Raw genomic sequence first — 67,174 nt, forward strand, 5'->3', positions numbered from 1 at the left:
ATGGCCAGAGGAAAGGGGGGGGGCACATGAGGGTCCCGTGTTCCCCTCCCCCACCCACTACACATGGTTGGGGGCAGGTTGGGGCCCGGGGGGGGGTCAGAGCTGTACAGAGATATACACAGTGTCGGCTTGTTGTACAAAATACACGAGAGAGACGTAACGCCCCCCCCCGATCTCCGGAGCCCCCCCCGCCATGCATGTGACCTGAGTCCCCCGCCCCATGTGGCCTGATCCAGTGGGGCCAGCCCCGCCTGCCAGGGGCGAGCGCCCCCTGCTGCCCCCGCTCCCTGCCCCACAGCGCCCCCTAGCGCCGCCCTGGGGCCAGCCCCACCTGCCAGGGGAGAGCGCCCCCTGCTGAGCCCCCCGCCCCGCTCCCTGCCCCACAGCGCCCCCTAGCGCCGCCCTGGGGCCAGCCCCGCCTGCCAGGGGAGAGCGCCCCCTGCTGAGATCCCGCCCCGCTCCCTGCCCCACAGCGCCCCCTAGCGCCGCCCTGGGGCCAGCCCCGCTTGCCAGGGGAGAGTGCCCTCTGCTGAGCCCCCCGCCCCGCTCCCTGCCCCACAGCGCCCCCTAGCGCCGCCCTGGGGCCAGCCCCGCCTGCCAGGGGAGAGTGCCCTCTGCTGAGCCCCCCGCCCCGCTCCCTGCCCCACAGCGCCCCCTAGCGCCGCCCTGGGGCCAGCCCCGCTTGCCAGGGGAGAGCGCCCCCTGCTGAGCCCCCCCGCAGGGACCAGTGAAAGGGAGAAGATAGAGGCCACTGTGTGTGTCTCTCTGCGTGTCTGTGTGTGTCTCTTTCTCTGTGTCTGTGTCTCTGTGTGTGTGTGTGTGTCTGCGTGTCTCTGTCTCTCTCTCTGTGTCTCTGTGTGTGTCTGTCTCTGTGCCTGTCTCTTTCTCTGTGTCTGTGTCTCTGTGTGTGTGTGTGTCTCTCTCTCTCTGTGTGTGTCTGCGTGTCTCTGTGTGTGTCTGTCTCTGTGCCTGTCTCTTTCTCTGTGTCTGTGTCTCTGTGTGTGTGTGTGTGTGTCTGTCTCTCTCTGTGTCTCTGTGTGTGTGTCTGCGTGTCTGTGTCTCTCTCTGTGTGTGTCTCTGTGTGTGTCTGTCTCTGTGCCTGTCTCTTTCTCTGTGTCTGTGTCTCTCTGTGTGTCTGTGTCTCTGTATTTGCTGCCCCCTGCTGGCTGCTCCATCCCCCGCCCTTCCCTCTCGCATACTAGACGGACTCACAACCGCTCCTGTATGTCACGGGACCCCCCCTCGCCACTTTGTGACCTCCCTGTAGACCCCCCCCTCCACACGGACCTTCCACCCAGCCCTCAAGAGGGGCAATTGCCCTGGGAGGGGGGCAGAGGCCCCCCCCCCAATATTCCTGAGTTCTTCCAAACCCCTGTTATCGCCTGTCAAGGGGAGAGGGGAAGGGATGGGAGACCCCCCCCCTGCAGCTATGGCTCTCTCTTCCGCCCCACCCCACCCCACCCGGGGCGGCGGGAGACTGTAGGTAGTTATCGCGGATATGGCTGGTGGCCAGATTGGCTAGCGGGGTGTAGCCAGGTGACACTCCTCCCGTCATGGCTGGGAAAATATTGAACCGGGGAGGGAACCCAGGAGTCCTGGCTCCCAGCCCCCCCTGCTCTAACCCACCAGCCCCCACTCCCCTTCCACAGCCAGGGAGAGAACCCAGGAGTCCTGACTTTAGGAAGGGAATGCGGTGTAGTGGGTTATAGCAGGAGTGGGGGATGGGTGGGCCGGGAATCCGGACTCCTGGGTTCCGTCACCAACTCTGGGAGGAGTGCAGGGTCTGTTGATTAGAGGTGGGGAGAATTGGGAGCCAGGACGCCTGGGTTCTCTCCCCGGCTCTGAGAGGGGGGTGGGGGCTGGTGGGTCAGAGCAGGGGGTCTGGGAGCCAGGACTCCTGGGTTCTCTCCCCAGCTCTGAGAGCGGAGTGGCAGCTGGTGGGTCAGAGCAGGGGGTCTGGGAGCCAGGACTCCTGGGTTCTCTCCCTGGCTCTGGGAGGGGAGTGGGGGCTGGTGGTTAGAGCAGGGGGGGCTGGGAGCCAGGACTCCTGGGTTCTCTCCCCGGCTCTGGGAGGGGAGTGGGGGCTGGTGGGTCAGAGCAGGGGGTCTGGGAGCTAGGACTCCTGGGTTCTCTCCCCAGCTCTGGGAGGGGAGTGGGGGCTGGTGGTTAGAGCAGGTAGGGCTGTGAGCCAGGACTCCTGGGTTCTCTCCCCAGCTCTGGGAGGGGAGTGGGGGCTGGTGGTTAGAGCAGGGGGGCTGGGAGCCAGGACTCCTGGGTTCTCTCCCCGGCTCTGGGAGGGGAGTGGGGGCTGGTGGTTAGAGCAGGGGGGCTGAGAGCCAGGACTCCTGGGTTCCCTCCCCGGTTCTGGGAGGCAGGCGACACATGGCAGAGGACCTGAGTCAGAGAATTAAAAACCTCGGCCAACGCCTGGCCTAAGGGGAACAGAAAGTAGCTTTGACCCCCCCGCTCCATCCACACATATTCCCCCCTCCCTCCGTCACTAAACAATAAAATACAACAGGTGTCCATCAAGCATTGACTCCACCCCCCCAGCATGTATCTCCCCCTCCCCCCCGCGCAATTGTCCTGGAGTCTTGATCCAGATTCCTCGTGACTGGCTTTGTCTCCTGTTGTTGCAGGGCTACATCCTACAGTATTTGGCATGTTAGAGTGGGAGGGGCTGGTGGGAAAAGGGGGCGGAGTTTCTGGTTGCCCCTCACTTTCCCTCCCCTCCCGGATTGGTGTCTCATTTCCATCGAAACGGGGAAGAAATCCGGAATGGCTGGCTCTCTTTTTTCCCCCTTTGTGAAATGTCACCCCCCTAGTGGTCGAAGAAGGTATGACGCCAGAGAAGGTGACGTCTAGAACATTCTCTCCTGATGCAACAGTGTTGTCCCCTAGTGGGGAGAAAGGGTATCAACTAGATGGCGGCAGATAGACCCATCTTCCCCCCCCAGTGTGACAACGTCACCACCTGCTGGTGGGAAAGAGGAACACGCTGTCTTTTTATTGCAAGGGAAAGTGGCGTATGTAATAGCCTCTCCCAACATGACCGTGTCACCACTCGGTGGTCTCACGCCAGGGGGCAATGTCCCGATGTCTCCATCCTCCGCTGGAAGAGGGCAGGATACCCCCTTTTTTTTTTATTATTGCAAATGGAAGGTCTCGCCTGGAACATCCTTCCCCGATGCGACCCAGCGGTTGAAAAGCGTATCGTCCATTGTGCAACGGAAGGGGATTTTCTAACAGTTTTTCCCAATGTCGCCCTCCGCTAGTGGGAAAAGGCGTCGCACCCTTATTGCTGAAAAGGAAGCTGGCATAGATCAGAACTTTTCCCAATGTCACCACCTGTTGGCCGAACAGGGAATCACGCTCTCAGCTGGCATGGAAGACCATATATATATATACGCACACCCATAATTCTTTCTCCAGCAGGGCAATGTCGCCCTCCTAGTGGTGGCAAAGGGTATTACACCCTCGATGGCATTTTTTTCTGAGGTCCAGAGGTTGAATGTAGGTAGGCAGGCATCCTGAGCAGAAGGGGGCAGAGCGGGAACGTGCGTGGGAGGGGCATTGCTGGAGTGGTGCCGACGCCCCTCCCCGGCCTTGGGGTTACGTCGCCTTGCGGGGCTTGGCTGTCTCTTTGCTGGGGGCCCCGGCCTCATCTGACTTCTGGGGCGCCGAGGGGTCCACCACGTTATGGAGTGACGGCTCGCGGTACATGGCCACTGTGGGGAGGGAGAGAGACACAAGGAGAAGGAAGAAGTGAGGGATAGCACGGGATTGGCTGCTCCAGCCGCCCTACCACACAGAAAGACACCAGGGGTGTGGGGGGGTGTCTCTATTTTACATCCCCCATTGCTTCCCCTAGCCCCCGCCCCATTGTTCCTGCTTCCCCCACTCACCTTCCAATAGCTTGGGCAGGAAATGGGCGGCGGCTTTGGTCTTCTTGACTCGGTTTCCCTTCATGGGCTGGCCTTCTTTGTTGATGCCCAGGTACCAGGAGCGGCCGGATTCGCGCTGGCGGTACAGGGTGGAGGAGTACATGACGTAGTAATTCTCGAAGACGCACTCCTTAAACCGGCACTCGGCGGTGAAGTGAGCCTGGGAGAGGGAGGGAGGGAGGGAGAGAAATGGGGTGTGAGTGAGAAAGAAAGAAAGAAAGAAAGAACGATGTGTGGTGGGGGGTGTAATGCCCAACTGTGGGCAGTAGAGGGCAGTGCCCCCCGCTCTTGTCTTTCAGCAGGGAGGCAACGGGTCTCAGAGCTGCGCCTTGCCTCGGACGCCTGGGTTTCACCAGGGCCACCGCTGACTGCCAGGGGAGAGCGCCCCCTGCTGAGCCCCCCCCGCCCCGCTCCCTGCCCCACAGCGCCCCCTAGCGCCATCCTGGGGCCAGCCCCGCCTGCCAGGGGAGAGCGCCCCCTGCTGAGCCCCCCCCACCCCACTCCCTGTCCCACAGCGCCCCCTAGCGCCGCCCTGGGGCCAACCCTGCCTGCCAGGGGAGAGCGCCCCCTGCTGGCCCCCCCCGCCCTGCTCCCTGCCCCACAGCGCCCCCTAGCGCCCCCTGGGGCCAACCCTGCCTGCCAGGGGAGAGCGCCCCCTGCTGAGCCCCCCCGCCCCGCTCCCTGCCCCACAGCGCCCCCTAGCGCTCCCTGGGGCCAACCCTGCCTGCCAGGGGAGAGCGCCCCCTGCTGAACCCCCCGCCCCACTCCCTGCCCCACAGCGCCCCCTAGCGCCACCCTGGGGCCAGCCCCGCCTGCCAGGGGAGAGCACCCTCTGCTGGGTCCCCCCCGCCCCGCTCCCTGCCCCACAGCGCCCCCTAGGGCCGCCCTGGGGCCAGCCCCGCATGCCAGGGGAGAGTGCCCCCTGCTGAGCCCCCCGCCCCACAGCGCCCCCTAGCGCCTCCCTGGGGCCAGCCCCGCCTGCCAGGGGAGAGCGCCCCCTGCTGAGATCCCGCCCTGCTCCCTGCCCCACAGCGCCCCCTAGCGCCCCCTGGGGCCAACCCTGCCTGCCAGGGGAGAGCGCCCCCTGCTGGGCCCCCCCCGCCCCGCTCCCTGCCCCACAGCGCCCCCTAGCGCCCCCTAGGGCCAGCCCTGCCTGCCAGGGGAGAGCGCCCCCTGCTGAGCCCCCGCCCCGCTCCCTGCCCCACAGCACCCCCTAGCACCACCCTGGGGCCAGCCCTGCCTGCCAGGGGAGAGCGCCCCCTGCTGAGCCCCTTCCACCCCGCTCCCTGCCCCACAGTGCCCCCTAGCGCCGCCCTGGGGCCAGCCCTGCCTGCCAAGGGAGAGCGCTCCCTGCTGCCCCCGCCCCGCTCTCTGCCCCACAGCGCCCCCTAGCGCTGCCCTGGGGCCAGCCCTGCCTGCCAGGGGAGAGCGCCCCCTGCTGCCCCCGCCCTGCTCCCTGCCCCACAGCGCCCCCTAGCGCCGCCCTGGGGCCAGCCCTGCCTGCCAGGGGAGAGCGCCCCCTGCTGAGATCCCACCCCGCTCCCTGCCCCACAGCGCCCCCTAGCGCCCCCTGGGGCCAACCCTGCCTGCCAGGGGAGAGCGCCCCCTGCTGGCCCCCCCCGCCCTGCTCCCTGCCCCACAGCGCCCCCTAGCGCCCCCTGGGGCCAACCCTGCCTGCCAGGGGAGAGCGCCCCCTGCTGAACCCCCCGCCCCACTCCCTGCCCCACAGCGCCCCCTAGCGCCACCCTGGGGCCAGCCCCGCCTGCCAGGGGAGAGCACCCTCTGCTGGGTCCCCCCCGCCCCGCTCCCTGCCCCACAGCGCCCCCTAGGGCCGCCCTGGGGCCAGCCCCGCATGCCAGGGGAGAGTGCCCCCTGCTGAGCCCCCCGCCCCACAGCGCCCCCTAGCGCCTCCCTGGGGCCAGCCCCGCCTGCCAGGGGAGAGCGCCCCCTGCTGAGATCCCGCCCTGCTCCCTGCCCCACAGCGCCCCCTAGCGCCCCCTGGGGCCAACCCTGCCTGCCAGGGGAGAGCGCCCCCTGCTGGGCCCCCCCCGCCCCGCTCCCTGCCCCACAGCGCCCCCTAGCGCCCCCTAGGGCCAGCCCTGCCTGCCAGGGGAGAGCGCCCCCTGCTGAGCCCCCGCCCCGCTCCCTGCCCCACAGCACCCCCTAGCACCACCCTGGGGCCAGCCCTGCCTGCCAGGGGAGAGCGCCCCCTGCTGAGCCCCTTCCACCCCGCTCCCTGCCCCACAGTGCCCCCTAGCGCCGCCCTGGGGCCAGCCCTGCCTGCCAAGGGAGAGCGCTCCCTGCTGCCCCCGCCCCGCTCTCTGCCCCACAGCGCCCCCTAGCGCTGCCCTGGGGCCAGCCCTGCCTGCCAGGAGAGAGCGCCCCCTGCTGCCCCCGCCCTGCTCCCTGCCCCACAGCGCCCCCTAGCGCCGCCCTGGGGCCAGCCCTGCCTGCCAGGGGAGAGCGCCCCCTGCTGAGATCCCACCCCGCTCCCTGCCCCACAGCGCCCCCTAGCGCCCCCTGGGGCCAACCCTGCCTGCCAGGGGAGAGCGCCCCCTGCTGGCCCCCCCCGCCCTGCTCCCTGCCCCACAGCGCCCCCTAGCGCCCCCTGGGGCCAACCCTGCCTGCCAGGGGAGAGCGCCCCCTGCTGAGCCCCCCCGCCCCGCTCCCTGCCCCACAGCGCCCCCTAGCGCCCCCTGGGGCCAGCCCTGCCTGCCAGGGGAGAGCGCCCCCTGCTGAGTCCCCCGCCCTGCTCCCTGCCCCACAGCGCCCCCTAGCACCACCCTGGGGCCAGCCCTGCCTGCCAGGGGAGAGCGCCCCCTGCTGAGCCCCTTCCACCCCGCTCCCTGCCCCACAGTGCCCCCTAGCGGCGCCCTGGGGCCAGCCCTGCCTGCCAGGGGAGAGCGCCCCCTGCTGAGCCCCTTCCACCCCGCTCCCTGCCCCACAGTGCCCCCTAGCGCCGCCCTGGGGCCAGCCCTGCCTGCCAGGGGAGAGCGCCCCCTGCTGAGCCCCCGCCCCGCTCCCTGCCCCACAGTGCCCCCTAGCGCTGCCCTGGGGCCAGCCCCGCCTGCCAGGGGAGAGCGCCCCCTGCTGAACCCCCGCCCCGCTCCCTGCCCCACAGCGCCCCCTAGCGCCGCCCTGGGACCATCCCCACCTGCCAGGGGAGAGCGCCCCCTGCTGAGCCCCCCGCGCCCCGCTCCCTGCCCCACAGCGCCCCCTAGCGCCGCCCTGGGACCATCCCCACCTGCCAGGGGAGAGCGCCCCCTGCTGAACCCCCGCCCTGCTCCCTGCCCCACAGCGCCCCCTAGCACTGCCCTGGGGCCAGCCCTGCCTGCCAGGGGAGAGCGCCCCCTGCTGCCCTCGAAAGGAAGCTCTGAGCTACTTTGACCCCAGTTAACTTTGGGAAGAGCCCGGCTATTGCATCACAGCTTGGGGCCAGGGTCGAAGTGTCCTGGCTGCGCTGGGGTGTCTGGGCTGCAGGGGGGCGGGGGGCTCGCCGGCAGGGAGATGAATATTCCACAGACCTGGGGGGGTTAAGGGCAGCTGGGTTTGAGGGGTTGTGAATTATGCAGTCCGTCCGTGTGTGAGAGACACAGGAGAAAGGGGGTGTGATTTCAGAGAAAGAAAGAAAGAAAGAAAGAAAGAAAGAAAGAAAGAGGGGTGTATGGGAAGGGAGAAAGAACGGATGGATGGATGGATGGATGGGGAAGGCATCTATGGGGCTGGATGATAATTAGGTAGATGGGGTGTATGGGGCTGGCTGGCTGGATAGAAGGGGTATGTGGGGATGGATTTTCCCTCTCAGTGTCACGTTCACCATGATTTTCACTATCAGCGCCACATTCACCATGATTTTCACTACCAGGACCACGTTGACCATTATTTCGACTATCATCGCCACAGTCACAGTTATTTTCCCTGTCAGCACAACGATCACCATTAGTTTCACTATCAGCACCATGTTCCCTGTTATTTTCACTATCCGTGCCACATTCACCATTATTTTCAGTAGAAGCACCACGTTCACAGTTATTTTCACTATCCGTGCCACATTCACCATTATTTTCAGTAGAAGCACCACGTTCACAGTTATTTTCACTAGAAGCACCACATTCACCATTATTTTCACTAGAACCACCATGTTCAGTTATTTTCACCGTCAGCACCAGGTTCACCATTATTTTCCATATCAGTTCCACTTTCACTGTTATTTTCACTATCCATACCAGGTTAAGTCTTATTTTCACTATCTGTGCCACATTCACCATTATTCTCACTATAAGCACAACGGTCAGTTACATTCCATGTCAGCAGCACATTCACGATTATTTTCATGATCAGCTCCACAGTCACCATTATTTTCACTACCAGCACCACATTCACCATTACTTTCCCTGTCGGTGTCACGGCGCTACGTTCACCGTTGCTTTCCCTCCCATCCCGCTATCCCCTGCCCACACCGAAAGCTCAGCGTGCCCGTGGCCTGCTCCCCAGCTTTCACAGACCTCCACAGCGCACCATGGCTGGGGAGAGGCGGGGGGCCTGGCGGGAGAATCACCTTCACCTGTGCGATGGAGAGTGACAGGGAAAGTGAGTCAGAAAGACACGGCCAGACAGGCGTGCTTGGGCCTAGACAGACAGACAGAACAGCGTACGGGGATGGCTGATGGTGCATCTCTCTCCCTGGTTGCAGGTGGGGATTTTCTTGGTCTCTCCCAGGGGTTCCCTAAAAATCAGGCCAGCTGCTAAATTTAATTCAGCATCGGCGGGAGGGGGGAGGATACGCCAAGGGGGAGGAAGGGCCCTGGTACCATGGGGCCTGAAGAAGGGGATTGTGTGGGGCAGAGTTAGGAGGGGGCACTCCTATTCCAGAGCACCCCACATGGGGAAAAGTGGGGGGCTGTTTTGCGGGGGTGGGGATACCAGACAAGTATGGAGGGACCCCTCTCCACTGCCCCACCTACTGGCAGAGAGCAGATACTGCACTCCATTAGCTATGATCAGCCCGCCCCTCCAGGGCTCACCCAGCGATCCCACCGCTAACACCAATGGACGCTCTGATCTGCCTCCCTAGGGATGCACTGTCATGACCCACCACTAAATCCACCCCGCAGGCAGCGCCCCCTGCTGGAAGAAAGAGGATCATGCACCCTATTGGCCACTCCACCACGCTGGGACCCAGAGCACATACACAACCCTTAGATCCCACTGCTAACACCAACGGTCAGTTTAGTCAGGAGGGAGGGCCGGGCGGAGGCGGGGGGGAATGACACTCACGGAGGTATAGAGGTAGCCCTCTGCATTCATGGCGATATACTGCCCCGACTTGGTACCCTGGATGGCAACCACGCGCAGTCCCACGGGGATCAGGTTAAAGAGAGCTGTGGGAGATGAGAGAGACAGACAGCGAGGCGTCAGCACTCACACAAGCAGCAGGTGGGACTGGGACATGGGGCCTGTCCCCTCTAGCGGGTGCTGGCTCCCACCCGGCCCCAGGCGGGGACTGGCTGGCTCAGGGGGGCGGGGAATGGGGCAGGGGCCTGTCCCCTCTAGGGGGCACCGGCTCCCACCCGGCACCAGGTGGGGACTGGCTGGCTCAGGGGGGGCGGGGAAGGGGGCAGGGGCCTGTCCCCTCTAGGGGGCGCCGGCTCCCACCCGGCACCAGGTGGGGACTGGCTGGCTCAGGGGGGCAGGGAATGGGGCAGGGGCCTGTCCCCTCTAGGGGGTGCCGGCTCCCACCCGGCCGCAGGGCGGGGACTGGCTGGCTCAGGGGGGCGGGGAATGGGGCAGGGGCCTGTCCCCTCTAGGGGGCACCGGCTCCGATCCCCACTGCCCGATTTTGCAGAAGCTCTGCCTGGAGCCTGGGCTCCTGGGTTCTTCCCCACGCCGAACCCCTCCCCCATTCCGCTTTAGAGCTGGATTTATTTTTCCTCCCCGTCATCCCTTCTCGGGGGCGGGCGAGCTCTGCTTCCTAGACGTTAATCCCCTTCTTTGCAATCCCAGATGAATATTCTGGACTCGCCCTGACTGGAGACAGCTGGGAGCAGGAGGGGGATGGGTGGGATTAGATCAAGGCAGAATTTACCCATCTTCTCTATGCACATAATGTGCTGCCCCCTAGAGGGGACAGACCCCCTCCCCCATTCCCCGCCCCCCTGAGCCAGCCAGTCCCCGCCCTGGGGCCCGAGGGGAGCCGGCGCCCCCTAAAGGGGACAGGCCCCTCCCCCATTCCCTGCCCCCCTGAGCCAGCCAGTCCCCGCCTTGGGTCCTAGAGGGGAAAGGTGGCATGGGAGTGCCAGGATGTAGGGAGCCTCCTCTGCCCCCCACAGTACAGAGCCCCCCGCAGGTCCCCCATCCCGTTCCCTGCCATTTTGGAGGTCCCCCAACTGGCCTAACCCTGCATAACCCCTCGGCCTTGCCCGGGCATCACTCACTGAAGCTGTTGGTGTCTTCTTTTGTCCCGTCGATGCTCCCATCTGGGTGCATCCGGAGGTAGAAACCGTGTCTGCAGAGGAGCTTGGTCACGATGCCCTTCAGCTGCGGTTCTGTGGACGGAGGGATACAGGGATGGGGGGGCCGAAGAAAGGACAGAAAGTAGATTATTCACCGGCCAGGAGGAAGCCCTCCCTTATTACCTTCCTTAAGGCTAAGCAAAAGCACAGGGAACTTTTAACTCTGGAAATATCGAATTTTTATGAAAAACCTCAAGCAACTCCCAAACAAATCTTTGGTAAGACTGAGAAAGTATTGGTAATTTCGAATCAATAAAGAGATTTTCATTAAAACAAATCTAAGGAAATTCCCAAATAAAAACTTGGTTAGGATGGAGAAAGTACCAGTACTTTAAAATCAATAAATACATTTTTTTTGTATGAAAAAACTTCAGCAATTAACAAACAAATCTCTGGTAAAACAGAGAAAGTATTTATCAAGAGATTTGCATTAAAAAATCTAAGACAATATTCAAACAAAAGCTTTGCTAAGATTCAGAAAGTGTCTGTAGTTTTTAATCCATAAATACAATCTTTTGTCTGAAAAGATGAGGCCAAACCAAAAACCCCATGAATGTTTCCTAAATATCAGTGACTATGCAATTTCACATGAAAAACAAAGAAAATCCCCAGAGAAAAACACTTCGTTGGAAAGTAGCAGTAATTTAAAATCAATAATTACAGATGCTCATAAGAAAAACTAAGGACATTCAACAAAACACTTTGTTAAGGCTGAGGAAGTAACAGTAATTTTAAATCAATAAATATAAACTTTTATATGAAAAATGAAGGCAATTCCGAACCAAAAAACATTGTGAACGTTGACAAAATATCAGTCATTATAAATCGATACATAAAGACAAGGAATTTCACACAAAAACTGAGGAGATGCCCAGGCAAAACCAAACCCAAACCTTTGTGAAAACAGGGAAAGTATCAGCAACTTTCATATGAAAAAAAAAAAAAAACTTCCCAACAAAAAAATGGGATATCCTTAGTTTTACATCTGTTAAAGGTGAGAAACTAAAGATATTCCAGATGAAAACATTTGTTACAGAAAGTATCTGTAGCTATCACACTGTAAATATCAACTTTTATTTGAAAAACTTAGCAAATTCCCTGATCAAAAAAACTTTGTTAAGCCGGACTTGGAGCTCACTAAATATTGGAAGTGGTAAAAGAGAATTGAATGAGAGATTATTTTAGTTCTGACAGTGATAGATAGATAGATAAATAGAGGGGATGGATGGGGATGGATAGATAGATAGATGGGGGGGTGGATGGAGATAGGGTGGATGGGGATGGATAGATAGATAGATAGACGGGGGTGGATGGAGATAGATAGATAGATAGAGGGGGTGGATGGGGATACATAGTGTCACAGAGTGTGGGGGGACACAGGGCCTTGCACCCCCGGCTTCCTGTGATTCACCGTGACTCTCAGCCAGCCAGTAAAGCAGAAGGTTTATTTAGACGACAGGAATACAGTCCAAGACAGGTCTTGCAGCCACAGACAACAGGACCCCCCTCAGATAGGTCCATCTTGGGGTCCCAGGGCGCCCCACCCCTTTGGGAGGTCAGAGCCATCTCTGCCTCCCAGCCACATCACCAGCCAGCCCTGAAACTCTCCCTTCAGCGACCCCTCCCACAGCCTTTGTTCAGTTCAGCAGAGGTGTCACCTGGCCTCTAATCCCTCCTGGGTTCTGCTGTTACATGCTCAGGTATTCTCCCTCGGTCAGTCTCCCATCCCCCAGTGCAGACTATCCTAGCCACACTCCCCTGTCAGCATTCACAGACCACAGTAAGAACTGTCCCAGTTCGTCACATCTCTCCCCCCTTCCAGACCGAACTGAGCGGGGTCACTTTAGCCAGTGACCTGGGGAAGTTTGAACCTACCCCCGTTCCCATGGATGCCCCCGCATCCCTCCCATTCCTTGGTGAGAATTACACCAGGCCCCTCCAGTTTCACGCCCCACCCCCCTTAGGTCGGGGCTGCTCGATGGCACTCGTAGTTCGCCTGTGGGACGGTTTAGGTGGTCTGTGCCCTTTCCCCACCCCAATACCAACTGGGTTAGGGTCTTCTCCCAGCGCTCCAGTCTGGAGGTCTGTGCTTTGGGCTCTCTTGGTTCAGAGCCGCCCTTTTTACCCTGGCCGCCCTCTGGAAAGGCTCCTCTATGCTGGGCAAGGGTCCTAAAGCTGTTTTCCCCTTGTCCCAGGCCTTCCTCCCCCTCTGACAGGGGTCACAGGATCCGCAGTACTGTCGGACAGTAACAAAGACCCCAGGCCAGTAAAAGCTCCGTAGCAGCCTCTGCTGGGTCCGCCAGGTTCCCTGGTGCCCTGAGAAGGGAATGTCCTGGGCCCGGCACAGCAGCTGGCGGCGATACTTCTGGGGTACCACCAGCTGCCTCCTGATCCCCCCTGATTCCATTTCCCCTGGGGGAGCCCATTCTCGGTACAGGAACCCCTTCTCCCACAGGAACCTTTTCCGGCCACCTCGTCCCATGCTCTGTACCGCACTGGGGTTGGCCAGGTCCCTTATCTTCCGCAAGGAGGGATCTTTCTGCACCTCGGCCTGGAACTCAGCAGCTGGGACAGGGATGGCCACCTGCTCTTTCTCGCCCGCTGGGTCTGAAGCTGCAGCCTTCCTGAGCCGTGTCCCTGGGCGCTCCCTCCCCACCAGGTTAGGGTCCTGCGTCTCAGGCAAGGCACCCCCCCCAAGACCAGGGCGCAGGGCCCCTCGCCGGCTCTGACTGCGGGTCACAACCAGTGCCTTTTGGGGGTTGCTTGGCCAGTTCTCCAGGTCCCCCCCCATCAACACCTCAGTGGGCAAATACGGGTGTACCCCCACGTCCTTGGGGTCCTCCTTGGCCCCCCACTTCAGGTGTACCCTCACCACGGCACCTTGAATGGGGTCCCACCCACCCTGTCAGGGTCAGGTAGGTGTTGGGCACCACCCGATCTGACTCCGGAACCTTTCCCGGTACATCTCAGGAGTCAGCCCAAACTCACGTAGCAGGGCCTTTTTGAATAGTTCGTAGTCCCCTTTCTCTGCCTCTCCCAGTTGGCGGTACAATGCCACGGCTTTGGGGTCCAGTAAGGGGGTAAGGACCCGGAGTCTGTCCGCAGGATCAACCCGGTGCAGCTCGCAGGCCGTCTCAAAGGCCTCCAGGAAGTCATCCATGTCCTCCCCCTCCTTGTATGGGGCCATGATGCACTTATCAAAGCTCCGTGTAGTCCTGGGTCCCCCCTCACTCACCGCAGCCGGGGGTTCGCTGCCCCTCAGTCTCGCCAGTTCCAGTTCATGATGACGTTCGTTCTCCTCATGCTGTCGCTGGTTCTCCTTCTCTTCCTGCTCCTGCTTCAGTTCTTGCCGCCTTACCTCGAGCTCTTTCAGTCTCAGCTCCCTGACACATTCCAGTCGCATCCGCTCCTGGGACGGGGAGCTCCGCCGGGACGATCCCCTGCTGGCTGCCGGGGTCAGGGTGCCCTCGGTATTCGCTGGGCTTCCCCCAACCCCTCACCTAGGTATAGGTAGGCAGGGTCTCGGGATGTCCTCGGCAGCAGTCTGACCCCTCGCAGCCATGTCAGGCCCCGGGGCCCACGCTGCATCCGCTGTGCGGCTTCCCTCAGGGACAGGGCTCGGTTCATCCAAGCGATCCCTCTCCTCCAGCTGGGCAATGAGCTGTTCTTTGGTGGACCTCCCAATGCGCAGCCCCCTCTGCCTGCACAGCTCCACCAATTGTTGCGGATTGTGGGGGAGTTAGGGCCCTGCACCCCTCTTCCCGAGATTCACTGCGACTCTCAACCAGCCAGTAAAGCAGAAGGTTTATTTAAGGACAGGAACACCGTCTCAAGCAGAGTGTGTAGGTACGACCAGACCCCCTCAATTAGGTCCCTCTGTGAGGTTCAGGGAGCTTAGACCCCAGCTTGGGGTTCCCTGCGTTGCACCACCCAGCCCAAACCGAAACTAAACTCCAAGCCCCTCCCGCTGCTCCTCTCCTTTGTTCAGTCTCCCGGGCAGAAGGTGTTAATTCTCCCCACCCCCGTTCCTGGCTCAGGTTACAGCTCAGGTAGCTTCCTTCAAGGGAAGTCCCCCCTCCTCACTGCAACCCCCCTGCAACATTCCCAGGTCAAATCTGCCCTGCTCCCTGCTCCGTCACATCTCTCCCCCCTTCGAGACTGAACTGAGCGGGGTCACTCTGACCAGTGACCTGGGGAAGTTCAGGGCTCCCTCTCCGGGACAATGCGTCCGCTATCAGGTTGTCACGTCCCTTCACATGGACCACGTCCATGTCATAATCCTGCAGGAGCAGGCTCCATCTCAGGAGCTTGGCGTTGGCTCCTTTCATCTGGTGCAGCCAGGTCAGGGGAGAGTGGTCGGTGTGCACGGTGAAGTGTCGCCCAAAGAGATATGGCTCTAGTTTCTTGAGGGCCCACACCATGGCCAGGCATTCCTTCTCGATGGCCGCGTAGTTCTGCTCCCAGGGTAGCAACTTCTTGCTCAGGTACACGATGGGGTGTCTCTCCCCCTTTTCATCCTTCTGCATTAACACCGCCCCCAGTCCTGTGTCTGAGGCGTCGGTGAACACCATAAAGGGCTTGTCAAAGTCTGGGTTTGCCAGAACTGGGCCACTGACCAGAGCCTCCTTCAGCGCCCGGAGAGCCTCCTGGCACTCCTCGGTCCAGACCACTTTGTCTGGCTTCCCCTTCTTGCACAGCTCAGTGATGGGGGCGGCTATGGCGCTAAAGTGGGGCACGAACCTCCGATAGTACCCTGCCATCCCAATAAAGGCTTGGACCTGCTTTTTGGTTCGAGGAGCGGGCCAGTCTCTGATCACCTCCACTTTGGCTGGTTCCGGCTTTAGGCAGCCGCTTCCCACCCGGTGGCCTAGGTAGGATACCTCAGCCATCCCCACCTTGCACTTCTCCGGTTTTACGGTCAGCCCAGCCTTCTGGAGTCGGTCCAGCACTTGTCTAACCTGGGATATGTGGTCCTCCCAGGTCTGGCTAAAGACACAGATGTCATCGATATACGCCACGGCAAAACTCTCCATCCCCCTCAGTAGCTGATCCACCAGGCGCTGGAAGGTGGCCGGCGCTCCCTTGAGGCCGAAGGGCAGGGTCAGGAACTCATAGAGCCCCAGAGGGGTGACAAAGGCCGATTTCAGCCTGGCATCTGCATCCAGCGGCACTTGCCAATAGCCCTTTGTAAGATCCATGGTGGTAAGGTACCGAGCACCTCCCAGCTTGTCTAGGAGCTCGTCCGGCCTGGGCATGGGGTAGGCATCGGCTACAGCGATGGCATTGAGCTTCCGATAGTCCACACAGAACCGGATCGACCCGTCCTTTTTGGGGACCAGCACCACCGGCGAGGCCCAAGGGCTGGAAGACGGCTGGATCACCCCCAAAGCCAGCATGTCATTGACCTCTCTTTCCAGGTCCTGAGCAGTTTTCCCTGTGACTCGGAAGGGGGAGCATTTTATAGGCGGGTGCGATCCTGTCTGCACCCGGTGGACAGTCAGATTAGTGCGTCCAGGCTGGTTGGAAAACAGCTGTTGGTACAGATGCAGCACCCCTCCGATCTCAGCTCGCTGGGCAGGGGTTAGCCGATCAGAGAGGGGAATTGCTTCCAGGGGGGAGCCAGCTCTTGTCCCAGGGAATAGATCTACTAAAGGGTCATCTCCCGGCCCCTCCCAATGTCCACACACGGCCAACACCACATTCCCCCTGTCATAATATGGCTTCATCATATTCACATGGTACACCCGGTGGTGGTGTGCCCGGTTCGACAGCTCCACCACATAGTTTACCTCGTTTAGTTGCTTGACAACTTTGAAGGGCCCTTCCCAGGTGGCCTGGAGTTTGTTTTTCCTCACGGGGATGAGGACCATCACCTGATCCCCAGTGGCGAAGGTGCGGGCCCGTGCTGTGCGGTCATACCAGACCTTCTGCTTCCTCTGGGCCCTGGCCAGATTCTCCCTGGCCAGGCCCATGAGCTCGGCAAGTCGTTCCCGGAAGGTCAGGACATACTCCACCACCGACTCTCCGTCAGGAGTGGCCTTCCCCTCCCATTCGTCTCTCATCAGGTCCAGGGGCCCCCTTACCCGCCTTCCATATAACAGTTCGAAAGGCGAAAACCCGGTAGACTCCTGGGGTACCTCCCTGTACGCAAACAGCAGGTGAGGTAAGTACTTGTCCCAGTCCTGCGGGTGCTGATTCATAAATGTTTTCAGCATCATTTTTAGCGTCCCATTGAACCTCTCCACCAGCCCGTTGGATTGGGGGTGATATGCTGAGGCCCAGTTGTGCCGGACCCCACATCTCTCCCACAAGCACCGGAGTAGGGCCGACATGAAGTTGGACCCTTGGTCCGTCAAGACTTCCTTGGGGAACCCCACTCGGCTGAAAATGGTCAGCAGCGCATCCGCCACAGTGTCTGCTTCAATGGACGATAAGGGCACTGCCTCGGGGTAGCGGGTGGCGAAATCTACCACCACCAGGATGTATTTCTTCCCAGACCAGGTCGTCTTGCTGAGAGGTCCCACTATGTCCATGGCCACCTTCTGGAAAGGCTCCTCTATGATGGGCAAAGGTCTCAATGCTGCCTTCCCCTTGTCCCGGGCCTTCCCCACCCTCTGGCAGGGGTCACAGGATCGGCAGTACTGCCGGACGTTGGTGAAGACCCCGGGCCAGTAAAAGTTCTGTAGCAGCCTCTGCCTGGTGCGCCGGATCCCCTGGTGCCCGGCGAGAGGGATGTCATGGGCCAGGTGTGACGAACTGGGCCTGTTCTCACTGTGGTCTGTGAATGCTGACAGGGGAGTGTGGCTAGGATAGTCTGCATTGGAGGATGGGAGACGGCCCGAGGGCGCATACCTGAGTGTGTAACATGAGAACCCAGGAAGGGGTTGAAGGCCAGGTGACTCCTTAGCCGGGGAAACTGAACAAAGGCTGTGGGAGGGGTCGCTGAAGGGGGAGTGCTGGAAGCGAGCTGGAGAGATGGCTGGGAGGCAGAGATGGCTCTGACCCCCCCCAAAGGGGGGTGGGCTGGGATGCCCTGGGACCCCAAGCTGGACTTAACTGAGGGGGTCCTGTTGTCTGTGCCTGCAAGACCTGTCTTGGACTGTATTCCTGTCATCCAAATAAACCTTCTGCTTTACTAGCTGGCTGAGAGTCATGGTGAATCGCAGGAAGCCGGGGGTGCAGGGCCCTGAGTCCCCCAATACTCCGTGACACCAGGTACAGTAGCTTGTGGCGAAACTTCTGGGGAACCACCAGCTGCCTCCTGATCCCCCACGACTCCACTTCCCCTGGGGGAGCCCACTCTCGGTACAGGAACCCCTTCTCCCACAGGAACCTCTCCTTGCATCCTCTCCTCATGGTCTGTACCACACTGAGGTCAGCCAGGCCCCTTAGCTTCCGCAGGGAGGGGTCCTTCTGCAACTCGGCCTGGAACTCGGCGGCTGGGGAAGGGATGGGGACCTGCTCCCTCTCGTCGGCTGGGTCGGAAGCCCCAGCCACCCCGAGCCCTGTCCTTGGGTGTTCCCTCCCCACCTGGGAAGGGTTCGGTGCCTCCGGTGGGACATCCTTCCCAAGGTCAGGGCGTAGTGCCCCTCGCCGGCTCTGGCTACGGGTCACGACTAAGGCGGTCTGGGGGCTGCTTGGCCAGTCCTCTAGGTCCCCCCCATCAACACCTCAGTGGGCAAATGGTGGTGCACTCCCACGTCCTTGGGGCCCTCCTTGGCCCCCCATTTCAGGTGTACCCTCGCTACGGGAACCTTGAATGGGGTCCCGCCCACCCCGGTCAGGGTCAGGAAGGTGTTGGGCACCACCCGATCTGGGGCCACCACCTCGGGCCGGGCCAGTGTCACCTCTGCGCCCGTGTCCCAGTATCCATAAACTTTCTTCCCATCTACCTCCAGGGGAACAAGGCACTCGCTCCGCAGGGACAGCCCCGCGCCAACCCTGTAAACGGAGAACTTTGAATCCGGAGCATCTGGCCCCCCAGAGAAGCTGGCCTGGGGCCCTTCTCTCTCTTGAGCAGTTGATAAGCTGCCAGCCCCTCTTGCGTGAGAAGCCTGCCCCTCGTCCGTCTGGGCCTCTACCAAGTTAACCCGGTGCGGGTTCGGTCTGCTCAGTCTGTCCTTGAGCTTGGGGCACTGGGCCCGAACGTGGCCTCTTCGGCCGCAGTAATAGCAGCTCATGTCCCGTGGGTCCCCTCGAGCCGGTCGGTTGTCCCTGATGCTGGGCATTCCCCGTGGGAGGGGATTCCCCCTATTCCCCCTTTGGGAGGTCCCAGGGTGACTCTCTCTCTGCATCGCGGCGGGCCTGTTCCTTTGGGACTCCTCCCTGCCACCCCCTGACCGGCTCTTTACAAACTCATCAGCCAGCTGCCCTGCGTGTCGCGGGTTCTCTGGCTTTCTGTCCACCAACCACAGCCTCAGGTCGGATGGGCACCGCTCATACAGTTGCTCCAGTACCAGCAGTTTGACCAGGTCCTCCTTCGTCTGGGCCCCATCAGCCCACTTGCTGGCGTATCTTTCCATGCGGGCGGCTAGTTGCAGATATGAGATCTCAGGGGTTTTATCTTGACTCCGGAACCTTTCCCGGTACATTTCAGGAGTCAGCCCAAACTCACGTAGCAGGGCCTTTTTGAATAGTTCGTAGTCCCCTTTCTCTGCCTCTCCCAGTTGGCGGTACAATGCCACGGCTTTGGGGTCCAGTAAGGGGGTAAGGACCCGGAGTCTGTCCGCGGGATCAACCCGGTGCAGCTCGCAGGCCGTCTCAAAGGCCTCCAGGAAGTCATCCATGTCCTCCCCCTCCTTGTATGGGGCCATGATGCACTTATCAAAGCTCCGTGCAGTCCTGGGTCCCCCCTCACTCACCGCAGCCGGGGGTTCGCTGCCCTTTAATCTCGCCAGTTCCAGGTCATGCTGACGCTGTCTCTCATTCTCCTGTCTCTGTCTCTCTTTCTCCTCCCGTTCATGCTGTCTCTGTCGTTCACGATCCTCCAGCTCTCTCAGTTTTAGCTCTTTCTCCCATTCCAGCCAATTCCGCTCCACGGATGCCGAACGTCGCCGGGAGGATCCTCTGCTGGCCGGCGAGCTTCGCCGGGAGGATCCCCTGCTGGCCGGGGGGGTCACGGCGCCTTCGGTATTTGCTGGGCTCCTCCCCACCCTTCCCCTAGGCATAGGAAGGAGGGGTCTCGGGAAGCCCTCAGCAGCCGGCTGACCACTCCCAGCTGGGACAGACACTGGTGCCTGCACTGCATTTGCCAGGCTGCTTCCCTGAGACACAGGGATCAGTTCATTCGCGCGATCTTCCGCCTCCAGCTGGGCAATGAGCTGTTCTTTGGTGAGCCTCCCAATGCGCAGCCGCCTCTGCTTGCACAGCTCCACCAGGTCGCTCTTAAGCCGCTTGGCATACATCTTCCTGCTGGCCACTCACCGGCCTGTGTGCTCACAGCTCCCCACAGTTCCCAGGGAGACCCCTAGTGTGCCAGCCCTTCTCGAGGTCACCGCCTCTCTGCCAGGGTCGAGCTGCAGACTCCTCCGCCCCTGGGACCACTCGCTGCGATCCCCCCGGGGGACCCTGTTACTGCAACAGTCCTTCTCGCTGGTCACACACTCCCAGGGGTAATAACCGTCCCTCTCTCACTCTTCAGCACGCCTGGTCCCCGTCACTCCCCCTTCGTTTTACTGCTCCCCAGTCACTTACTGCAGGAAGCGCCGTCCACGGGGTGCAGTAGATCCCGCCGCTGCCACCAGTTGTTGCGGAGTGTGGGGGAGTCAGGGCCCTGCACCCCTCTTCCTGAGATTCACTGCGACTCTCAACCAGCCAGTAGAGCAGAAGGTTTATTTCAGGACAGGAACACAGTCTCAAGCAGAGCGTGGAGGTACGACCAGCCCCCCTCAATTAGGTCCCTCTGGGAGGTTCAGGGAGCTTAGACCCCAGCTTGGGGTTCCCTGCGTTGCACCACCCAGCCCAAACCGAAACTAAACTCAAACCTCCTCCTGCTGCTCCTCTCCTTTGTTCAGTCTCCCGGGAAGAAGGTGTTAATTCTCCCCACCCCCGTTCCTGGCTCAGGTTACAGCTCAGGTAGCTTCCTTCAAGGGAAGTCCCCCCTCCTCACTGCAATCCCCCTGCAACATTCCCAGGTCAAATCTGCCCTGCTCCCTGCTCCGTCACATCAGGTCGCTCTTAAGGCGTTTAGCATCCATCCTCCTGCTGGCCACTCGCCGACCTGTGCTCTCCGCTTTCCACCGTTCCCGGGGGACCCCTAGTGTGCCAGCCCTTCTTCAGGTCACCCCCTCTCTGCCAGGGTTGAGCTGCAGACTCCTCCGCCCCGGGACCGCTCGCTGCGATCCCCCGGGGGACCCTGTTACTGCAACAGTCCTTCTCGCTGGTCACACACTCCCAGGGGTCAATCACCCCCTGAACCGTCTCTCTCTGACTCTTCAGCCCACCTGGTCCCCGTCGAGCCCCCTTCGTTTTACTGCTCCCCAGTCAGTTACTGCAGGACGCGCCGTCCATGGGGTGCAGTAGATCCCACCGCTACCACCAGTTGTCACGGAGTTTGGGGGGACACAAAACCCTGCACCCCCAGCTTCCTGCGATTCACCGTGACTCTCAGCCAGCCAGTAAAGCAGAAGGTTTATTTGGATGACAGGAATACAGTCCAAGACAGGTCTTGCAGGCACAGACAACAGGGCCCCCCTCAGTTAGGTCCATCTTGGGGTCCCAGGGCATCCCAGCCCACCCCCCTTTGGGGGGTCAGAGCCATCTCTGCCTCCCAGCCATCTCTCCAGCCCGCTTCCAGCACTCTGCCTTCAGCGACCCCTCCCACCGCCTTTGTTCAGTTTCCCGGGCCAAGGTGTCACCTGGCCTCTAACCCCTTCCTGGGTTCTCATGTTACACGCTCAGGTATTCTCCGTCGGTCAGTCTCCCCTCCCCCAATGCAGACTATCCTAGCCACACTCCCCTGCCAGCATTCACAGACCACAGTAAGAACAGTCCCAGTTTGTCACAGATAGATAGATAGATAAATAGATAGATAGATAGATAGATAGAGGCGGTGGATGGGGACAGATAGAAAGATAGATAGAGGCGGTGGATGGGGACAGATAGATAGATAGATAGATAGATAGATAGATAGATAGAGGGGGTGGATGGGGACAGATAGATAGATAGAGGGGGTGGATGGGGATAGATAGATGGGGTGGATGGGGATAGATAGATAGATAGATGGGGTGGATGGGGATAGATAGATTGATAGATAGATAGATAGATAGAGGGGGTGGATAGGGAAAGATAGATAGATAGATAGATAGATAGATAGATAGAGGGGGTGGATGGGGATAGATAGATACATAGAGGGGGTGTACGGGGATAGATAGAGAGATAGATGGGGTGGATGGGGATAGATAGATAAATAGATAGATAGATAGATAGATAGATAGATAGATAGATAGATAGATAGAGGGGGTGGATGGGGATAGATAGAGAGATAGAGGAGGTGGATGGGGATAGATAGATAGATAGAGGGGGTGGATGAGGATAGATAGAAAGATAGATAGAGGCGGTGGATGGGGACAGATAGATAGATAGAGGGGGTGGATGAGGATAGATAGAAAGATAGATAGAGGCGGTGGATGGGGACAGATAGATAGAGGGGGTGGATGGGGATAGATAGATGGGGTGGATGGGGATAGATAGATGGGGTGGATGGGGATAGATAGATAGATAGATAGATAGATAGATAGATAGATAGAGGGGGTGGATAGGGATAGATAGATAGATAGATAGATAGATAGATAGATAGATAGATAGATAGAGGGGGTGGATAGGGATAGATAGATAGATAGATAGATAGATAGAGGGGGTGGATGGGGATAGATAGATACATAGAGGGGGTGTACGGGGATAGATAGAGAGATAGATGGGTGGATGGGGATAGATAGATAGATAGATAGATAGAGGGGGTGGATGGGGATAGATAGAGAGATAGAGGAGGTGGATGGGGATAGATAGATAGATAGATAGATAGATAGATAGATAGATAGATAGATAGATAGAGGGGGTGGATAGGGATAGATAGATAGATAGATAGATAGATAGATAGATAGAGGGGGTGGATAGGGATAGATAGATAGATAGATAGATAGATAGATAGAGGGGGTGGATGGGGATAGATAGATAGATAGATGGGGTGGATGGGGATAGATAGATAGATAAATAGATAGATAGACAGATAGATAGATAGATAGATAGAGGGGGTGGATGGGGATAGATAGAGAGATAGAGGAGGTGGATGGGGATAGATAGATAGATGGGGTGGAAGGGGATAGATAGATAGATAGATAGATAGATAGATAGATAGATAGATAGATATTGGCCCGGGTCACAGTGGCTCAGGAATGATTGACGAGAAACTCTGATGAATCATGTTCCAAGAGATGCTCTTTACCTGCAGGGCGCTGGTTTCACCAAGTGCGTGTGCTCGACGGTAGAAACAAAACAAGCCCCTAGATAACTGGGGGGGGAGGGGGCTGATACCCCAGCAGTGAAATACGAGCATGTCACGGAGTGTGGGGGACTCAGGGCCCTGCCCCCCCCCCGGCTTCCTGCGATTCAACATGACTCTCAGCCAGCCAGTAAAGCAGAAGGTTTATTTAGACGACAGGGACACAGTCCAAGACAGGTCTTGCAGGCACAGACAACAGGACCCCCTCTGTTGGGTCCATCTTGGGGTCTCAGGGGCACCGCAGCCCCCTTGGGGGTCAGAGCCCCGTCTGCCTCCCAGCCCTTCCACCAGCCAGCTCTGAAACTCTCCCCCCAGCCTTTGTTCAGTCTCCCGGGCACAGGTGTCACCTGGCCTCTAACCCCTTCCTGGGTTCTCATGTTACATGCTCAGGTATTCTCCCTCGGTCAGTCTCCCCTCCCCCAGTGCAGACTATTCCAGCCACACTCCCCTGTCAGCATTCACAGACCACAGTAAGAACAGGCCCAGTTCGTCACATCCTTCACATTCCGTAGGAATTTGGGCCGTCAGATGCTGCAGCTGGGGGGAGGCCGTTCTCTGAACGCACATCAGGTGGGGAAACCGAGGCACGGGGACCTGACCTGACTTGCTCAGGGTTGCACAGAGGGTTTGGGGTGGAGCCGGGGAGAGAACCCAGGCGTCCAGGCTCCCAGCTCCCCCTGCTCTAACCCATCAGCCCCCACTCCCCTCCCAGAGCCGGGGAGAGAACCTAGGCGTCCTGACTGGCAGCTTGCCCTGGTCTCACCACTAGGCCCCGCTCCCCCCCCCCCTGTCCCTGGCAGAGGCCGCGTGTGCTGGAAGATGGATTGTTTGTGTTGCTGTGAAGGGCGCCGGAGTGAAATTAGCTCTGACAGGGCCCCCCGTGGGACCTGGACAGGCAGCGGTGTGCAGAGCGCGGCTGGCAGATAAATAAAAGATGCACCATAGTTTCTTGCCTCTCTCCTGCCCCTTTTAGCCCAGAATCCCGCAGGTCTCCACTGACACTCACCTCGCAATGGCCAGAGCCGGGGAGAGAACCCAGGAGTCCTGGCTCCCAGCCCCCCCTGCTCTAACCCACCAGCCCCCACTCCCCTCCCAGAGCCGGGGAGAGAACCCAGGAGTCCTGGCTCCCAGCCCCCCCTGCTCTAACCACCAGCCCCCACTCCTCTCCCAGCGCCGGGGAGAGAACCCAGGAGTCCTGGCTTCCAGCCCCCCCTGCTCTAACCACCAGCCCCCCACCCCCTCCCAGAGCCGGGGAGAGAACCCAGGAGTCCTGGCTCTCAGCCCCCCCCGCTCTGACCCACCAGCCCCCACTCCCCTGCCAGAGCCGGGGAGAGAACCCAGGAATCCTGGCTCCCGGCCCCCCTGCTGGGTCACAGTTGTGTTGTGTGTATGGAGCAGGGTCTCTGTGTGTAGTAGTTGTTCTGTGTGTGTCTGTGTGGGGTTGAGGGGTGCAGTGGGTGGGTTTGTGTGGTTTTGTGAACGCACATGGGCGTGTGTGTAACCATGAGGAGCGCGGACGGCTGTCTGGGGGTGCGTATGAGGCCGCGGGGCTAAGCGCCATTGTGACGCTGTCCCTGTGTGAGTGTGGGTGTGTATGGCAGTGGAGCAGGTGTCTTTGGCATGTAAGAGGAACATGCAGCCTGCGTGTGTATCTGTGCAGATAGCCTGCGTGCGTGTGTCCATGCAGACACCCTGTGTGTGTGTATATCCGTGCGCACAGCCCGCGTGTGTATCTGTGCGCACAGCCCGTGTGTGTGTGTATTCGTGCATACAGCCTGTGTGTGTATCCGTACGCACAGCCCGCGTGCGTGTGTATCCGTGCGCACAGCCCGTGTGCGTGTGTATCCGTGCAGACAGCCTGTGTGTGTATCTGTGCGCACAGCCTGCGTGCGTGTGTATCCGTGCGCACAGCCCGTGTGCGTGTGTATCCGTGCAGACAGCCTGTGTGTGTATCTGTGCGCACAGCCCGCGTGCGTGTATCCGTGCGCACAGCCCGTGTGCGTGTGTATCCGTGCAGACAGCCTGTGTGTGTATCCGTACGCACAGCCCGCGTGCGTGTGTATCCGTGCGCACAGCCCGTGTGCATGTGTATCCGTGCAGACAGCCTGTGTGTGTATCCGTGCGCACAGCCCGTGTGCGTGTGTATCCGTGCAGACAGCCTGTGTGTGTATCTGTGAGCACAGCCTGTGTGTGAGCCTGCAGGCTGCATGGGGCGCTCCACTGCCCCGGTGTTGGTATCCCAGGGCGTGGCACCGGGTGTTGGGTTGTTTAGCTCACACACAGCCCCACCCCCCCACACACACGCCTCAGCTTTGCTCCCTCCCCTGTCCCGGCCTGTTCCCAGCTGATCCCCCGGTGCCCCTGCCGGGTTGATTTATGGGAACACATTACACGGTGGATGCACCAATAATGATTTGCCTCCTGGCGGCGAGCAAAGGGTCACCGGCGCTACCTGTGTGTGTGGGGTCGCGGGGAGAGGAATCCACTCGTGAAGGGTGCAGGAAGCCCAGCCCAACGGGGCAGCTCCCGAGGGGGTGGCGGGGGGCTCCCGAGAAGACACCCCTGTGTAAGGCAGGGACATGGGGGGGGGCCATCACCAGGAGGAGACCTGGCAGGACTGATTTGGGTTTCACCGGCACAGCCCCTCACCCCCCAGGGCAGGTTATGCCAGGACGATGGTGTAAACTGGCCCATTAAATCCCCTGCCCCCATCTGGGCTCCAACCAAAGCCTCCTGCCCCACTGGGGGTCACACGAGACCCTCCCACTGGCCTTTCACCAGCCGGGAAACAGGGACACGGAGGGTTGGGCCTGGCTTGTCTCATGCCCGGGGAGAGAACCCAGGAGTCCTGGCTCCCCGCCCCCCTGCTCTATCCCACCAGCCCCCACTCCCCTCCCAGAGCCGGGGAGAGAACCCAGGAGTCCTGGCTCCCAGCCCCCCTGCTCTAACCCACCAGCCCCCACTCCCCTCCCAGAGCCAGGGAGAGAACCCAGGAGTCCTGGCTCCCCGCCCCCCTGCTCTATCCCACCAGCCCCCACTCCCCTCCCAGAGCCAGGGAGAGAACCCAGGAGTCCTGGCTCCCCGCCCCCCTGCTCTATCCCACCAGCCCCCACTCTCCTCCCAGAGCCGGGGAGAGAACCCAGGAGTCCTGGCTCCCAGCCCCCCTGCTCTATCCCACCAGCCCCCACTCCCCTCCCAGAGCCAGGGAGAGAACCCAGGAGTCCTGGCTCCCCGCCCCCCTGCTCTATCCCACAGCCCCCACTCCCCTCCCAGAGCCGGGGAGAGAACCCAGGAGTCCTGGCTCCCAGCCCCCCTGCTCTAACCACCAGCCCCCGCTCCCCTCCCAGAGCCAGGGAGAGAACCCAGGAGTCCTGGCTCCCAGCCCCCCTGCTCTAACCACCAGCCCCCGCTCCCCTCCCAGAGCCAGGGAGAGAACCCAGGAGTCCTGGCCCACAGCCCTCCTGGGGCTGCTGGAGTGAGTGAAACGCAAAGGGACGTCTTAATGGGCTGGGTTTGTATAATTCATAACCCGGCACCTGGCCTAAACGAAAGCTCTCGGGTCCATCCTGCAAGGCAGCCGGTTGTGTGTGTGCACCCTTGTACACGGGTGTTCTCCGCGCACGCCTGTCCACGTGTGCTCACTCTGCGTGCCCACACCCGTCCACACGGGCTCTGTGCGCACGGAGCTGTACGCACGCTGCAGGGTGGCTGCTGTGGGCTCGTGTGCTGGGACGCATTGGGAGGGTGCGTTGGGGGGTTCGCTTGGGGTGTGCACGCACGTGTGTGTGTGTGTGTGTGTGTGTGTATCCCCCCCTTCCTTTTATCTCCCCCCCCCATGACGCCTGATTGCACCTGGCCACGCTGTAATTCCACTAAATGCTCACATCGCCTCGGCCACCCCAGCGCCTTGCCCTGCTCCAGACCCCAGCAGGGGGTGCTGTGGGCTGCGGGTCGGGAGTGAGGGGCACCGGCAGAGCTGGGGGGGCAGGGCCGGGCCGGCAGGGGCTGTGGGTCGGGAGTGAGGGGCACCGGCAGAGCTGGGGGGGCAGGGCTGGGCTGGCAGGGGCTGTGGGTCGGGAGTGAGGGGCACCGGCAGAGCTGGGGGGGCAGGGCTGGGCTGGCAGGGGCTGCGGGTCGGGAGTGAGGGGCACCGGCAGGGAATTTCCCTGGCTAATGATCCATCCTCTCATTTCAAGTGCTCCCCCACCCCGCCTCAAACTTTGCTCCCCCCATCCAGCTGCGCTCCCACAATGCCCTGTGCCTCTTAATGCATGCAAATGTATTTAAATGACTTTAATTTATTTTAATGTGCACACGCCTGGCCGTGCAAAGGGTTATTGGCTGCGGGGGAGAAGGGGGGTGAGAAAAATCACTAGGGCTTATTCAGCTCCATGAATGGGATTCAGACAGGGATAAAAATTACAGGAGGGGCTGCGGGTCGGGAGTGAGGGGCACCGGCAGAGCTGGGGGGGCAGGGCCGGTAGCAGGGGCTGCGGGTCGGGAGTGAGGGGCACCGGCAGAGCTGGGGGGGGCAGGGCCGGGCAGGCAGGGGCTGTGGATCGGGAGGGAGGGGCACCGGCAGAGCTGGGGGCGGCAGGGCCGGGCTCGCAGGGGCTGCGGGTCGGGAGTGAGGGGCACCGGCAGAGCTGGGGGGGGCAGGGCCAGGCTGGCAGGGGCTGCGGGTCGGGAGTGAGGGGCACCGGCAGAGCTGGGGGGGGCAGGGCCAGGCTGGCAGGGGCTGCGGGTCGGGAGTGAGGGGCACCGGCAGAGCTGGGGGGGCCAGGGCCAGGCTGGCAGGGGCTGCGGGTCGGGAGTGAGGGGCACCGGCAGAGCTGGGGGGGGGCAGGGCCAGGCTGGCAGGGGCTGCGGGTCGGGAGTGAGGGGCACCGGCAGAGCTGGGGGGGGCAGGGCCGGGCTGGCAGGGGCTGCGGGTCGGGAGTGAGGGGCACCGGCAGAGCTGGGGGGGGCAGGGCCAGGCTGGCAGGGGCTGCAGGTCGGGAGTGAGGGGCACCGGCAGAGCTGGGGGGGGCAGGGCCAGGCTAGCAGGGGCTGAAGGTCGGGAGTGAGGGGCACCGGCAGAGCTGGGGGGGGCAGGGCCAGGCTGGCAGGGGCTGCGGGTCGGGAGTGAGGGGCACCGGCAGAGCTGGGGGGGGCAGGGATGGACTGGCAGGGGCTGCGGGTCGGGAGTGAGGGGCACCGGCAGAGCTGGGGGGGGCAGGGATGGACTAGCAGGGGCTGCGGGTCGGGAGTGAGGGGCACCGGCAGAGCTGGGGGGGCAGGGCTGGGCTGGCAGGGGCTGCGGGTCGGGAGTGAGGGGCACCGGCAGAGCTGGGGGGGCAGGGCTGGGCTGGCAGGGGCTGCAGGTCGGGAGTGAGGGGCACTGGCAGAGCTGGGGGGGGCAGGGCTGGGCTGGCAGGGGCTGCGGGTCGGGAGTGAGGGACACCCCAGAGCTGGGGGGGGGTCAGGAGTGAGGGGCAGCGGCAGGACTTGGGGGGGCAGAGCTGGGTTGGCAGGGGCTGCAGGTCGGGAGTGAGGGGCACCGGCAGAGCTGGGGGGGCAGGGCTGGGCTGGCAGGGGCTGCGGGTCGGGAGTGAGGGGCACCGGCAGAGCTGGGGGGGGGCAGGGCTGGGCTGGCAGGGGCTGCGGGTCGGGAGTGAGGGGCAGTGGCAGAGCTGCGGGGGGCAGGGCCGGGGGGGCAGGGGCTGCGGGTCGGGAGTGAGGGGCACAGGCAGAGCTGGGGGGGGGGCAGGGCCGGGCTGCGGATCGGGAGTGAGGGGCACCGGCAGAGCTGTGGGGGGGCAGGGCCGGGCTGGCAGGGGCTGCGGATCGGGAGTGAGGGGCACCGGCAGAGCTGGGGGGGGCAGGGCCGGGCTGGCAGGGGCTGCGGATCGGGAGTGAGGGGCACCGGCAGAGCTGGGGGGGGCAGGGCCGGGCTCGCAGGGGCTGCGGGTCGGGAGTGAGGGGCACCAGCAGAGCTGGGGGGGGCAGGGCCGGGCTGGCAGGGGCTGCGGGTCGGGAGTGAGGGGCACCGGCAGAGCGGGGGGGGGCAGGGCCGGGCTGGCAGGGGCTGCGGGTCGGGAGTGAGGGGCACCGGCAGAGCTGGGGGGGGCAGGGATGGACTAGCAGGGGCTGCGGGTCGGGAGTGAGGGGCACCGGCAGAGCTGGGGGGGGCAGGGCTGGGTTGGCAGGGGCTGCGGGTCAGGAGTGAGGGGCACCGGCAGAGCTGGGGGGGGGCAGGGCTAGGCTAGCAGGGGCTGCGGGTCGGGAGTGAGGGACACCCCAGAGCTGGGGGGGGGGTCAGGTGTGAGGGGTACCGGCAGGGCTTCGGGGGGCAGAGCTGGGTTGGCAGGGGCTGCAGGTCGGGAGTGAGGGGCACCGGCAGAGCTGGGGGGGGCTGGGCTGGGGGCGCAGGGGCTGTGGGTCGGGAGTGAGGGGCACCGGCAGGGCTGGGGGGGGCAGGGCCGGGCTGGCAGGGGCTTCGGGTCGGGAGTGAGGGGCACCGGCAGAGCTGGGGGGGGCAGGGCTGGGCTGGCAGGGGCTGTGGGTCGGGAGTGAGGGGCACCGGCAGAGCTGGGGGGGCAGGACTGGGCTGGCAGGGGCTGCGGGTCGGGAGTGAGGGGCACCGGCAGGGCTTGGGGGGGCAGAGCTGGGTTGGCAGGGGCTGCGGGTCGGGAGTGAGGGGCACCGGCAGAGCTGGGGGGGGGCAGGGCTGGGCTGGCAGGGGCTGCGGGTCGGGAGTGAGGGGCACCGGCAGAGCTGGGGGGGGCAGGGATGGACTAGCAGGGGCTGCGGGTCGGGAGTGAGGGGCACCGGCAGAGCTGGGGGGGGCAGGGCTGGGTTGGCAGGGGCTGCGGGTCAGGAGTGAGGGGCACCGGCAGAGCTGGGGGGGGGCAGGGCTAGGCTAGCAGGGGCTGCGGGTCGGGAGTGAGGGACACCCCAGAGCTGGGGGGGGGGGTCAGGTGTGAGGGGTACCGGCAGGGCTTCGGGGGGCAGAGCTGGGTTGGCAGGGGCTGCAGGTCGGGAGTGAGGGGCACCGGCAGAGCTGGGGGGGGCAGGGCCGGGCTGGCAGGGGCTTCGGGTCGGGAGTGAGGGGCACCGGCAGAGCTGGGGGGGGCAGGGCTGGGCTGGCAGGGGCTGTGGGTCGGGAGTGAGGGGCACCGGCAGAGCTGGGGGGGCAGGACTGGGCTGGCAGGGGCTGCGGGTCGGGAGTGAGGGGCACCGGCAGGGCTTGGGGGGGCAGAGCTGGGTTGGCAGGGGCTGCGGGTCGGGAGTGAGGGGCACCGGCAGAGCTGGGGGGGGGCAGGGCTGGGCTGGCAGGGGCTGCGGGTCGGGAGTGAGGGGCACCGGCAGAGCTGGGGGGGGGGCAGGGCTGGGCTGGCAGGGGCTGCGGGTCGGGAGTGAGGGGCACCGGCAGAGCTGCGGGGGGCAGGGCCGGGGGGGCAGGGGCTGCGGGTCGGGAGTGAGGGGCACCGGCAGAGCTGGGGGGGGGGGGCAGGGACGGGCTGGCAGGGGCTGCGGGTCGGGAGTGAGGGGCACCGGCAGAGCTGCGGGGGGCAGGGCCGGGGGGGCAGGGGCTGCGGGTCGGGAGTGAGGGGCACCGGCAGGGCTTGGGGGGGCAGAGCTGGGTTGGCAGGGGCTGCGGGTCGGGAGTGAGGGGCACCGGCAGAGCTGGGGGGGGGGCAGGGCTGGGCTGGCAGGGGCTGCGGGTCGGGAGTGAGGGGCACCGGCAGAGCTGCGGGGGGCAGGGCCGGGGGGGCAGGGGCTGCGGGTCGGGAGTGAGGTGCACCGGCAGAGCTGGGGGGGGGGCAGGGACGGGCTGGCAGGGGCTGCGGGTCGGGAGTGAGGGGCACCGGCAGAGCTGCGGGGGGCAGGGCCGGGGGGGCAGGGGCTGCGGGTCGGGAGTGAGGGGCACCGGCAGAGCTGGGGGGGGGCAGGGCCGGGCTGGCAGGGGCTGTGGATCGGGAGTGAGGGGCACCGGCAGAGCTGTGGGGGGGCAGGGCTGGGCTGGCAGGGGCTGTGGGTCGGGAGTGAGGGGCACCGGCAGAGCTGGGGGGGGCAGGGCTGGGCTGGCAGGGGCTGCGGGTCGGGAGTGAGGGGCACCGGCAGGGCTTGGGGGGGCAGAGCTGGGTTGGCAGGGGCTGCGGGTCGGGAGTGAGGGGCACCGGCAGAGCTGGGGGGGGCAGGGCTGGGCTGGCAGGGGCTGCGGGTCGGGAGTGAGGGGCACCGGCAGAGCTGGGGGGGGGGTCAGGAGTGAGGGGTACCTGCAGGGCTTCGGGGGGCAGAGCTGGGTTGGCAGGGGCTGCAGGTCGGGAGTGAGGGGCACCGGCAGAGCTGGGGGGGGCTGGGCTGGGGGGGCAGGGGCTGTGGGTCGGGAGTGAGGGGCACCGGCAGGGCTGGGGGGGGCAGGGCCGGGCTGGCAGGGGCTTCGGGTCGGGAGTGAGGGGCACCGGCAGAGCTGGGGGGGGCAGGGCCGGGCTGGCAGGGGCTGCGGGTCGGGAGTGAGGGGCACCGGCAGAGCTGGGGGGGGCAGGGCCAGGCTGGCAGGGGCTGCGGGTCGGGAGTGAGGGGCACCGGCAGAGCTGGGGGGGGCAGGGCCGGGCTGGCAGGGGCTGCGGGTCGGGAGTGAGGGGCACCGGCAGAGCTGGGGGGGCAGGGCCGGGCTGGCAGGGGCTGCGGGTCGGGAGTGAGGGGCACCGGCAGAGCTGGGGAGGGGCAGGGCTGGGCTGGCAGGGGCTGCGGGTCGGGAGTGAGGGGCACCGGCAGAGCTGGGGGGGGGCAGGGCTGGGCTAGCAGGGGCTGCGGGTCGGGAGTGAGGGACACCCCAGAGCTGGGGGGGGGTCAGGAGTGAGGGGTACCGGCAGGGCTTCGGGGGGCAGAGCTGGGTTGGCAGGGGCTGCAGGTCGGGAGTGAGGGGCACCGGCAGAGCTGGGGGGGGCTGGGCTGTGGGGGCAGGGGCTGTGGGTCGGGAGTGAGGGGCACCGGCAGGGCTGGGGGGGGCAGGGCCGGGCTGGCAGGGGCTGCGGGTCGGGAGTGAGCGGCACCGGCAGAGCTGGGGGGGGGCAGGGCCGGGCTGGCAGGGGCTGCGGGTCGGGAGTGAGGGGCACCGGCAGAGCTGGGGGGGCAGGACTGGGCTGGCAGGGGCTGCGGGTCGGGAGTGAGGGGCACCGGCTGAGCTCATGGAGGGGGTGGGGCAGCTCCCGGACTCCTGGGTCACTGCAGAGCACGTGGAGCTTGGCCGGTGGCCACGAGCACCTCCGTTGCCAGCAGCAAGGACGCAGGAGGAGAATGAGGGGAGGCCGAGGGCCAAGGTGGCACCAGGCCCAGCCGGGAGTTCGGCGTAACCGCGGCGAGCGGTGAGGGAGGGGTAGGAAAGCGGAGCGGGGGGAGGGGGAGAGAAGCCGCGGATGCGGCAGGAGGCGCTAGAGGGGGGGATGGGTTCGGAGCAGGCTCTGGAATTCAAGCCAGGCCTCACAGACCCAATATGGACCCTTCCCTGTGCCCTTCCCCCTCTAGGGGGCGCCTGCTCCCACCCGGCCCCAGGACAGGGACTGGCCGGCTCGGGGGGCGGGAGGGGGGCGGGCGGGGAATGAAAGAAAAAGAAAGAACAGTGCAATGGAGGGAAAGACCGAAGGGCAGGAGAAGACCTGCCCGCCACCCGGACTCCTGGGTCCAATTGCTTGGGTTCGGGACCCCTGCCCCCCCGTCATGATGGGGCTTGGGCTGGTTCCCCAATATCACCGCAGCTCCCGTCCCCTCATCAACCCCCCTGCCAGGAAAATCCCCAGGACTGGGCTATCCAAGGGAAAACAGTGTGTTGTGTGGAGCAGGGGGCGCTAAAGGCCGATACGGACCGGTCCATATAAACGCCGCCATGTTTGAAACCCAAATTACAGCCGTAAGTGATTGATTTCTCCACAGGAAACAATTCATCAGTGGAGGTTTCAACCGACAGGGGATTAGGGAGAGAACGCAAGAATCCTGGCTCCCAGCTCTAACCACCAGCCCCCACTCCCCTCCCAGAGCCGGGCAGTCCTGATCTCCATTGACCCAGATCTTGCAGTAGCACAGAGAGGCATAGCCCAATACAGGCCGGTCCATACATTTCCTCCAGGAATGGGGCCCGCTCTAGCCCCGTATAGACCAGTCTGTATAAAACATCAGGAGTGACTGAAAACCAAAGACACCACACAGCAGGTATATCACCGAGGGAACGGCGCAACATCAATACGTTTCATCCAGTGGGGAGCAATGAAGTCCTATATGGACCAGTCCATATTGACCCTACTGTGGTTTTAAACCCAAGAATCAGGGATGTTTGTTTATCTGAGGTAGACAACACTTTTTGTGCTCATTGGGGGTGGGGCATTATTACCCAATATAGACCAGTACATATAAACATCACCAGAGCTGCAAATGAAACACTCACTGGCATTTCTTACTCTGAAAACAACGATTCCAGGGCAACAAACCTTTTGGCCAGCAGAGGGCATTCTAGTTTAGATACAGCCCGGTCCATATACTGAAAGCATTCCACCTACCTACTCTGTCCTTCCCCGAATGGCACACACTATCCCGGCTCCTCCACTTCTAACCTGGGCAAAACACCCCCTGGCCCCCCCGAGTGGTGGTCCATAAATAATATTGGTTTACGGTGCCCTCTGCTGTCAGCACCAGGCATTTCAAGGAAAGATGGTCAATATATGCCACATATTGCATGATCGGCTCTGTCACAGTGCCCCCTGCTGGTAACACTAGGCAATGCAAGGAAAGTCGGTCAATATAAACAGAATATTGCATGATCGACCTGTCACAGTGCCCCCTGCTGTTAGAACTAGGCATTGCAAGGTAAAACAGTCAATATTGAAGTCTATCACATGATCGGCTCTGTCACAGCACCCCCTGCTGTTAGCACCAGGCATTGCAAGGAAAGCAGGTCAATATATGCAGTATATTGCATGATCGGCTCCGTCACCGTGCCCCCTGCTGTTAGCACCAGGCATTGCAGCCCGGGCATTAGCAGGAAATACCCCAAGCTCTGTACCGTGCCCCCTACCATTGGCAATAGGCCATTACAGGGCTATACGGCCCACACCCCACCCCCCCTCGCCGCTCGGAAATCACTCACCGGGTGTTTTTTCCAGCCGGCCTTTCCGCCCACCGCAGAGCCGGACTTTGGAGATTAAAATGAGCAGCTGCTTCTGACAGAGGGATTTGGTGCCGCGGGGACAGACCTTTCTCTGTGCGGCCACGGGGCGGCTGGCGACGGGTTCCCGGATCTCCCGTTTCTGCCGGATCAAGGAGCTGGCCAATGCCGCCATGGTGCTCCGCCAGCCGGTGCCCCGCTCGAGGCGGTTTCACGCCGCGCTCATCCCCCCGAAGAGCCGAGCCATGGGGGGGGATTATACCCACCCCTCCCTAGATAAATCTGGCTAGGGGCGAATTTAGCCCCCGGGGGGGTCGCTGGGTTCTTTCTCCCCTTTCCAACAGATCGGCCGAGAGCTTAAAAACGCCGAGTGTCTCCCCCTGCCCCCCGCCGCCTCCCTGCCCCAACCAGGGGTGGTCAATTCTTTTTGTTGGTCACGGTGCGAACGTCTTGCTCAAGGTCCGGACTCCGGCGAGGACGAGAGACCAGGGCGCTGCTCGGCATTGGCAAAATCGATTCCCTTCCAAAGTGACCAGCGGTCCAGATTTGGGGGGTCTCCCGCGGTCCTGGCTCCACCCCCGTCTCTCCCCACACCGCAGCCTCCGGGATATTTCCAGGAAGCGCGGCGGGAGGCAGCCGAAAGAAATCAGTGCAAACTCGGTCTCCGAAAATCCCGCGCCGCCCCGGAGCTGGGTCGGCACCAGAAATGGAATGAGCTGGTGGCAAGATTCCCGGAGATCGAACTTCTTTTATTCCTCCGGGCACCGGGCGCCGGGCTCCGGAGAAGGCGGGGTGGGTGCATGGCCCCCCCAAACAGACACACACAGCGCTACACCACCGCGGTTGTCCTTCAGCCGGCGAGGTTAATTCGTGGATAGCACAGGCTGCTGTGTATGTGTGTGTGTGAAGCAGCGAAGAGGAGGGGAGGGATGGAGGGATGGGAGAAGGGCGGGGATGGAGAGAGAGAATGAGACAGAGGGATGGAGAAAGACAACACACACACACACACACAAACCTGTGGGCCCCCCCACCCCAATCTTGGGGAACCGTGGGAATTCCCCACGCCTGCCCCAAAGAATGGCTCTGTTCCAGGCCCCCCAGATTAGTATTCGGGAGCCCCCTCCCCATGTCTAGCTTAAAATTGGGGAGCCCCATTTCCCCTCAATGCTAGCTCAGTTCCAGTCTAGAAGTGGGGGCCGCTCTAGCCTCCAGGCTGGCTGAGACCCCCTGCATCCCCCCCCAGAGATGGGGTGTCTGTAGCAGGGTGTGGGGGATTTGGGGTCCCCCAAACAGCCATCTCCCCAGTGCAGCAGGCAATGGGAGAAGAATGATTGGGGTTCCTGCTCGCTCTGGGAAGCAGGAAGGGGGAGCTCCAGGTTTTGGGGTATCTGCGCTCACCCCACAAAAATGTCCAACAATTTAGCAGAGGGATTTGGGGGGCTGGGGAATCCCTGAGCTTCTTCCCCTCAAAATGGAGGATTGGAAGACACTTAAAAATGGTTACCCCCAAACCTTTTCCACCTGCCCGGATTTGGGGGTGTTTATCCTGCCCTGAAGAAAGCAGGATTGAGGTGCTAACCCAGCCCTGGGCTACCCCCAGCCCCTCACTCCCTTCCCGCAGCCCCCTGCTAGCCCAGCCCTGCCCCCCCCAGCTCTGCCGGTGCCCCTCACTCCCGACCCACAGCCCCTGCCAGCCCTGCCGGTGCCCGCCTAGTTCTCCCGGTGCCCCTCACTCCCGACCCGCAGCCCCCTGCCAGCCCGGCCCTGCCCCCCCCAGCTCTGCCGGTGCCCCTCACTCCCGACCCGCAGCCCCTGCTAGCCCAGCCCCCCCCAGCCCTGCCAGTGCCCCTCACTCCCGACCTGCAGCCCCTGCTAGCCCAGCCCTGCCCCACCCAGCCCTGCCGGTGCCCCTCACTCCCGACCCGCAGCCCCTGCCAGCCTGGCCCTGCCCCCCTAGTTCTGCCGGTGCCCCTCACTCCCGACCCGCAGCCCCTGCCAGCCCAGCCCTGCCCCACCCAGCCCTGCCGGTGCCCCTCACTCCCGACCCGCAGCCCCTGCTAGCCCAGCCCTGCCGGTGCCCCTCACTCCCGACCTGCAGCCCCTGCCAGCCTGGCCCTGCCCCCCTAGTTCTGCCGGTGCCCCTCACTCCCGACCCGCAGCCCCTGCCATCCCCAGCCCTGCCCCCCCAGCTCTGCCGGTGCCCCTCACTCCCGACCCGCAGGCCCTGCCATCCCAGCCCTGCCGGTGCCCCTCACTCCCGGCCCGCAGCCCCTGCTAGCCCAGCCCTGCCCCCCCAGCTCTGCCGGTGCCCCTCACTCCCGACCCACAGCCTCTGCCCCCCCCAGCCCCCTCCAGCTCTGCCGGTGCCCCTCACTCCCGACCCGCAGCCACCTGGCAGCCCCCCCCAAAAAAAGTTTGACTCCAATGAGAGGTGGTGGAGCGAGATGGGAGGGGGATTATTCAGCCCCCCCCCGCGACTCCCCGCTCCGCCAATCCCTGGTTCCCTCCCCCCCGCCCGCTCATTAAATGTCCTCGCTCCAGTGCCCAGCCGGGGGGAGAGGGGGAGGTGGCTGGTGACACAGGCCGGTCCCCCCCCCGCCCCCGCCTCCCCCGGAGCCCCAGCGGCGAAGGGTGACATTTGCCGGGTTCACTCGGCTGCTGCCTGGCTGGAAAAAAGCCCCCGGGTGGAGAGAAGCGGCGGTGGGGCGGGGGGGGGGGGGGGGGGCTCATGTGCTAGTGGCAGGAGCTGGCCACAGAGCCAGGGAGAGAACCCAGGAGTCCTGGCTCCCAGCCCCCCCTGCTCTAACCCACCAGCCCCCACTCCCCTCCCAGAGCCGGGGAGAGAACCCAGGAGTCCGGGCTCCCAGCCCCCCCTGCTCTGACCCACCAGCTCCCACTCCCCTCCCAGAGCCGGGGAGAGACCCCAGGAGTCCTGGTTCCCAGCCCCCCTGCTCTAACCCACCAGCCCCCACTCCCCTCCCAGAGCCGGGGAGAGACCCCAGGAGTCCTGGCTCCCAGCCCCCCTGCTCTAACCCACCAGCCCCCACTCCCCTCCCAGAGCCGGGAGAGACCCCAGAAGTCCTGGCTCCCAGCCCCCCCTGCTCTGACCACCAGCCCCCACTCCCCTCCCAGAGCCGGGGAGAGAACCCAGGAGTCCTGGCTCCCAGCCCCCCTGCTCTAACCCACCAGCCCCCACTGCCCTCCCCGAGCCGGGAAGAGAACCAGGAGTCCTGGCTCCCAGACCCCCTGCTCTAACCCACCAGCCCCCACTGCCCTCCCCGAGCCAGGGAGAGAACCCAGGAGTCCTGGCTCCCAGCCCCCCCTGCTCTAACCCACCAGCCCCCAGTCCCCTCCCGGAGACGGGGAGAGAACCCAGGAGTCCTGGCTCCGAGCCCCCCCTGCTCTGACCCATCAGCCCCCTCTCCCCTCCCAGAGCTGGGGAGAGAACCCAGGAGTCCTGGCTCCCAGCCCCCTCCACTGAGGCAGGATCTAGTCCCTCGTTGACCAGGGCTCCGGGGGCCGGGAGGGGAGTAAGGGGGGGATCAGTAGGGCCTCGGGGGTAATCACAGAAAGACAGGGGAGAAGGGATGAAACCGTGGGGGGGGGGCGCACATGGGGGGAGCAGAAGGACCTGGGGGGAGAGAGGAGGAGCTGGGGGGAGGGGAACAGCGGGGGGGCGGAGGGGAAAAGCGAGGAGGGACGCACCGCTCCGCTGCTTTGCTAGGACGGGCGCTCAAGGTTGCATTTTGCAGCGGTATTTTTAGCCACCTGGCGGCCACTGGCAGCGCAGCGCAAAGGGGGGTGCGGAGTGCGGGGGTGTCAACCCCAGCTTGGTGTTGTCGCGGAGTATCGGGGGACTCAGGGCCCTGCATCCCCGGTTTCCTGCGATTCACCATGACTCTCAGCCAGCCAGTAAAGCAGAAGGTTTATTTGGATGACAGGAATACAGTCCAAGACAGGTCTTGCAGGCACAGACAACAGGGACCCCCTCAGTTAGGTCCATCTGGGGTCCCAGGCCTCCCAGCCCCCCTTGGGAGGTCAGAGCCATCTCTGCCTCCCAGCCATCTCTCCAGCCCGCTTCCAGCACTCTGCCTTCAGCGACCCCTCCCACAGCCTTTGTTCAGTTTCCCCGGCCAAGGAGTCACCTGGCCTCCAACCCCTTCCTGGGCTCCCATGCTACACGCCCAGGTATTCGCCCTCGGGCAGACTCAGACTCCCATCCCCCAGTGCAGACTATCCAGCCACACTCCCCTGTCAGCATTCACACACCACAGTAAGAACAGGCCCAGTTCGTCACAGGTGTGTGTGGGGTCATTCGGGGTGTCACATCCTGACAAAAGGGGGAACGAGAATGTGCAGCTAGGCCCCTGGGGGAAACTGAGTCACAGAGCAGACAAAAAAACCAGGTGTCCTGGCTCCCAGCCCCCCCTCTCTAATCATTTGACCCCACTCCCCTCCCAGTGCCAGGGAGAGAACCCAGGAGTCCTGGTTCTCAGCCCTCCCTGCTCTAACCCACCAGACCCCACTCCACTCCCAGAGCTGGGGAGAGAACCAGGAGTCCTGGCTCCCAGCCCCCCCTGCTCTAACCACCAGACCCCACTCCCCTCCCAGAGCTGGGGAGAGAACCCAGGTGTCCGGGATGGAAACAATTTATGGGCACATCCCTTGCATCAAATTTTCATCAGTCTCACACTGCGCTCACATTGTCCTGCTGCCAGCTGGCCGGGCATCACGTGTCGGGTCCCAGTGCCCGCGCCGTCCCCTGCTGGCCATGATGGGGGCACACCGGGCCAGCCAGGCCTTCTGCGGACGAGGGGTCCCCCTGTAACCAGCCGCCCCGCCCCAGAGGTGGCCGCATCTCAGCGCCGGGCGAGGCGTCCCTGCCCCAGAGGTCCACACCCACCCTGCCCCATGCAGTCAACCCCCCTGGCTCCCCCACTGAAGCCCCATCCCCAGGCTTGTACTTAGCCAGGAGATCAGACCCGGCACAGAAATGCAGCCACCTCTGGGGCGGGGCTGCTAGTGACACAGGGACCTCTCGCCTGGCACTGAGATGTGGCCACCTCTGGGCAGGGGGCTGGTTACCCGGGGACCCCTCACCTGGCGCTGAGATGCGGCCACCTCTGGGGCGGGGCGGCTGGTTACCCGGGGAACCCTCGCCTGGCGCTGAGATGCGGCCACCTCTGGGGCGGGGTAGCCGGTTACACAGGGACCCCTCACCCAGCGCAGAGATGCGCCCACCTCTGGGGCGGAGTTTAACAGCGATATTTGTCAAGCGTTCAGGACAGGAACCATGGCAGAATTGTGCCTGGGCCCGCAGGCCGGGCCGGGGATTTCAGGAGGAGGGACGGCCCTGCGCCTGTTGGGATTGTGCCCGGATGCAGGGGTTTAGAGCCCGACTTTTGGGAGAAAATCCAGACGGGTTTTAGAGATTATGGGTGAGACGTGAGATTGAGGATTATGAGTCATCGAGACTCACCACTGCGGGCTGGGGGGGCGCCTCCTGCCGAGTCCCCACCCCGCAGCATAGCAGCTCTCTGCCAGGCTCGTTGGTTAGGGGAGGGAAGGACGGGGGCGCCCTTGAAACCAACTTTTCTGGCTCGGTCTTGAAACCGGAGCCATTTGTATCCCGATCTGCATATGCAAATTCAGCTGCTTCATTTGCCAAGTCAGAGAGAGTCAATGACTGAAGCTATAAGCGATCAGGATCGTAATCCCCCCCCCCCCACCCTCGTCAGCCACTGGCTTCGCCCTGATTGCCAGGCTGTGGACGCTGGGGCTCATGGGATAGTCGGGGGCTCTGCCGGTGCCCCTCACTCCCAACCCGCAGCCCCTGCCAGCCCAGCCCTGCCCCCCCCAGCTCTGCCGGTGCCCCTCACTCCCGACCCGCAGCCCCTGCCAGCCCGGCCCTGCCCCCCCCCAGCTCTGCCGGTGCCCCTCACTCCCGACCCGCAGCCCCTGCCAGCCCAGCCCAAACCCCCCAGCTCTGCCGGTGCCCCTCACTCCCGACCCGCAGCCCCTGCCAGCCCAGCCCCCACCCCCCTAGTTCTGCCGGTGCCCCTCACTCCCGACCCGCAGCCCCTGCCAGCCCGGCACTGCCCCCCCCCAGCTCTGCCGGTGCCCCTCACTCCCGACCCGCAGCCACTGCCAGCCCAGCCCCCACCCCCCAGCTCTGCCGGTGCCCCTCACTCCCGACCCGCAGCCCCTGCCAGCCCAGCCCCCACCCCCCCAGCTCTGCCGGTGCCCCTCACTCCCGACCCGCAGCCCCTGCCAGCCCGGCCCTGCCCCCCCCCAGCTCTGCCGGTGCCCCTCACTCCCGACCCGCAGCCCCTGCTACCCCGGCCCTGCCCCCCCCAGCTCTGCCGGTGCCCCTCACTCCCGACCCGCAGCCTCCCCAGCTCTGCCGGTGCCCCTCACTCCCGACCCGCAGCCCCTGCTAGCCCAGCCCTGCCCCCCCCCAGCTCTGCCGGTGCCCCTCACTCCCGACCCGCAGCCCTGCCAGCCCTGCCCTGCCCGCCCCAGCTCTGCCGGTGCCCCTCACTCCCGACCCACAGCCCCTGCCAGCCCGGCCCTGCCCCTCCAGCTCTGCCGGTGCCCCTCACTCCCGACCCACAGCCCCTGCCAGCCCGGCCCTGCCCCCTCCAGCTCTGCCGGTGCCCCTCACTCCCGACCCACAGCCCCTGCCAGCCCGGCCCTGCCCCCCCCCCAGCTCTGCCGGTGCCCCTCACTCCCGACCCGCAGCCCCTGCTAGCCCAGCCCTGCCCCCCCCCAGCTCTGCCGGTGCCCCTCACTCCCGACCCGCAGCCCCTGCCAGCCCTGCCCTGCCCGCCCCAGCTCTGCCGGTGCCCCTCACTCCCGACCGCAGCCCCTGCCAGCCCGGCCCTGCCCCCCCCCAGCTCTGCCGGTGCCCCTCACTCCCGACCTGCAGCCCCTGCTAGCCCAGCCCTGCCCCCCCAGCTCTGCCGGTGCCCCTCACTCCTGACCCGCAGCCCCTGCCCCCCCCAGCCCTGCCCCCCGCCAGCTCTGCCAGTGCCCCTCACTCCCGACCCGCAGCCTTCCCAGCTCTGCCGGTGCCCCTCACTCCCGACCCGCAGCCCCTGCCAGCCCAGCCCTGCCCCCACAGCTCTGCCGGTGCCCCTCACTCCCGACCCGCAGCCCTGCTAGTCCATCCCTGCCCCCCCAGCTCTGCCGGTGCCCTCACTCCGACCCGCAGCCCCTGCTAGCCCAGCCCTGTAACACAGTGGCCCACCGAGCACCTTCGAATTTACTTTTTATTATCTACAGCTCAAGTTGGAAAAAATGAAACATCTCTTTCCCGCACAGGCCCGGGGAATCCCGCTGTACAGATGCAGCTGCCACCCCCCTCACGCCCCCCACCGATCGGCCCATTCCTTCCATCAGGGACAACACACACACACACCCCGCTTCCCCCCAAATGACAGAGGGACGAAAAACTTGCCGCAAAAATCACTCACTTTCCCCTTCTGCCAAATTGCTCTGGGCCCCCACGTTTAACGGGGGGCATTTGGCCGGGGCCGCAGCTTCTGGTAGCCCCTGATTCCCCACCCACAGCCCTCCGCTGTCCCCCTCCAAACATATCCGATGCCTACACCGCTAAACCCCAGAGAACCTCAAACATTTTGAGGGGTGCAGTCCAGCTGTTCACTCCCTAGTACTGATTTTGGGGGCCCAGTGGAAAGATTCAATAGCCCCTCATTTGGGGGTTCCCTGTCCACGGGTATCCAACACCCCAAGTTTCCAGCAGTCAGTGCTCCCCCCAAAACGGGATCAAGCTCTCAGCAGAAACACCACAGCTAATATTTTGGGGCTCCCAGGCCACTGAAAAGAACTGACTGGCATCCCACTCCCCTATAATTCTGGGGTCCCTGCTCCGATTTCCCCTACCAGCCCCCACAAAATATAGAGGTTCCACCATCTGAAAGTCCTCCCATGGTACAAGGCCCCCCCCGGACTGATAGTCACCCCAAAAATGCTCTGTCTCCCCTGCAATCAAATAGATCCAGAGCCCCCCGGCAATACATTCATCCTGGGTTCTCTTGGATCAGCTCCCCCCTCCCCCCAATTCCTGATTGTCTTTGGCACATTTAAATGGCAAAAAAATCAGTAGTCCAAGATAAAGTCTTGATAGCCCTAAGCTGTCTGGGAAACGTAGATTTTCATTACAGGAGGAGGCAGGCAACCTCCAACCCCCCCAAGAGAGTGGGGATATAGAGAACCCAGGAGTCCTGGCTCCCAGCCCCCCTGCTCTAACCCACCAGCCCCCACTCCCCTCCCAGAGCCGGGGAGAGAACCCAGGAGTCCTGGCTCCCAGCCCCCCTCCTCTAACCCACCAGCCCCCACTCCCCTCCCAGAGCAGCAGGAGACAGATTGACCCCCCACACACATCACCACTTACTCCTCAACAGCCGACCCCGCGTCCGGCCCCCTGCCCAACTTGGTGGCCATCTTGACCCTCTCCACCGCTTGCCGCAGGTGCCCAGCCGGGTCCCCTCTGACAGCGGCCACCGCGCGGGCCAGGCCCAGCTCCAAGCCCCCCGCCAACCTGTCACAGCCCGGCAGGAAGTAGTGCGGGCAGGCCCCGGCCCCCAGGCCGGCGGCCATGTCGTCCAGCAGGCCCAGCAGGCAATGGGCGGCGTTCTCCTCTCGGCCCAGGTAGCGGGCGGGCAGGCGCTCGCAGGCCCAGAGCACCAGGGTCCAGAGGTGATACGGCCCCACCCGCCTGCCCCAGGCCCCGCTGAGGGTGGCCCGGGCGGCCCGGTAAGACTGGAGCAGCGGGGGCGGCACCGCCTTCTTGAGATGGAGCTCGCTCCGGGAGAAGGACAGACGCCAAGCCAGGCCCAAGGTGTCTACCAGACCTGAAGCCTCGCACCAAGCCGGGCCCGAGGCCTCCACCGGGCCCGAAGCCTCGCGCCAAGCCGGGCCCGAGGCCTCCACCGGGCCCGAAGCCTCGCGCCAAGCCAGGCCCGAGGCCTCCATCGGGCCCGAAGCCTCGCGCCAAGCCGGGCCCGAGGCCTCCACCGGGCCCGAAGCCTCGCGCCAAGCCGGGCCCGAGGCCTCCACCGGGCCCGAAGCCTCGCGCCAAGCCGGGCCTGAAGCCGCCACAGGGACTGAGGCCTCATATGAAGCCGGGCCCGAGTCCTCCACCGGGCCCAAAGCCTCACACCAAGCCGGGCCCGAGGCCTCATACCCAGCCGAGCCAGAGCCAGGCAGGAGGTAGAAGCCCCCGGCCACGTCCTCCTCCCTCAGCTTGCCGTCCCAGAAATGGCTGCGGCCCAGCCACTCACGTGCTGCCGCCGGCCACCCCTGGAAGGCCACTACGGGCAACACGTCGTAGAGCGCCCGCACCTCGCCATGGCTCAGGAGCAGGGTCACGAGGCCGCCCTGGCCGGCCACCCGCTCCACCGCCGGCCCCCCTCTGCGCGGGGCGGCCCGGGCCCGGTCCGCCACAGTGCCCAAGGCCTGGGAGAACCAGGCCGAGACCAGGCCCGGGGCGAGGTAGGCCTCTTTGCCGTGGTGACGGCAGCAGTCGGCCCAGCGGTGGCAGGCCTCGGCCCCGAAGGGGGCTAGTGCCAGCCAGGCGTGGCCCGGTGGGCACCGGCGCAGGTCCAGGGTGACGGGGCAGCCGCGGGCTTGGAGGACGGGCACCAGGAGGGTGTAGTCAGCGTCGTAGTCGGCCCCCGGGGCCAAGCAGCGCAGGACGCCTGGGTCCACGTCCACCGTGCCCTGGCGGGCCCCGCCGGAAAGAAGGAGGTATTCGTTGGCCAACGGGAGCCTCCCGTCCACCTGCTGCACAAGACCTGGCAGGAGAGAGGACAAGGTGCTAGGAAAAAAGGAACCGAGGTGTCCGGGTTGACTAATCCGCTTCCAACCGCCATAGCCTCAGAATTCGGGAGAGAACCCAGGAGTCCTAGCTCCCAGCCACCCCCTGCTCCGACCCACCAGCCCCCACTCCCCTCCCAGAGCTGGGGAGAGAACCCAGGCGTCCGGGCTCCCAGCCCTCCCGCTCCGACCCACCAGCCCCCACTCCCCTCCCCGAGCCGGGGAGAGAACCCAGGAGTCCTAGCTCCCAGCCCCACCCTGCTCTGACCCACCAGACCCCACTCCCCTCCCCGAGCCGGGGAGAGAACCCAGGCATCCAGGCTCCCAGCCCCCCTGCTCTAACCCACCAGCCCCCACTCCCCTCCCAGAGCCGGGGAGAGAACCCAGGCGTCCTAGCTCCCAGCCCCCCCTGCTCTGACCCACCAGCCCCCTCTCCCCTCTCAGAGCTGGGGAGAGAACCCAGGAGTCCTGGCTCCCAACCCCCCTGCTCTAACCCACCAGCCCCCACTCCCCTCCCCGAGCCGGGGAGAGAACCCAGGTGTCCGGGCTCCCAGCATGTCTTCACTCACCCAGCAGGGAGAAGACAAAGTCCTTGAGAACCACCAGCTCCTGGACGCCTGGGTCCCGCGCCATTCGCTTGCTCAGCTCCTGCACCAGCTGGTTGAGTTCGGCGATCCGAGCCCCCGAGTGGAAATCCAGGTCCGTGAGGGGCTGGGCTGGGCGGGGGGCAGTGCCCCCCTCTGGGGAGGTCATGATCCTGCATGGGAAGGGGGGGGCACAAGGGAAAAAGGGTAAAAGAGGGGGCACTAGGCAGGGAGAGGTCCCACCTTTCTGTCCCATTGCAGCCCTAGACTGGACCCCTTCCCAAACTGCCCCTCCCCGCCCCCTAACCTGCCCCTGCAACCTAACCCCCGCACCCTCCATCACCACCCGGGCCCCCCAAAGCCGCTCCCCCATAACCTGCCCCTTCCCCTGTATCCTGCCCCCCACCCAACCCTATATCCTGACCCCACCCCAGCTGTAATCTGCCCTCTCTTCTACTCCCATAAGCCGCCGCCCCTCCCCATAAACCGACTGTCTCCCCTTCACAACCTGCCTCTCATGGTCATTAGCATGGTCATTAGCAGGGTGATTCCCCCCACCCCGAACTCCGCTCCCCACAACCCCCTACTGTCCCTGTCAGCCCCTCCCTGTAGCCCACGGCCCCATAATCAGGGCCCACCCCCTAGACTTCCCCTCCTCCCAGCCTTCTCCAGACCCACCCTCCCCATGCATTGCGAATGAGGGCGCTGCGGGTCGGGTCGGGAGTGAGGGGCACCAGCAGAGCTGGGGGGGCCCCAGGGGCTGCGGGTCGGGAGTGAGCGGCACCGGCAGAGCTGGGGGGCCCCAGGGCCGGGGGCGGGCTGTGGGTCGGGAGTGAGGGGCACTGGCAGAGCTGGGGGGCCCCAGCGCTGGGGGGGCTGCAGGTCAGGAGTGAGGGGCACCGGCAGAACTGGGGGGGCCCCAGGGCTGGGCGGACTGCGGGTCGGGAGTGAGGGGCCCCGGCAGAGCTGGGAGGCTCCAGGGCTGGGGAGGCTGCAGGTCGTGAGTGAGGGGCACCGGCAGAGGGGAGGGGGCCCCAGGACTGGGGGGCTGGAGGTCGGGAGTGAGGGGCACCGGCAGAGCTGGGGGGGCCCCAGGGCTGGGGGCGCTGTGGGTCAGGAGTGAGGGGCACCGTCAGGGCTGGGGGAGCCCCAGGGATGAGGGGGCTGCAGGTCGGGAGTGAGGGGCACCGGCAGAGCTGGGGGGGGCTACAGGTCGGGAGTGTGGGGCACCGGCAGGGCCGGGGGGGTCTGCGGGTCAGGAGTGAGGGGCACCTACAGGGCTGGGGAGGCCCCAGAGATGGGGAGGCTGCGGGTCAGGAGCGATGGGCACCGGCAGAGCTGGGGGGGCCCCAGGGCCGGGGGGGGCTGCAGGTCGGGAGTGAGGGGCACTGGCAGAGCTGGGGGGGTCCCAGGGCCGGGGGGGCTGCGGGTCGGGAGTGAGGGGCACCGGCAGAGCTGGGGGGGCCCCAGGGCCGGGGTAGGGCTGCGGGTCGGGAGTGAGGGGCACCGGCAGAGCTGGGGGGACCCCAGGGATGGGGAGACTGCGGGTTGGGAGTGAGGGGCACTGGCAGAGCTGGGGGGGGCCCAGGGATGGGGAGACTGCGGGTCGGGAGTGAGGGGCACCAGCAGAGCTGGGGGGGCCCCAGTGCTGGTGGGGCTGCAGGTCAGGAGTGAGGGGCACTGGCAGAGCTGGGGGGGCCCCAGGGCTGGGCGGACCGCGGGTCGGGAGTGAGGGGAACCGGCAGAGCTGGGGGGCTCCAGGGCTGGGGAGGCTGCGGGTCGGGAATGAGGGGCACCGGCAGAGCTGGGGGGCTCCAGGGCTGGGGAGGCTGCGGGTCGGGAATGAGGGGCACCGGCAGAGCTGGGGGTGCCCAGGGCTGGGGGGGCTGCGGGTCGGGAGTGAGGGGCACCGGCAGAGTTGGGGGGCCCCCAGGACTGGGGAGCTGCGGGTCGGGAGTGAGGGGCACGGCAGAGCTGGGGGGGCCCCAGGGATGGGGAGACTGCGGGTCGGGAGTGAGGGGCACCAGCAGAGCTGAGGGGGCCCCAGTGCTGGGGGGGCTGCAGGTCAGGAGTGAGGGGCACCGGCAGAGCTGGGGGGGCCCCAGGGCTCGGCGGACTGCGGGTCGGGAGTGAGGGGCACCGGCAGAGCTGGGGGGCTCCAGGGCCGGGGAGGCTGCGGGTCGGGAATGAGGGGCACCGGCAGAGCTGGGGGTGCCCAGGGCCGGGGGGGCTGCGGGTGGGGAGTGAGGGGCACCGGCAAAGCTGGGGGGCTCCAGGGCCGGGGGGGCTGCGGGTGGGGAGTGAGGGGCACCGGCAAAGCTGGGGGGCCCCAGGGCCGGGGGGGCTGCGGGTGGGGAGTGAGGGGCACCGGCAAAGCTGGGGGCCCCAGGGCCGGGGGGGCTGCGGGTGGGGAGTGAGGGGCACCGGCAAAGCTGGGGGGCCCCAGGGCCGGGGGGGCTGCGGGTCGGGAGTGAGGGGCACCGGCAAAGCTGGGGGGCCCCAGGGCCGGGGGGGCTGCGGGTGGGGAGTGAGGGGCACCGGCAAAGCTGGGGGGCCCCAGGGCCGGGGGGGCTGCGGGTGGGGAGTGAGGGGCACCGGCAAAGCTGGGGGGCCCCAGGGCCGGGGGGGCTGCGGGTGGGGAGTGAGGGGCACCGGCAAAGCTGGGGGGCCCCAGGGCCGGGGGGGCTGCGGGTGGGGAGTGAGGGGCACCGGCAAAGCTGGGGGGCCCCAGGGCCGGGGGGGCTGCGGGTGGGGAGTGAGGGGCACCGGCAAAGCTGGGGGGCCCCAGGGCCGGGGGGGCTGCGGGTGGGGAGTGAGGGGCACCGGCAAAGCTGGGGGGCCCCAGGGCCGGGGGGGCTGCGGGTCGGGAGTGAGGGGCACCGGCAGATCTGGGGGGCTCCAGGGCTGGGGGGGCTGCGGGTCGGGAGTGAGAGGCACCAGCAGACCTGGGTTTTAGCAGCAGCACTTTTTACCTCCCTGCTGTGTACCTGGCCTCTGCCGGACGCCTGGGTCCCACCTAAGGGTGGGGGAGGAGAGTGTCTGGGGGGGTCACACACGGGTCCAGCCCCTGGGGGAGGGGCCCGGGCACCCAGCTTTGCCCCCCAGGTGGGAGCGACACTTCCGTCTTCTGCTTCTTTCCTTGGCCGGGCCGGCTCCCAGGTGCGCCAGGCCCCGCCCCAGCCAGGTGTGGGGAACAGAGGCCCTCTCCCTGCAGCCCGGGCGGGGCGGGGAAATCACACACCTGGCAGAGGGAACTCACCTGGGAGCGGCCAGCCCCTCCCATAGCAGGGAGAGCCCCACTGCCCCCTGGGGATTGTAGTCCTGCCAATGCCCTCCAGTGCACCCTGGGAATTGTGGTCCTGTCAGTACCACCACCCCCCCCCCAGTGTACGCTGGGAACCGTAGTCCTGTCCATTCCCCCCCCCCCCCCCGTGCACCCTGGGAACTGTAGTCCTGCCAAGACCTCCCAGTTCACTATGGGAACTGTAGTCCTTCCACTATCCCCCCAATGCACCCTGGGCATTGTAGTCCTGCCAATGCCCACAGTGCCTCCTGGGAATTGTAGTCCTGCCCATCTCCCTTGCCCAGTGCACTCTTGGAAGTGTAGGTCCCCCTCTCCCTCCCAACCCACAGCAGTCCATCGGCCCCCGTCTGTATCACTGTAGGGCCCATTGGGGAAGAGAACATTTTCCAGGGCCACATAGGCATTAAAATGAAACACCAAAACTGGAGGCGATTCTGAGCTATAGGCAACCTGGGAGCTGTAGTTTCTGCAGGATAAAAAATAAACAGCCCACAAAGCATGCTGGGGGCTGTAGTTCTTTGGTCTCTCCCCCCAAGACACTGCCAGCGGATGTCAAGCCCTTCCCCTCTCCCCCACCATCGATACTAGTACCCTCCCAGTGTGGCATGATTTGTGAGCACCCAATTCAACCCAGTGTCATGAGATCGGCAGCCAGGATGCCTGGGTTCTCTCCCCGGCTCTAGGAGGGGAGTGGGGGCTGGTGGGTCAGAGCAGGACGGGCTGGGAGCCCGGACTCCTGGGTTCTCTCCCTGGCTCTGTGAGGGGAGTGGGGGCTGGTGGGTTAGAGCGGGGGGAGGCTGGGAGCCCGGACTCCTGGGTTCTCTCCCCGGCTCTGGGAGGGGAGTGGGGGCTGGTGGGTTAAAGCAGGGAGGGCTGAGAACCAGGACTCCTGGGTTCTCTTCCTGGCTCTGAGAGGGGAGTGGGGGCTGGTGGGTTAGAGCAGGGGGGGAGCTGGGAGCCAGGACTCCTGGGTCCCCTCCCCGGCTCTGGGAGGGGAGTGGGGTCTAGTGGTTAGAGTTGGGGGCTGGGGTGAGGCACACACCAATTCCAGGTAGCTTTACTCTTTATTTTCCAAGCTGGGGGAGGGGGAGAGCCCCACTTTAGCCCACTTGGTTTCGGTTCCCCTGGGGCTCCTTGGCGGGCCGGTAGACCCAATCCTGCATGGAGGGCTCCTGCACTTTGTAGTACTGGGTGCGGCCACCGGGCGGCGCCTGCTTCTCCGCTGCCCGGTCTGCGGTGTCGGTGGCCGCGACCCGGCTCTGCCCGGTGCCCCGGCTGGCCTCCCCGTGCCCTCCTTCCAGCGCAGCTCCCGGCGCCTGGGCGAGGGGTCGCGGCTGGCGGGCGGAGTCTCTGGGTGGACGGGATAGATGTAGACCTTGGTGGGCCGCTGGCGCTGGGACTCGCCGCCCGACGAGGAGAGCTCCTCCCGGCTGGCGCGGCCGAACCGGACCCCGGGGGCCGGGCGGGCATCAGTGCCACGGGAGACGGTGGCCGGGCGCAGCTTGCGGCGGCTGGCATCTCGGGGCAGGGCGGAGGGGGCCGATGAGGCCCGGGGGCAGGTGCAGTTATGGTAGGGCCCTGGGGCATTGTGGCGGTGCCGAGCGGTGTCGTCCGGGTCCCAGGGGGCCTCGTAGTCGTGCTGGGGCCGGTCCCGGTGCAGGTTGACATCCATGGTGAGCCGTACGGCCTTCCAGCGGCAGAGCGGGCAGCGCCAAGGAAGGGGGAGCCACCAGGCAGGGGGGCGCCGGTCCTGGGGAGAGATCGGGCTCGCGTCGTGCAGCGGGCAGCGGGGCTTCTGGATGGGGGAGTCGGGCAGTGGGGATGCTGGTGCTGTGAGGGCGAGAAAGAAAGGAAGAAAGAAAGAATTAATGAGAAAGACAGAAAGAAATGAATGACAAAAAAAGACAGAAATAAAGATAAATGAGTGAGAAAAATGAAAGAACAAGAAATGAGTGAGAAAAAGAAAGAAGGAAAGAGGGATGAGTGGGGAAGCAGGAAAGGGAGGGATGAGTGGGGAAGCAGGAAAGGGAGGGATGAGTGGGAAGCAGGACAGAAAGGGATGAGTGGGGAAGCAGGAAAGGGAGGGATGAGTGGGGAAGAAGGACAGAAAGGGATGAGTGGGGAAGCAGGAAAGGGAGGGATGAGTGGGGAAGGACAGAAAGGGATGAGTGGGGAAGCAGGAAAGGGAGGGATGAGTGCGGAAGGACAGAAAGGGATGAGTGGGGAAGCAGGAAAGGGAGGGATGAGTGGGGAAGCAGGAAAGGGAGGGATGATTTGGGAAGGACAGAAAGGGATGAGTGGGGAAGCAGGAAAGGGAGGGATGAGTGGGGAAGGAAAGAAAGGGATGAGTGGGGAAGCAGGAAAGGGAGGGATGAATGGGAAGCAGGAAAGGGAGGGATGAATGGGGAAGGACAGAGAGGGATGAGTGGGGAAGCAGGAAAGGGAGGGATGAGTGGGGAAGGACAGAAAAGGATGAGTGGGGAAGCAGGAAAGGGAGGGATGAGTGGGGAAGGACAGAAAAGGATGAGTGGGGAAGCAGGAAAGGGAGGGATGAGTGGGGAAGGAAAGAAAGGGATGAGTGGGGAAGCAGGAAAGGGAGGGATGAGTGGGGAAGAAGGACAGAGAGGGATGAGTGGGGAAGCAGGAAAGGGAGGGATGAGTGGGGAAGAAGGACAGAAAGGGATGAGTGGGGAAGCAGGAAAGGGAGGGATGAGTGGGGAAGAAGGACAGAAAGGGATGAGTGGGGAAGCAGGAAAGGGAGGGATGAGTGGGGAAGGACAGAAAGGGATGAGTGGGGAAGCAGGAAAGGGAGGGATGAATGGGGAAGCAGGAAAGGGAGGGATGAGTGGGGAAGGACAGAAAGGGATGAGTGGGGAAGCAGGAAAGGGAGGGATGAGTGGGGAAGGACAGAAAGGGATGTGTGGGGAAGCAGGAAAGGGAGGGATGAGTGGGGAAGGACAGAAAGGGATGAAAGCAGGAAAGGGAGGGATGAGTGGGGAAGGACAGAAAGGGATGAGTGGGGAAGCAGGAAAGGGAGGGATGAGTGGGGAAGGACAGAAAGGGATGAGTGGGGAAGCAGGAAAGGGAGGGATGAGTGGGGAAGGACAGAAAGGGATGAGTGGGGAAGCAGGAAAGGGAGGGATGAGTGGGGAAGGACAGAAAGGGATGAGTGGGGAAGCAGGAAAGGGAGTGTAAACGTCCGGTGCGGGGGTCGGGCCCTCTCAGGGGCCGTCGGGGGCCAGGCCGCCTCACTACACGGCCTGGATCGGTCTCAGGGTTCCGCCCCTCTGGCAGGGACTAGGCCAAAGGTACACGGCCTCTGCAATGAGCTCCTGCTCTCCGTCAGGGTCCGGCAGTAACTCAGGCCCGGGCTCCGGTCCTCACTGCCGGAGCTGGGGATTACAAAGTCAGTCAAGCCCCCGCGCTAGCTCAGGGCGGGGCAATAAACAGTAGTTCGGGCGCTCAGCTCCGTGGATCCGGAGCTGCGCCCTGACAAACTCAGGACGTCCCAGGCCCTTATTCAGGGGAGGGCAACCCCCAATAGTCCAGGGCGCTCAGAACCTTCCTTCAGGCTGAGCAGTAAAGTCAGGGGTTCAGGCCCGGCCCTCAATCAGGGCGGGGCAACAAACAATAGTCCAGGGGGCTCAGGACCTTCCTTCAGGCTGAGCAGTAAAGTCAGGGGTTCAGGCCCGGCCCTCAATCAGGGCGGGGCAGCACACAATAGTCCAGGGGGCTCAGAACCTTCCTTCAGGCTGAGCAGTAAAGTCAGGGGTTCAGGCCCGGCCCTCAGTCAGGGCGGGGCAGCACACAATAGTCCAGGGGCTCAGGACCTTCCTTCAGGCTGAGCCCAGGCAGGGTTAGTAGCCCCAGGCCCTCAGTCAGGGCGGGGCAACAAACAATAGTTCAGGGGCTCAGGACCTTCCTTCAGGCTGAGCCCAGACAAAGTTAGTAGGCCCAGGCCCTCAGTCAGGGCGGGGCAACAAACAATAGTTCAGGGGTTCGGGTTCAGGTCTGGGTATCAGGAGCTGAGCACGGACAAACTCGGGACGCCCCAGACCCTCAGTCAGGGTGGGGCAACAAGCACTCGTTCAGGGCAGCAAGCAATAGCTCAGTGGCGGTGCCAGAGCGCTGGCTGGAGGGGGAGACTGCCACCCGTTAAGTGGGGGTGGCAGGGGGGACACAGGCCCACCCACTCCACTGTGTCCCAGCCCGGGGCCCTAAGAGCGGCAGTCAGTCTGCCGCTGTGTTGGTGGGGTCCTGACCGCAACACACCAACATGGGTTCGCTCTCTGTTGTAGCTAGACTGGGGTCAGCTACCCCCGGGCTGATTTCCATTTCCTCCTCCATTTGTACCTGCTCCCCGCTGGGCTCGGCAACGGGGTCCCACACCATGGGTTCCTCACTTCGCAGAGGGTCGTCCGGGTCGGGTTGCTCCTCCGGTCTCCGGTCAGGGGGGGCGCTCGGGCCCCTCCTCGGGGTACCGTGCTCGGGGCAAGGGTGGCCAGTCTACCTCGGGGTACCTTGCTTGGGGAAGGCTTGGCCAATCCGCGTCGGGGTACCTGGCTCTGGGGAGGTCCGGTCGGTCGGTGTCCGGGGTATCTGGCTCTGGGGCAGCTCGGTCCGTCCGTGTCCGGGTACCTGGCTCTGGGAAGCCTTGGTCTCGCCGGAGCTCGCACCGGCACGTCTGGCCTCTCCGGCTGCTGGGCTCTAACTGAGGGCTGGGGCCTGGCTCTTATACTTCCTGTCCCGCCCCTTGACTTCCGGGGGGCGGGAACAGGTGGCGGTGGCTCCGCCCACTTGGGTGCCAATTCAGGCTCCTCTCCCTCAGGGGCCGTCGGGGCCCAGGCCGCCTCACTACAGGAGGGATGAGTGGGGGAAGGACAGAAAGGGATGAGTGAGGAAGCAGGAAAGGGAGGGATGATGAGGAAGCAGGAAAGGGAGGGATGAGTGGGGAAGGACAGAAAGGGATGAGTGGGGAAGCAGGAAAGGGAGGGATGAGTGGGGAAGGACACAAAGGGATGAGTGGGGAAGCAGGAAAGGGAGGGATGAGTGGGGAAGGACATAAAGGGATGAGTGGGGAAGCAGGAAAGGGAGGGATGAGTGGGGAAGGACATAAAGGGATGAGTGGGGAAGCAGGAAAAGGAGGGATGAGTGGGGAAAAAGGACAGAAAGGGATGAGTGGGGAAGCAGGAAAGGGAGGGATGAGTGGGGAAGAAGGACAGAGAGGGATGAGTGGGGAAGCAGGAAAGGGAGGGATGAATGGGGAAGCAGGAAAGGGAGTGATGAATGGGGAAGGACAGAAAGGGATGAGTGGGGAAGCAGGAAAGGGAGGGATGAGTGGGGAAGCAGGAAAGGGAGGGATGAATGGGGAAGGACAGAAAGGGATGAGTGGGGAAGCAGGAAAGGGAGGGATGAGTGGGGAAGCAGGAAAGGGAGGGATGAATGGGGAAGGACAGAAAGGGATGAGTGGGGAAGCAGGAAAGGGAGGGATGAGTGGGGAAGCAGGAAAGGGATGAGTGGGGAAGCAGGAAAGGGAGGGATGAGTGGGGAAGAAGGACAGAAAGGGATGAGTGGGGAAGCAGGAAAGGGAGGGATGAGTGGGGAAGGACAGAAAGGGATGAGTGGGGAAGCAGGAAAGGGAGGGATGAGTGGGGAAGGACAGAAAGGGATGAGTGAGGAAGCAGGAAAGGGAGGGATGAGTGGGGAAGGACAGAAAGGGATGAGTGAGGAAGCAGGAAAGGGAGGGATGAGTGGGGAAGGACAGAAAGGGATGAGTGGGGAAGCAGGAAAGGGAGGGATGAGTGGGGAAGGACAGAAAGGGATGAGTGGGGAAGCAGGAAAGGGAGGGATGAGTGGGGAAGGACACAAAGGGATGAGTGGGGAAGCAGGAAAGGGAGGGATGAGTGGGGAAGGACATAAAGGGATGAGTGGGGAAGCAGGAAAGGGAGGGATGAGTGGGGAAGGACATAAAGGGATGAGTGGGGAAGCAGGAAAAGGAGGGATGAGTGGGGAAAAAGGACAGAAAGGGATGAGTGGGGAAGCAGGAAAGGGAGGGATGAGTGGGGAAGAAGGACAGAGAGGGATGAGTGGGGAAGCAGGAAAGGGAGGGATGAGTGGGGAAGCAGGAAAGGGAGGGATGAGTGGGGAAGAAGGACAGAAAGGGATGAGTGGGGAAGCAGGAAAGGGAGGGATGAGTGGGGAAGCAGGAAAGGGAGGGATGAATGGGGAAGGACAGAAAGGGATGAGTGGGGAAGCAGGAAAGGGAGGGATGAGTGGGGAAGCAGGAAAGGGAGGGATGAATGGGGAAGGACAGAAAGGGATGAGTGGGGAAGCAGGAAAGGGAGGGATGAGTGGGGAAGCAGGAAAGGGATGAGTGGGGAAGCAGGAAAGGGAGGGATGAGTGGGGAAGAAGGACAGAAAGGGATGAGTGGGGAAGCAGGAAAGGGAGGGATGAGTGGGGAAGGACAGAAAGGGATGAGTGGGGAAGCAGGAAAGGGAGGGATGAATGGGGAAGCAGGAAAGGGAGGGATGAGTGGGGAAGGACAGAAAGGGATGAGTGGGGAAGCAGGAAAGGGAGGGATGAGTGGGGAAGGACAGAAAGGGATGAGTGGGGAAGCAGGAACGGGAGGGATGAATGGGGAAGCAGGAAAGGGAGGGATGAGTGGGGAAGAAGGACAGAGAGGGATGAGTGGGGAAGCAGGAAAGGGAGGGATGAGTGGGGAAGGACAGAAAGGGATGAGTGGGGAAGCAGGAAAGGGAGGGATGAGTGGGGAAGGACAGAAAGGGATGAGTGGGGAAGCAGGAAAAGGAGGGATGAGTGGGGAAGAAGGACAGAGAGGGATGAGTGGGAAAGCAGGAAAAGGAGGGATGAGTGGGGAAGAAGGACAGAGAGGGATGAGTGGGGAAGCAGGAAAGGGAGGGATGAGTGGGGAAGGACAGAAAGGGATGAGTGGGGAAGCAGGAAAAGGAGGGATGAGTGGGGAAGAAGGACAGAGAGGGATGAGTGGGGAAGCAGGAAAAGGAGGGATGAATGGGGAAGGACAGAAAGGGATGAGCTGGACCCACACCCGAGTCATTTCCCGTGGGGCGCAGGAGTTGAGCAGCCCCCCCAAGTCTGTTCCCCCCTTGCTCCTCCCAGGCTCTCAGCCCCCAGCCCTTCCCTCAGGGAGGGGCCGTCCCGGATCCCAGACCCGCCCCCCCCCACGGTCCTCAACTTACCCTTGGGCACAAACGCGCCTCCGAGCCCCGTGAGCAGCATCCAGAGCCGGCAGCAGATCTGCGGAGCGGAGCAGGGGCCAGGCTGAGCGGGGGGATGCAGCCGCTTCTGGGGTGGGGCAGCCACAACCACCTCCCCGGGCCCGCTCCCTGCCCCACAGCGCCCCCTAGCGCCGCCCTGAGGCCAGCCCCGCCTGCCAGGGGAGAGCGCCCCCTGCTGAGCCCCCCCCCCCGCTCCCTCCCCACAGCGCCCCCTAGCGCCGCCCTGAGGCCAGCCCCGCCTGCCAGGGGAGAGCGCCCCCTGCTGAGCCCCCCCCGCTCCCTCCCCACAGCGCCCCCTAGCGCCGCCCTGGGGCCAGTCCCGCCTGCCAGTAGAGAGCGCCCCCGCTGAGCCCCCCGCCCCGCTCCCCCCCCACAGCGCCCCCTAGCGCTGCCCTGGGGCCAGCCCCACCTGCCAGGAGAGAGCACCCCCTGCTGAGCCGTCCCCCGCCCCGCTCCCTGCCCCACAGCGCCCCCTAGCGCCCCCCACCACTGTTACGATCTTCAGGACGATCTCCACCACCAGGATGAGCGCCACCAGGAGGATGACCGTGTCCTGAACGTCCAGGCAGCAGGGGCCGGTTATGGGGCACCCGTGGCAGTGGGTCTCCCCCATTGGAGAGGGGGTGGGGCCGGGGGCCTGCGAGCCGGGCCCTGCATCCCTGACCCCCACCCTGCCGGCACAGCTGACTGAGGGGAGGCGGGGAGCCCCGGCTTGGAGCTTTGTGATGCAGTTCCCGGGGCGTCCTGCAGGGGGCGGCAGACACCATTGTGACATGCGGGGGGGCGGGGACTTGCTGCCCCCTAGTGGTGTCTGTGTGTGTGAGCGTCCTTCCGGCCCCAGGGCGGGGACTGGCTGGCTCAGGGGGGCAGCGAAGGGGGCCGAGGTCTCGCCCTACAGGAGATGGGGGGCGGGGGGAGCCCGTGTGTCGCACAATGCAGGAGACACTCCCCTCCCAGAGCCGGGGAGAGAACCCAGGAGTCCTGGCTCCCAGCCCCCCCCTGCTCTAACCACCAGCCCCCACTCCCCTCCCAGAGCCGGGGAGAGAACCCAGGAGTCCTGGCTCCCAGCCCCGCCTGCTCTGACCCACCAGCCCCCACTCTCCTCCCAGAGCCGGGGAGAGAACCCAGGAGTCCTGGCTCCCAGCCTCCCCCCCACTCTAACCCACCAGCCCCCACTCCCCTCCCAGAGCCGGGGAGAGAACCCAGGAGTCCTGGCTCCCAGCCCCCCTGCTCTGACCCACCAGCCCCCTCTCCCCTCCCAGAGCCGGGGAGAGAACCCAGGAGTCCTGGCTCCCAGCCTCCCCCCGCTCTAACCCACCAGCCCCCACTCCCCTCCCAGAGCCGGGGAGAGAACCCAGGAGTCCTGGCTCCCAGCCCCCCCCTGCTCTAACCACCAGCCCCCACTCCCCTCCTAGAGCCGGGGAGAGAACCCAGGAGTCCTGGCTCCCAGCCCCCCTGCTCTAACCCACCAGCCCCCACTCCCCTCCTAGAGCCGGGGAGAGAACCCAGGAGTCCTGGCTCCCAGCCCCCCCCTGCTCTAACCACCAGCCCCCACTCCCCTCCCAGAGCCGGGGAGAGAACCCAGGAGTCCTGGCTCCCAGCCTCCCCCCGCTCTAACCCACCAGCCCCCACTCCCCTCCCAGAGCCGGGGAGAGAACCCAGGAGTCCTGGCTCCCAGCCCCCACCCCCCGCCCCCCCCCGCCCCCGCCCCGTTTCTCCTCAATGCAGAGTGAGCTCCTGGAAAACCGCGTTGCCATGGTTACCTCTGCCAAACCCCGCCCCGGAATCCCCCCCCAGGCCTGCAGCCGCGATTCGCGCAGGCGACTATTTATAGCACCCAGCGATGGGGAGAGAATGCTAATGAGCGGCGCCCCTCGCTCCCGCCCCGCAGCCCCCCCCCAGCCCCGCCGGCGCCCCTCGCTCCCGCCCCGCAGCCCCCCCCCAGCCCCGCCGGCGCCCCTCGCTCCCGCCCCGCAGCCCCCCCCCAGCCCCGCCGGCGCCCCTCGCTCCCGCCCCGCAGCCCCTGCCAGCTCGGCCCTGCCCCCCCCCAGCTCTGCCAGTGCCCCTCACTCCCGACCCGCAGCCCCTGCCAGCCCAGCCCTGCCCCCCCCAGCTCTGCCAGTGCCCCTCACTCCCGACCCGCAGCCCCTGCTAACCCAGCCCTGCCCCCCCCAGCTCTGCCAGTGCCCCTCACTCCCGACCCGCAGCCCCTGCCAGCCCCGCCCTGCCCCCCCCAGCCCTGCCGGTGCCCCTCACTCCCGACCCGCAGCCCCTGCCAGCCCAGCCCTGCCCCCCCCAGCTCTGCCAGTGCCCCTCACTCCCGACCCGCAGCCCCTGCCAGCCCCGCCCTGCCCCCCCCAGCCCTGCCGGTGCCCCTCACTCCCGACCCGCAGCCCCTGCCAGCCCCGCCCTGCCCCCCCCCAGCTCTGCCGGTGCCCCTCACTCCCGACCCGCAGCCCCTGCCAGCCCAGCCCTGCCCCCCCCAGCTCTGCCAGTGCCCCTCACTCCCGACCCGCAGCCCCTGCCAGCCCCGCCCTGCCCCCCCCAGCCCTGCCGGTGCCCCTCACTCCCGACCCGCAGCCCCTGCCAGCCCAGCCCTGCCCCCCCCAGCTCTGCCAGTGCCCCTCACTCCCGACCCGCAGCCCCTGCCAGCCCCGCCCTGCCCCCCCCAGCCCTGCCGGTGCCCCTCACTCCCGACCCGCAGCCCCTGCCAGCCCCGCCCTGCCCCCCCCCAGCTCTGCCGGTGCCCCTCACTCCCGACCCACAGCCCCCTGCTAGCCCGGCCCTGCCCCCCCCAGCTCTGCCGGTGCCCCTCACTCCCGACCCGCAGCCCCCTGCTAGCCCGGCCCTGCCCCCCCAGCTCTGCCGGTGCCCCTCACTCCCGACCCGCAGCCCCTGCCAGCCCGGCCCTGCCCCCCCCCAGCTCTACCGGTGCCCCTCACTCCCGACCCGCAGCCCCCTGCTAGCCCGGCCCTGCCCCCCCCAGCTCTGCCGGTGCCCCTCACTCCCGACCCGCAGCCCCTGCCAGCCCCGCCCTGCCCCCCCCAGCTCTGCCGGTGCCCCTCACTCCCGACCCACAGCCCCCTGCTAGCCCGGCCCTGCCCCCCCCCAGCTCTGCCGGTGCCCCTCACTCCCGACCCGCAGCCCCCTGCTAGCCCGGCCCTGCCCCCCCAGCTCTGCCGGTGCCCCTCACTCCCGACCCGCAGCCCCCTGCTAGCCCAGCCCTGCCCCCCCCCAGCTCTGCCGGTGCCCCTCACTCCCGACCCGCAGCCCCTGCTAGCCCAGCCCTGCCCCCCCCAGCTCTGCCGGTGCCCCTCACTCCCGACCTGCAGCCCCCTGCCCCCCCAGCTCTGCCGGTGCCCCTCATTCCCGACCCGCAGCCCCTGCCAGCCCAGCCCTGCCCCCCCAGCTCTGCCGGTGCCCCTCTCTCCCGACCCGCAGCCCCTGCCAGCCCAGCCCTGCCCCCCCCAGCTCTGCCAGTGCCCCTCACTCCCGACCCGCAGCCCCTGCCAGCCCAGCCCTGCCCCCCCCAGCTCTGCCAGTGCCCCTCACTCCCGACCCGCAGCCCCTGATAGCCCAGCCCTGTCCCCCCCAACTCTGCCGGTGCCCCTCACTCCCGCCCCGCAGCCCCCCCCAACCGAGCCGGCGCCCCTCACTCTCGCCCCGCAGCCCCCCCCTAGCCCCGCCGGCGCCCCTCACTCCCGCCCCGCAGCCCCCCCCCAGCCCTGCCGGTGCCCCTCACTCCCGCCCCGCAGCCCCTGCCAGCCCAGCCCTGGGCTCTTGCCCCTCTCCACCAAGGAATTAAATGCAGCTGCTTCTGGGCTGGAACATCTGGTAAATGAGTCCCTCCCGTGTCCCCCGCCCCCTAGCGCCGCCCTGGGACCAGCCCTGTCTGACAGGGGAGAGCGCCCCCTTCTGAGCCCCCCGCCCTGCTGCCTGCCCCACAGCGCCCCCCCACCCCCAGTTGGTGCCTTTCCCTCCTGGTGCTGCATCATCAGCAACGGGATCTTGCACCGTTTGCAGAAATATCTAGGTCAGCGCCGAGCTCTGCTGCTCCTCGCGGTGCTGGGGGGAGCCGGGGATGCGGGGAAGTGTCCTGGATTACTCTGGTCCCCCCCCAAAAAAAACACACAGCGCCTCCTGCTGGGATAGGCTGGAGGAGCCAGGAATTACCCCTGCAAGGCGAAAGGCTGGGAGCCCGGACGTCTGGGTTCTCTCCCCGGCTCTGGGAGGGGAGTGGGGGTTGTTGTGTTAGAGCAGGGGGGGCTGGGAGCCAGGACTCCTGGGTTCTCTCCCTGGCTCTGGGAGGGGAGGGGGGCTGGTGGTTAGAGCAGGGGGGGCTGGGAGCCAGGACTCCTGGGTTCTCTCCCTGGCTCTGGGAGAGAGTGGGGGCTGGTGGGTTAGAGCAGGGGGGGCTGGGAGCCAGGACTCCTGGGTTCTCTCCCCAGCTCTGGGAGGGGAGTGGGGGCTGGTGTGTTAGAGCAGGGGGAGCTGGGAGCCAGGACTCCTGGGTTCTCTCCCTGGCTCTGGGAGGGGAGTGGGGGCTGTTGTGTTAGAGCAGGGGGGGCTGGGAGCCAGGACTCCTGGGTTCTCTCCCTGGCTCTGGGAGGGGAGAGGGGGGTGGTGGGTTAGAACGGGGGGTCTGGGCCCAGAATCTCTGACCCCCACCCAACTTGTGAGGTGTCTTGCTCAGATGAATGAGTCCCTGCTTCGCCCTCTTCCTGAAAAGTGTGGAGCAGAGACTCCACCCCTTTTGCCTCTAAGCCCTGCCCCCTGCAGCATGATGCACCCCCTAGAGGGGACAGGCCCCTGCCTCATTCCCCGCCCCCCTGAGCCAGCCAGTCCCTGGTGTTGTGGGTCAGAGGTGGGGGCTCTGGCTGTGACCCCCAATGACTTGCAGATCTCAGCCTGGGGGTGACGATAGAAGTGCGTGTGGGGGGAGGCGAGGAAATCTGTGGGGGTGGGGCAGTGGAGAACATAGGGGATAGCAAATGGGAGGGTGGTAAGTGGGGGGCCGGGGAGCAGGTAAGGATGGCTGGGAGGTGGAGGTGCAGGGGAGTCTGGGGGTACGCAGGAGGGTGGAAGGGAATTGGGGGACCCCAAAGGAGGGGGGAGCCCTGGTGGGATACGAGAGGGTGGCTGGGAGCCCAGGGCGATGTGGAGAGCCTGGGGGGGGGGGCCGGGAAGGACGTCCGAAGGGAGGTGGGGGAGCCCAGTGGGGCAAGGGAGGGGGGATGGGAAGTGGGGGACCCTAAGGGAGGTGGAGGATCGGGGGGCAGAGGATGGTGGCTGGGAAGTGGGGTATTTGGGGGTGGCGCAATAGGGTGGCTGAGAGGTGAAGAACCAGGGGGCAGGGGAGGGTGGTTGGGAGTTGGGGGGACCCCAAGGTATGTGGGGGATTCCCCTGGGGTGCAGTCACCGCAAGCTGAGTCGGTTAAACTTTTTTTGTTTTATATTTACAATAAGTTTCATTTCTTGCAAGGTTTTAAAAATGTGTACAGCTCCCTGCGCCCCATGGCTCCGCCCCCGCGGCTCCATCCCCCCCCCCAAGATCCACGCTGGGGGAGGGGAGACACGAACCATACAGTCACTGCAAAAAAATAAAATAAAATAAAAGTCCCTTTGTCATGTCTCTCGTCTCCTTCGATCCTGGTTCGGGGAGGGGGGGGGGGTCCAAAGTCTTGGGGTCTCTTACTGGCGAGGGGAGGGGCCGGGGGTCCCCCCAAAATAACTCCTCCTCCCTGGAGTCTCAGGAATAAAAATAGACGCTCTCTGATACATGGGTGGGGGGGCTGGCGAGGGGCAGAGGGGGTGACTGCTCCCCACGCTGCCTGGGAGAGTTGGTGTTTCTGGTGGCCATCTTGGTTGTAGGCCGAGGAGGACGGCCATCTTTGACAGTAGGCCGGAGAAGGGGTTGCCGTGGTAGCCATCTTGGTGGTAGGCCGGGCAACGAGGGGCAGTGGCCATCATGACGGTAGGCCAAGGAACGAGTCCCCACGGCGGCCATGTTGAACGTGAGAATGACAAGAGCCCACTGGCAGCCATCTTTGATGGTAGACCAAGGACGGCCCGCAGGGGGCTGGACTGGCTTTTAAGAAGGCCGTGGGGCCCACGGCTGGCCAGAAACACACCGCCGGCAGCCAGGTTGGATTTTGGATCGGGAAGGCCCCCTCCGCTCCCCACCGGCAGCCATCTTGGAGTTAGGAAAAGGAAGTCTCTCATAGGCGGCCATCTTGGAATTCAGAACACTGGCCGGCATCCGCCATCTTGGATTTGAGAAACACAGTCCTCGTCTCTGATCGCAGCGTACCAGCGGCCCATCTCCAGGCGGCCATTTTGGATTTCACCGCCCAGGGGGAACCATCTTGGATTTCAGCGTCCAGGCGGCCATCTTGGAATGCACTGCCCGGGTGGCCATCTTGGATTTTGGCACACTGGCAACCAACTTGCATTTCACTGCCGTGGGAGCCATCTTGGATTTCAGCCCACTGGGCAGCCATCTTGGAATTCACCACACTGGCGGCCCTCTGGGGTGGGGGCCCCATTGGTGGCCATTTTTGATTTCACCACACTGGTGGCCCTCTGGAGTTGGACCCCCTTGGTGGCCAACTTCAATTTCACCACACTGGCGGCCCTCTGGGGTGGGGGCCCCATTGGTGGCCCTCTTGGATTTCACCGCCCAGACGGCCATCTTGGATTTCACCACCCAGGCGGCCATCTTGGATTTCCAAACCGAACGAGTGCCGTGACAGGACAGCTGGGCGCGGAAAGGGGGGGCAATGAGCATCGTTTGGCACCAGCACCAGCATAAGGCCTCTGCTGAAAAAAGACCCCCCCGACCACCTCAAAGTTGCTGAGTTTGGCACAAACTGGATTGAACAAACGCAGTCCCCGCTGGAGACATCTTAACCCCCAGGCCAACGGGAAGCAAAGACAGAGATTTCCAGCATGGCTTTTGTTTGCAAGGAGACCGGCCGCCCGTTCGTTGTCCCCCTCCCTGCGTTGGCACAGTGAAGAAAAAAACACACCGGTGCCCGAGAGCGGGAGAGAGAGCAACAGAGGCTGGGGAGGCAATAAACACTGTGCTTCGTATACAGAGGCGTTTGCTTCCCCGTCTGCTCTTGGGCTATCTCCGGTTGGCGCCGTGGGCCTCTGCCAGGGAGGAGAGGGACGGGAAGGGGCGCTCGGAGGCAGACGTCAGTGGGGGTGAAGGGGTGAACCGGGTCCACGCCTCGATCTTGCAGCCCGGCATGGGACGTGGAGAGAGGGGGAGACCCGGAGATGTGAAAGAAAGATGTGTATGGGTGGGGGGGTGTACCTAGATAGATATGGTAATGGATACATATTCATGGAAAGGGCTGGCTGCCTGGATAGATAGATAGATTTAGGAATGGGTGGATGGATAGACAGAGGGGGTGTATGGGGATAGATAGATAGATAGATAGATAGCTGGGGTAGATGGGGATAGATATATAGATAGACAGACAGAGGGCGTGGATGGGGATAGATAGATAGATGAGAAGAACATAAGAACGGCCGTACTGGGTCAGACCAAAGGTCCATCTAGCCCAGTGTCCTGTCTGCCGACAGTGGCCAGTGGCAGGTGCCCCAGAGGGAATGAACAGAACAGGGAATCATCCAGCGACCTATCCCCTGTCGCCCATTCCCAGCTTCTGTCAAACAGAGGCTAGGGACACCATCCCTGCCCAGCCTGGCTAATAGCCACTGATGGACCCGTCCTCCATGAACTTCTCCAGTTCTTTTTTGACCCCTGTTATTGTCTTGGCCTTCACAACATCAACATCCTCAAGGCACAGGTTGACTGTGCGTTGGGTGAAGAAATACGTCCTTTTGTTTGTTTTCAACCTGCTGCCTAGTCTTTTCATTGGGTGACCCCTAGTTCAATTTCTTCCAAAACCTCCTCTAATGACACCTCAATCTGGGACAGTTCCTCAGATCTGTCAGCTAAACAGAAGGGCTCAGGTTTGGGAATCTCCCTCACGTCCTCAGCCGTGAAGACTGATGCAAAGAATTCATTTAGTTTCTCCGCAATGGCCTTATCGTCCTTGAGTGCTCCTTTAGCATCTCAATCGTCCAGTGGCCCCACTGATTGTTTAGCAGGCTTCCTGCTTCCGATGTACTTAAAAAAAAATTGCTATTATTTTTTGAGTCTTTGGCTAACTGTTCCTCAAATTGTTTTTTGGCTTCCTTGTATTTTTACACTTCATTTGCCAGTGTTTATGCTCCTTTCTCTTTCCCTCACTAGGGTTTAACTTCCACTTTTTGAAGGAGCCTTTTTGCCTCTCACGACTTCTTTTACTTTGTTGTTTAGCCATGGTGGCACTTTTTTGGTTCTCGTACTGTTTTTTAATTTGGGGCATATACTTAAGTTGAGCCTCTGTTATGGTGATAGATAGATAGATAGATAGATAGATAGATGGGGTGGATGGGGATAGATAGATAGATAGAGGGTGTGTGTGGGGATGGATAGTTAGATAGATAGATAGGGGATGGATGGGGATAGAGAGAGAGATAGAGATAGGGGTGGATGGGGATATATATATATATATATATATAGAGAGAGGGGGGGTGTGGGGGGATAGATAGATAGATGGGGGGGTGGATGGGGATAGAGAGAGAGAGAGAGAAGGTGGTGGATGGGGATAGATAGATAGAGATAGATGGGGGTGGATGGGGATGGATAGATATGTATGGGAAAGGGCGGGTGGATGGATAGCCAGATAGATACGGTAATGGATAGATATGTATGGGGAGGGAGGTCTGGCTGTCTGGCTAGATAGATAGTTATGTGTGGGAAAAGGCAGACAGACAGACAGATAGATATGTATTGGGTGTGCAGACAGCCAGATAGATATGTATGGAGACGGACGGACAGACAGGTAGATACGTATGGGGACAGATGGACAGACAGGTAGATACGCATGGTGATGGACAGACAGGTAGATACGTATGGTGATGCGGGGACAGACAGGTAGATATGTCTGGGGATGGAGGGATGGACAAACAGACAGACAGACAGGTAGAAAGGGGGTTCCAAAAAGGATGGATCTAGACTGTTCTCAGTGGTGGCAGATGACAGAACAAGGAGCAATGGTCTCAAGTTGCAGATGGGGAGGTTTAGGTTGGATATTAGGAAAAACTTTTTCTCTAGGAGGGTGGTGAAGCACTGGAATGGGTTCCCTAGGGAGGTGGTGGAATCTCCTTCCTTAGAGGTTTTTAAGGTTAGGCTTGACAAAGCCCTGGCTGGGATGATTTAGTTGGGAATTGGTCCTGCTTTGAGCAGGGGGTTGGACTAGATACCTCCTGAGGTCCCTTCCAACCCTGATATTCTATGATTCTGTATGTATGGGGATGGACAGACAGACAGGTAGATATGTATGGGGATGGATGGACAGACAGGTAGTTATGTATGGGTATGGACGGACAGACAGGTAGATGTTATGGGGATGCATGGACAAGTAGGGATGTTTGGGGTGGATGGACAGACAGGTAGAGATGTCTGGGGATGGACGGACAGACAGATGTTATGGGGATGGACGGACAGGTAGAGATGTCTGGGGATGGACAGACAGACAGATGTTTTGGGGATGGACGGACAGGTAGAGATGTTATGTTGATGGACGGACAGACAGCTAGACAGATATGTGTGTCCAATGCCAGTAGATGGCTAGAAAGAGCCAACAGGGGGCTAGCTCATGGCTCTGACACAGGCTGACTTTCCCTGGATATGTGGGGGTCTTATACCCACCTCTCCCCCTGCCGACTGCCCCCTGGCAAATGCCCTCCCTCGGAGACGCCCCTCCATGGGGGTAGTTGGCGATTCACAGCCCCCTTCAGCTCCCCACCCCCCAGACAATACAAATATCCCCCAGGTTGTTTGGCACTTTGTCATTCGTCCGTTCCCTTGTTTCTGGGGCAGGGGAAGAGGTGGGGATTTGGCCCCGACAGTCAGCGAGCAGGAACAAGAGAAGGGGAAAACAGCCAGCGCAGGAACAGAGAGAGAGATCTGGGAGGAAGAACAGAAGGAAAAAGCGTGTTGCGGAGGAGTAGAAAGGAGACTCTCGGCAGGCTGGAAAGAGGGAAGGAAAAAGTGGCTGGCAGAGATAGAGATGGGGGGGATGGGGTTAAGAGAACGGATCGATTCCATCCCATCTGCTTCCCCCCCGTTTCGTTTTTTTTTTCTCATTCCCTCCTCTCTTTTTTTGTCATCGTTTTTCTTTATCGGGATCGGAACATGCAACGCGCCTGGTTTGTTTGTTTTCTAAACAATTTTCCTCCTCCCCCCCGCAAAAAAAAGTCTCTTAGTTAAAAAAAATTACACCCGCCCTCCCCGACCCTCCCCAACCCCGAAAAAATTGAATCTCAAGTCGCCATTACATTCAAAGTTTGGCTTGGAAAAAAATCGAGTAGAATTACCCCCCACCCCCATGAAAAAAAAAAAAACAATTTCCAGGTGTAACTTTCCCCCATTCCTGGCCTCTGTGGGGCACGTGGTTTCCCCTCCAGGAGTGGTGGTTGCGGGGGGCATTGACTTCTCGGTCGCGAGTGAAGAACTGTTGGCTTCTCTCAAAGGTCCTAGACTACCGATTCCGTACCGGGAAAGACGCTGGTTTCTCCGCCTTACACCCAAAAGGACTGAAGAACGGTTGTGCTCCGTCACTCTGGGTAGAGCTTTGAGGATCTCCATCATCCAGCCAAGATGAACCATGGGCTCTCGGCCTCTCTCCAATGGCTCCCGGTGCGGATACTACATTGGGAAAACCGTTGAGCGTCTCCATCCTCCAGCCAAGATGAGCGAAAAAGGGTCGGTTTCTCTCCAACACTGTACAGTTCCGGTCCTACCTTGGGAAGGGCGTTACCACCACCCGTCCATGAGGAGTGAGGGACGGTCGGTTTCTCTCCAACACCTTTCAGCGCTGATACAACGTTGGGAAGGATGTTGGGTACGTCTCCACCGTCTGCCCAAGATGAGCGAAAGATGGTCGGTTTCCTCTCCAACACCTTCCGTTGCTGATACTGTGTTGGAAAGGACATTGGGGGTCTCTGCCGTCCATCCAAGGGGAACCAAGGATGGACGGCGCTTCTCCAACACCTTCCCATGCTGTTACCAGATGAGGAAGAGTATTGGCACCCCCATCATCCATTCAAGATGAATTAATAACAGTCGGTTTTTCTCCGGTGCCGATACTGTGTCAGGCGTCTCTATCCTCCGTCTAAGAGGAGCAAAGGACGGGCGGCTCTTTCCAACACTCCCCAATGCTCCTACCAGGTTCAGAAGGGCGTTGGGCCTCTCCGCCGTCCACCCCAGATGAGCAAAGTACGGTCGGTTTCTCTCCGGTGCCAAGACCGTCCCCACCGTTGGTCCGAAAGGAACCGGTCAATTCTCATTGTGTGTGGGAGACCTCCTCATTTGAGCTCGGCCCACAACCCCCTCCCCGAATTATTGTATAAAAGAACCCACCCACCCCAAAATCCCGGTGGCGCGGCACACAAAAAGATGCCACGTCTCCCTTTCTTTCCCCCCACCCCTCCCGCCCCCGCGGTCAGGGGTGGGCGGCTGGGCAGAGAGGAAGGGCCCTGCCCCTTCACCGCGATTTCCCCGTGGCTGGGGTGGGGGAGGCAGCTATACTCGGGTGGTGGAGTGAGGGTGGGGCAGGGTGTTGTTGTGCCCTGTGGGGAAGGTGTTGAAAGGGTGCAGGGCTGGCATGCCCGTAATGGTACTGGGGATCATGGTGATGGTGTTGGGCGTCATCAGGGGCACGTCGTCCGGCGCCCGGCGCAGCGCGAGGGTGTAGTCCGGCGGGCAGGCCGGGCGCAGGATCTCGTGGGGTCTCAGTGCCTCCAGGTCGTGAGCATCGTGCTCCGAGTGTTTGATCTGCAGGGACATGAGCTCCTCCTCCTGGCCGCCGTGCACCAGGTCATTGGCCGCGTTGCGTTGGGGGCTGAGGCGCCGGCCGCCGAGGACGCCCGCCCGCAGCTCGTGCCGCTTGTCCCGCTTGTAGTAGAGGGCGGCGAAGGCCAGGATGTTGAGGAAGAGCAAGGAGGCCCCCACGGCCACGGTGACGCTCAG

At 63.6% G+C, this 67,174-nt stretch overlaps 4 protein-coding genes across 5 annotated transcripts in view; all 4 read right to left on the reverse strand.

The window, feature by feature from the left end:
• Nucleotides 1-2,599: 2,599 nt before the first annotated feature.
• Nucleotides 2,600-34,401, reverse strand: FGF11 (fibroblast growth factor 11). Its single transcript, XM_054049507.1, has 5 exons — nt 34,081-34,401; nt 10,379-10,489; nt 9,222-9,325; nt 3,906-4,104; nt 2,600-3,728 (listed from the first exon to the last, which is right to left on the reverse strand). The coding sequence occupies exons 1-5, from the start codon at nt 34,271-34,273 to the stop codon at nt 3,613-3,615; spliced, it is 723 nt and encodes a 240-aa protein (XP_053905482.1). The 5' UTR covers nt 34,274-34,401; the 3' UTR covers nt 2,600-3,612.
• An 8,083-nt stretch (nt 34,402-42,484) lies between these two features.
• On the reverse strand, nt 42,485-47,743 carry TMEM102 (transmembrane protein 102). 2 transcript variants are annotated; one of them, XM_054005447.1, is made up of 3 exons: nt 47,510-47,743; nt 44,508-44,695; nt 42,485-43,916 (listed from the first exon to the last, which is right to left on the reverse strand). In XM_054005447.1, exons 2-3 carry the CDS (start codon nt 44,689-44,691, stop codon nt 42,511-42,513), a joined length of 1,590 nt encoding a protein of 529 aa, XP_053861422.1. In that variant the 5' UTR covers nt 44,692-44,695; nt 47,510-47,743; the 3' UTR covers nt 42,485-42,510. The 2 variants fall into 2 exon arrangements, with proteins under 2 accessions (XP_053861422.1, XP_053861421.1); XM_054005446.1 differs by having other exon boundaries at nt 47,495-47,743.
• Nucleotides 47,744-48,871: 1,128 nt separating this feature from the next.
• LOC128823424 (translation initiation factor IF-2-like) lies at nt 48,872-56,061 on the reverse strand. Its single transcript, XM_054005683.1, has 3 exons — nt 55,571-56,061; nt 55,045-55,102; nt 48,872-49,656 (listed from the first exon to the last, which is right to left on the reverse strand). Exons 1-3 carry the CDS (start codon nt 55,856-55,858, stop codon nt 48,884-48,886), a joined length of 1,119 nt encoding a protein of 372 aa, XP_053861658.1. The 5' UTR covers nt 55,859-56,061; the 3' UTR covers nt 48,872-48,883.
• A 9,398-nt stretch (nt 56,062-65,459) lies between these two features.
• Nucleotides 65,460-67,174, reverse strand: part of NLGN2 (neuroligin 2) — a 35,712-nt gene continuing 33,997 nt past the window's right edge. The window contains 1 exon segment of the mRNA XM_054049473.1: nt 65,460-67,174. This exon segment is cut by the window's right edge and continues 388 nt beyond it. Within this exon segment, the coding sequence (XP_053905448.1) occupies nt 66,728-67,174 (447 nt within the window). The 3' untranslated portion in view covers nt 65,460-66,727.

Source organism: Malaclemys terrapin, chromosome 15 (assembly GCF_027887155.1).
Source record: "Malaclemys terrapin pileata isolate rMalTer1 chromosome 15, rMalTer1.hap1, whole genome shotgun sequence".
Taxonomy (NCBI): Eukaryota; Metazoa; Chordata; order Testudines; family Emydidae; genus Malaclemys; species Malaclemys terrapin.

What these genes read in the sequence shown, in the direction of transcription:
- FGF11 (XM_054049507.1), bottom strand. Translation starts at nt 34,273, where the DNA reads ATGGCGGCATTGGCCAGCTCCTTGATCCGGCAGAAACGGGAGATCCGG. An exon ending in CCGGCTGGAAAAAACACCCG is followed by an intron (nt 10,490 to 34,080) that starts GTGAGTGATTTC and finishes CTCCGTCCACAG; the next exon opens with AACCGCAGCTGAAGGGCATC. An exon ending in CCTGCCCAAGCTATTGGAAG is followed by an intron (nt 3,729 to 3,905) that starts GTGAGTGGGGGA and finishes CCCTCCCCACAG; the next exon opens with TGGCCATGTACCGCGAGCCG.
- TMEM102 (XM_054005447.1), bottom strand. Translation starts at nt 44,691, where the DNA reads ATGACCTCCCCAGAGGGGGGCACTGCCCCCCGCCCAGCCCAGCCCCTC. An exon ending in CTTTGTCTTCTCCCTGCTGG is followed by an intron (nt 43,917 to 44,507) that starts GTGAGTGAAGAC and finishes CTCTCCTGCCAG; the next exon opens with GTCTTGTGCAGCAGGTGGAC.
- LOC128823424 (XM_054005683.1), bottom strand. Translation starts at nt 55,858, where the DNA reads ATGTCACAATGGTGTCTGCCGCCCCCTGCAGGACGCCCCGGGAACTGC. An exon ending in TCCTGAAGATCGTAACAGTG is followed by an intron (nt 55,103 to 55,570) that starts GTGGGGGGCGCT and finishes TCCGCTCCGCAG; the next exon opens with ATCTGCTGCCGGCTCTGGAT. An exon ending in AGGCGCGTTTGTGCCCAAGG is followed by an intron (nt 49,657 to 55,044) that starts GTAAGTTGAGGA and finishes TCGCCCTCACAG; the next exon opens with CACCAGCATCCCCACTGCCC.